Below are 52,500 nucleotides of genomic sequence, written 5' to 3'. Positions count from 1 at the left end.
TGTCAACCTTCAGGCCGTTAAACTAAAGCCTTGGTGGCCTGTCCCCTCTCAACCTTCAGGCCGTTAAACTAAAGCCTTGGTGGCCTGTCCCCTCTCAACCTTCAGGCCGTTAAACTAAAGCCTTGGTGGCCTGTCCCCTCACAACCTTCAGGCCGTTAAACTAAAGCCTTGGTGGCCTGTCCCCTCTCAACCTTCAGGCCGTTAAACTAAAGCCTTGGTGGCCTGTCCCCTCTCAACCTTCAGGCCGTTAAACTAAAGCCTTGGTGGCCGGTCCCCTGTGAACCCCATGAGGTCGTGTGTCCACATCAGACTATGGTCCACCATCACCATGGTGATAATCCTGATGATGCTCCTGACCACAGTAGTGGAGAAGCAGAAAGTGGATCTATCTGAGAGGTAGCCACTAGATGATCATGTTAGAAAAGACAAAATGGTGACTTTGTTCATATTCCAATGCACGTTTGTTTAGGGTTAGAGATAGAGATCCTTAGAGTGAGGGTTAAGGTTTGTGGTTTAAATCCTTAGGGTTAAGGTTAGTGCTTAAAATCAGATTGGTGGTCACAGCGTTTCATACTTCTGCCCTTTCTCGCAGGCCAGATATGGATGTCTATCTGTGACCAACCACACATTTTATTGTAGTGAACACCTCAGAAAGTGCCGTAGGCCTACGATCTGTCCTTACCTGCATGGCCAGATAGTGACGTCCTCTCTGAAACGGGTGTCCATCAGCCCTCAACCCCAGAAAGGCGGTCAGAAAGAGAAAGGCAGTAAGAGGAAATGAAAGTTATTAGAGAGGAAATGCTTCATGGCCAAATGGGATTTGACTGTGCATCCCACATTCTTTCTATACATTGGTAGACTTAAAAGCCATGCGCAAATGGGATTAAAACTGGGGGGAAAAGACAAATAAATAACCTTCAATAATAACATCTATTTTTCTCGAGGCCTACTTCTCTTCTTTCGCTTTCTTTCATCTCCCCATCTCTCCCTATCTATTTCATTCTCTCTTTTCATTCTCTTCATCCTCCTTCTCTCTCTTTCATTATCTCTTCCCTCTCTCTTCCTCCTCTACCCAGCCTCAACATTTATCACACAGTCACTCCTCATCAGAATGCACCAGTTGCTGTTGAACTCCTGTACTCCCACACTACAGCTGCCGCTGTGCCGCCACAATCCTTCAGAGGCTATTTGGGGTTGAAATTAAAGTTATTTTCCTCAAATTGAACCTTTTAACAAGACACCCTCTTCCCTCCTCATCCTCCCTTCCAAACAGCCCCATAACAAGCTGGTGAATTGTTGCCCTTCTTTAGCTCACTCTAAGGGTATTAGGCACCATGTCCAACTTCAAAGCCTCTCTTTACTCCACACTTTAATTGTCTGCTCTCCCGGCTCTCTCACAGCATGCCATCTGATTCTGCTAACAACTGCACTTCTCCTTCTCCTCCTTTCGTTCCATCTCTTTTTCCCCTCTTCCCCTCCTCTCCTCTGTCCCCCTGTTGTCCAATCCTTCCATCTCTTCTTCCCTTCCTCTGCCCCCTGCTGCTGTTGTCCATTCCTTCCATCTCTCTTCCTCTCCTCTCACCCCCTGTCATCCTCTCTTTCGTTCCCCATCTCCTCTCATCGGCCCCTGGCTCCTTTAAAGGCATTGTCCCCTTGTTGTCACCTCTTTAAAGGAGGGAGACACCATTTCCTCTTTGGAGTTGTTTAGCCTCTGGTGTATACACCAAACAAATTAGAAACAGTAAACCTATGTCCTCTCAATTCAATTCTCTGCCTCTCTCTCACTCTGCCTCTCTCTCACCCCCCCACCCCACCTTCTCTCCAAATGGACATTCACACTTACTTGTACTCATGGGCCCTCGTTGATAATTGCCATAAGCCTCCCTCTTGGTTTCATTTTCCATTGTCCTCCCCCAAATTCTTGGGTCTGGCTTGAGATAAAGGGATGATGACTTCAAAGGGAGCTGCTAAGAGTTTAACCCCGAGCTGAAAAGGAGCAGCAGACAATAGGATAATTGAGAGCAGTTACTGATCACAGGGCTACAGCACTGAGAGGAGAAGGCAACTAGCACACACACACACACAGTGACACACTTTCACACTGATTTCCACACTCAGACACTCTCACACACTCATACTCACAGATGTTCACTCTCACACACACTCACACACACAATCTCACATATACACACACACACACATTCTCACACACATGCTCAAACACACACACTCTCTCTCTCTGTTAAGTGTGGAGTTTACAACAGCAGCTGAGATGGCCGGTAGCTAGCATGGGGAGGACAGGTCAGAGCTGTTCAGGATACAATATACCCACAGCCATAAAAGCACCAAAACATCAGGGGTAGCTAACCCTGTCCTGCTCCTCCCCCCTGTTATGTATCGTTTTATAGGGCCAGGGCAGAATAGGGGTCACTAGGGCCAGGGCAGAATAGGGGTCACTAGGGCCAGGGCAGCTCTGTTCCAGGTCAGAATAGAGGTCAGGCTCAGTAGGGCCTGAAGGTGGAGACTGAGGTGTCCTCGAAGGGGGCCCTGCCATATCAAAGGTCCTGAGTGGGACACGGGGGCCCATCTGGCCCCTGGCAGCGGTAGGAGGTATAGGGGCTATTTACATGGGGATGGGGTTTTATCTCTGTGCATTTACTGTCAGAGGTTAGGTTACACCCCCCCCCCCCCCACTGTTACACCACCAATGGTAAACAAAGGGTTATGGTGTTGGGTTAATGTTCTATGAGTGAGAAGGGATAGATAGAACATCAGCACAGCCAATGGCTTTGAGAAGGAGCTGCATGGATATCCAAATAAACACTGACCTAGTCAGCCATCTTGTTCAAAGACTAGTTTACAGCGTACTTAGTTGCTCTACTAATCACTGTATGGAGTCCTAGAGGGGACAAACAAGACAGTCTTATAAAGTAACATCCAGATGTCCTTGAAACCACTGTCTGACTGTCTGCCACAGACAAAACAGGCCCCACAGCTGCTTGCGCCAGTCAATGAGCGCATTATGGGTAGAATGGCTGGGTTGTCTACTACGGGCCTTCTCTCCATCCCATCACATACTCCTCCTCCTCCTTCCATCATACGCCTCCTCCCCCCTTTCAATGGTGTATAAAGCTGGGCATTGATATCATTGATATAAAAGGTAGCCTCGTGTGCCAGGGTTGTAGAGCAAATGGGACATTAACAGAAAGGAGATGATTGATAAAAAGGAGAAGAAAAGCTGAATGCTAAATCAAACGTAGTGGTTGTACTCTGCAGTCCACTCTATCCATATGATATAGCCTAGCTATTAATCCTACATTGAAGGAAAGATTTCTCTAGTGTGAGATCAACATTATAGTTTTAAACAGACGTATTTTCAAGCTGTAAACCATGGAGTAAAACAGACTCATATTTTTCAGTTATGATTGGGTAAGGCAGTTCTAAGCTCATGAGACATTAAGAAATGATGTTTAAGCAATAAGGCCCGAAGAGATATACCACGGCTAAGGGCTGTTCTTATGTTGCGGAGTGCCTGGATATTGGCCATAGATCAGAAACCCCTGAGGTGCCTTATTGCTATTATGAACTGGTTACCAACAATACATTAGAGCAGTAAAAATACATGTTTTGTCTTACCTGTGGTATATGGTCTGATATACCACGGCTGTCAGCCAATCAGCACTCAGGGCTCGAACCACCCAGTTTATAATCTTCAATGACCAATGGGTTATATTATATTGTTAATTGAATGAACATAGAATAGCAGTAACTATTGCAAATTGCACCTTTAATAACCCATGTGTATATCATACCTTTACCCAACCTGGCCACTTGAAGGAGCTATGGAATATGTGCTGCTGACATGTATGTCATACATGCATTTCAACCACATGGCATCTATGGATTGTCGTTTTTATTTGATAATTTGGCATTTTAGAATTACCCTGGGGAAATTGTATACCAGATTAGATAGCCAACACAACGTTGTGTCTTTTCCGCATCCCAAAGATAGAAATGGGTTAATCAGGAAACTATTCGAGTCTTTAAAAGAAAAGAGGCCTGTGTCTTTAAAGTGTATGTAGCAACAGAGGGATTGCAGGGATAATGCTATTGGGGCGGCAGATCTGTTACTTCTGACGTTCCAAAGCCTCAGGGAGTTGGCTCAAGATTTCTTGTCTTTGATAAGGTCCTAGAAACTTTGTTGTAATTTTGTGATCTGTAAAATCGCCAGTAAAAATGATTAGAATATTTTTAGTTTTTTTCACCGCGGCCATCAATTCACCAGCCTCTGAAAACATGAAAAGATAAAGGATGAATATGTGTCGGTGAATTTGAATGCGCTGTGTTCTTTTTGAAAGAGAAAGGGGGAGTATTGTTTTCTATGTAGCTTCCGGGACGAGGCTGTCGGTTCTTCACTTTGAAGTGCGCTGTTTTACCCTGAGCCCAGAACGTATTGGAATAGCCTACAGGAGAGACCTACGGTATGGCATGGCAGACTGAAACATTTGCAAAGAAAAGGGGGAAACTAAGCAGTATTTTTTTCCCCCCCTTGGAAAACTACATTTTTCTTTCTACAACTAACACGAAACAAATCGGACTGTAAAGGGGTCTGTCGTGGAATCGACTATTGTGGATTATTTTTCTGTGGATAAAAAACTGATACTTTTGGAAGACCGAACTCGTGGATCGATGGTAAGTTACAAGAGTGTTCCTCGCGCTGGCCCCATTGGAGTTCCTTTGATGTTCTGTTGACTTTCTTTGAAGTAATGTGGCTGTATGCAATTAACTTAGTTGTTTGAGCTCTCTCTCTAGCAAACTATCATTTGGTGTGTTGTGCGAGTATTTTTCGTTGTGATAAGTATTTGGGCACTTTATCTAAACTTTGATACGCTTTTTAGAGGACTATTCATCACGATATAAGTATTTGGAATTCCTCCCCCCCATGAGATCTGAATACTTTTCTGTGTGGTTGGATGAAGTAATGTAGCCTATTTTACCCACTAAAGATACAAGAGCGTTATGGAATTAGGTAGTTGCACATTTATATTATTTCTGGGGCAGAATATAAACGGCGATGTAGGCTAATGAGGATCTCGATTCGGCTGTTTTATTTCGGTGGCTGGATTGAGGCGATTTATTCGCTTTCGCCGCAAAACAATTGTTACAAATGTGAAAGGTGATATTGTTGCAGCTTCTGATCGGAGGCTACAATGTAGCGTTTAGCAGCCATCGGTAGTCGGCTCCGCTTCCATGTCTATAGCCTGTTTCTCGTGGAACATAGCTTGTTTCTCGGAGGCCTTTAAAAATGATTTTATCAATTTGTGGTTCATGAAGTTGGTAGAGCAGAAATCAGATAACTCGCCTATCATTTTGTAGCTTGGTTAGCCTACTTCAAAATCAAGTTCAGTTCTATATCAACGCTTTCCATCACGTTTTCAAAGCATGTCCTGTAGCCTAGTTTAGTAACGTTAGTCTGTCTCCTGAATATGTTTAGGGTTGTGTAGTCTTTTCAGTTTGGACCGTTTCGCTGTTCTGTGACGCTTATGATAAGCAAATAGTGAGCGGAAAGTGGCGTGCACGCCTCGTTGTGGGTCGGTGTCTGTTGGTCGGTGGTGTACTGGACGTGCTGCGGCGTGTTCAGGATCAGATTGGGCTTGGTGACCAGCTAATTGTTGAGGTGTTCACGAGAACACAGCCTCACTAATATCGATCTTCGGTATGCTATTGTGTACAAATGTTTGTCTTTTGCACTTTTATTGTATTCCATCCAGGCTACTTGGTATTTCCGCACAGAAGATGTTTCTGTGGTCTTGGATTTATAGTTTTCCTATGCAGTTAATGAAGTGGAGCGAGATGATGGGAACTCAAGCTCGTCAGAAGCATCACTCACTCTGTTGGCTGTTTTATGAGTTTATGCTAAACCGTGTTATGTTAATGGTCACTTTCAACACCAACATTGGCTAAGGAAGATATGTCAGTGAGCACGCCAAATATAATCGAATGAGTATTTATGTACATCTTCCGCACCATTCCTCTCCTCTCTCTCTGTGAAAGTGTAAAGGTTCTGAAAAGACTTCTACTGCATGTATGCCTTGGTGGATCTGAGTTTGATTAGATCAATACTTCTGTTTCAGAGAGAAGACTGGCAGAGAGGCTCCCCGGCTGACTAGAGAGAGTGAGGAGATTGTTGTAGCGCTCGGAGGAGGCGAACAACGCACAGGTTTTCTGTTGCTGCTGCCTTCGGAGCCATGAGCAGAGCGCTTATATCGGACCATATCGCCAATAGCTTCCGAGAAGATGCTCCCCGTCCCCCGGTCCCGGGGGAGGAGGGCGAGGTGCTGCCGTGCTACCCCGGCAAACTCGCCATGATGAGACCCCAGGGTACCGCGGCCAAAGCGCTTTTGCTCGCGCCTCCCGGTTACACTGCGAAGAGGAACGAGGATGGACTTGGGGAACCCGAGGGGAGCGCGTCACCGGATTCGCCGCTAGCCCGGTGGACCAAGTCGTTGCATTCTCTTCTTGGGGACCAAGACGGTGCTCATCTTTTTAGGACATTCCTGGAGCGCGAGAAATGCGTCGACACTTTAGACTTTTGGTTCGCCTGTAATGGTTTCAGGCAGATGGACCTCAAGGATACCAAAACGCTGCGAGTCGCCAAAGCTATTTACAAGCGCTATATTGACACCAGCAGCATAGTCGCCAAGCAGCTCAAGCCTGCGACCAAAACCTTCATTCGGGATAATATCAAGAAGCAACAGATTGATTCGGCTATGTTCGACCAGGCACAGACCGAGATCCAGACCAGCATGGAGGAGAGCCCCTACCAGATGTTCTTGACCTCGGACATTTACCTCGAGTATGTGAGGAGCGGGGGCGAGAACCCTGCTCATGTGAACCCTAACGGGCTAGGTAGCCTGAAGCTGGTGTGTGGGTACCTGCCCACCCTAAATGAGGAAGAGGAGTGGAGTTGTAATGATTTCAAAGCCAAAGCGCTGGCTTCTGTGGTTGGCCTTTCTGCCCAGGCGCTGAGGGCAACAGTGTCTATGAGGACAGTGGAGGTGATGGAGAAGGGGTACAGGTAAGACACTGGTCCCTTCCTATTTCACGTACTATAGCCAACTAATAGGGAAATGTTGGGGAATGCAGTGACTAGCCTAGTGTGAATGGGGCTTTGTAAGTCATGGATAATAACTAGGATATAACATCAAAAGAGCATATACTGTCTCAAAATAGACAGTTTCCAGATGCGTTTTCATCTCACCTTGCTTGTTAGCTTTGTTTGGGAGATACTTTACACACTCTCTCTCTCTCTCTCTCTCTCTCTCTCTCTCTCTCTCTCTCTCTCTCTGTCTGTCTGTCTGTCTGTCTGTCTGTCTGTCTGTCTGTCTGTCTGTCTGTCTGTCTGTCTGTCTGTCTGTCTGTCTGTCTGTCTGTCTGTCTGTCTGTCTGTCTGTCTGTCTGTCTGTCTGTCTGTCTGTCTGTCTGTCTGTCTGTCTGTCTGTCTGTCTGTCTGTCTGTCTGTCTGTCTGTCTGTCTGTCTGTCTGTCTGTCTGTCTGTCTGTCTGTCTGTCTGTCTGTCTGTCTGTCTGTCTGTCTGTCTGTCTGTCTGTCTGTCTGTCTGTCTGTCTGTCTGTCTGTCTGTCTGTCTGTCTGTCTGTCTGTCTGTCTGTCTGTCTGTCTGTCTGTCTGTCTGTCTGTCTGTCTGTCTGTCTGTCTGTCTGTCTGTCTGTCTGTCTGTCTGTCTGTCTGTCTGTCTGTCTGTCTGTCTGTCTGTCTGTCTGTCTGTCTGTCTGTCTGTCTGTCTGTCTGTCTGTCTGTCTGTCTGTCTGTCTGTCTGTCTGTCTGTCTGTCTGTCTGTCTGTCTGTCTGTCTGTCTGTCTGTCTGTCTGTCTGTCTGTCTGTCTGTCTGTCTGTCTGTCTGTCTGTCTGTCTGTCTGTCTGTCTGTCTGTCTGTCTGTCTGTCTGTCTCTCTCTCTCTCTGTGTGTGTGTAGTATAAATGGTGTTCTCTAGACTGAGTGCAGCCCTCTGCTGGCTTGCCTCTGTTTCCGGAGCTTTGAAATAGTTGAGCAGATAGAGGGATCGTCTTCCACAGGAAGTTAACAGAGCACCCTGGCCTTGGCCCCAGCCTGTCAGCCAATAATACATGATGCCACTACTCTGCTGTTCCTCAGCCACACACTGCTCTGGCCATTTCTAAGGATAGGGATACATCTCCTTGTATCTCAAACATGACAAATGGTAGGCTAGTCATTTCTTCAGAGCCACTTCAGCGCAGTGGTTCGGTTTCACTTATCTGGACTTCATGGTCATCTGTATCTAATATCTATACATGTCAGATGTTCAGTGGGTGAAAAGGGAGGGGTGTTTTGCAGAATGTAGACCACGCAGCTACAGGTGAATATTTATTCATATCATACATACCTCAGTTTTATCCTCCCCTTACTGCTCCTATATAAACAGATTGTATTTATCTAATCTTAAGGGGAGTGAAATATGACAACTTGCTAATGTGCTAATCCAATAAGCCATTGATTTGCTGGTCTGTATATGGATGAGGGTCGCAGTAGGACCTGAATCAGCTGATGAGGCCCAACCCAAGGCCAGATGGTTGTCATGAATCAATGGCCATTGACTTGTCAGACGAACCACTTAAGTTTCAAATCAAATCAAAATCAAATTTATTTTTATATAGCCCTTCGTACATCAGCTGATATTCTCAAAGTGCTGTACAGAAACCCAGCCTAAAACCCCAAACAGCAAGCAAAGCATGTGAAAGAAGCACGGTGGCTAGGAAAAACTCCCTAGGAAAAACTCCCTAGAAAGGCCAAAAACCTAGGAAGAAACCTAGAGAGGAACCAGGCTATGAGGGGTGGCCAGTCCTCTTCTGGCTGTGCAGGGTGGATATTAAAACAGAACATGGTCAAAATGTTAAAATGTTAAAATGTTCATAAATGACCAGCATGGTCAAATAATAATAATCATAGTAGTTGTCGAGGGTGCAACAAGCACGTCCGGTGAACAGGTCAGGGTTCCATAGCCGCAGGCAGAACAGTTGAAACTGGAGCAGCAGCACGGCCAGGTGGACTGGGGACAGCAAGGAGTCATCATACCAGGTAGTCCTGAGGCATGGTCCTAGGGCTCAGGTCCTCCGAGAGAAAGACAGAAAGAGAGAAAGAGAATTAGAGAGAGCATATTTAAATACACACAGGACACCGGATAAGACAAGAGAAATACTCCAGATGTAACAGACTGACCCTAGCCCCCCGACACATAAACTACTGCAGCATAAATACTGGAGGCTGAGACAGGAGGGATCAGAAGACACTGTGGCCCCATCCGATGATACCCCCGGACAGGGCCAAACAGGCAGGATATAACCCCACCCACTTTGCCAAAGCACAGCCCCCACACCACTAGAGGGATGTCTCCAACCACCAACTTACCGTCCTAAGACAAGGCCGAGTATAGCCCACAACGATCTCCGCCATGGCACAACCCAAGGGGGGGCGCCAACCCAGACAGGAAGACCACGTCAGTGACTCAACCCACTCAAGTGACGCACCCCTCCCATGGACGGCATGGAAGAACACCAGTAGGCCAGTGACTCAGCCTCTGTAAAAGGGTTAGAGGCAGAGAATCCCAGTGGAAAGAGGGGAACCGGCAAGGCAGAGACAGCAAGGGCGGTTCGTTGCTCCAGCCTTTCCGTTCACCTTCACACTCCTGGGCCAGACTATACTTAATCATAGGACCTACTGAAGAGATAAGTCTTCAGTAAAGACTTAAAGGTTGAGACTGAGTCTGCGTCTCTCACATTGGTAGGCAGACCATTCCATAAAAATGGAGCTCTATAGGAGAAAGCCCTACCTCCAGCCGTTTGCTTAGAAATTCTAGGGACAATTAGGAGGCCTGCGTCTTGTGACCGTAGCGTACGTGTAGGTATGTACGGCAGGACCAAATCGGAAAGATAGGTAGGAGCAAGCCCATGTAATGCTTTGTAGGTTAGCAGTAAAACCTTGAAATCAGCCCTTGCCTTAACAGGAAGCCAGTGTAGGGAGGCTAACACTGGAGTAATATGATCAAATTTTTTGGTTCTAGTCAGGATTCTAGCAGCCGTATTTAGCACTAACTGAAGTTTATTTAGTGCTTTATCCGGGTAGCCGGAAAGTAGAGCATTGCAGTAGTCCAGCCTAGAAGTAACAAAAGCATGGATTAATTTTTCTGCGTCATTTTTGGACAGAAAATTTCTGATTTTTGCAATGTTACGTAGATGGAAAAAAGCTGTCCTTGAAACAGTCTTGATATGTTCTTCAAAAGAGAGATCAGGGTCCAGAGTAACGCCGAGGTCCTTCACAGTTTTATTTGAGACGACTGTACAACCATCCAGATTAATTGTCAGATTCAACAGAAGATCTCTTTGTTTCTTGGGACCTAGAACAAGCATCTCTGTTTTGTCCGAGTTTAAAAGTAGAAAGTTTGCAGCCATCCACTTCTTTATGTCTGAAACACAGGCTTCTAGCGAGGGCAATTTTGGGGCTTCACCATGTTTCATTGAAATGTACAGCTGTGTGTCGTCTGCATAGCAGTGAAATTTAACATTATGTTTTCGAATGACATCCCCAAGAGGTAAAATATATAGTGAAAACAATAGTGGTCCTAAAACGGAACCTTGAGGAACACCGAAATTTACAATTGATTTGTCAGAGGACAAACCATTCACAGAGACAAACTGATATCTTTCCGACAGATAAGATCTAAACCAGGCCAGAACTTGTCCATGTAGACCAATTTGGGTTTCCAATCTCTCCAAAAGAATGTGGTGATCGATGGTATCAAAAGCGGCACTAAGATCTAGGAGCACGAGGACAGATGCAGAGCCTCGGTCTGACGTCATTAAAAGGTCATTTACCACCTTCACAAGTGCAGTCTCAGTGCTATGATGGGGTCTAAAACCAGACTGAAGCGTTTCGTATACATTGTTTGTCTTCAGGAAGGCAGTCAGTTGCTGTGCAACAGCTTTTTCTAAAATTTTGGAGAGGAATGGAAGATTCGATATAGGCCGATAGTTTTTTATAATTTCTGGATCAAGATTCGGCTTTTTCAAGAGAGGCTTTATTACTGCCACTTTTAGTGAGCTTGGTACACATCCGGTGGATAGAGAGCCGTTTATTATGTTCAACATAGGAGGGCCAAGCACAGGAAGCAGCTCTTTCAGTAGTTTAGTTGGAATAGGGTCCAGTATGCAGCTTGAGGGTTTGGAGGCCATGATTATTTTCATCATTGCGTCAAGAGATATAGTACTAAAACACTTTAGTATCTCCCTTGATCCTAGGTCCTGGCAGAGTTGTGCAGACTCAGGACAATGGAGCTTTGGAGGAATACCCAGATTTAAAGAGGAGTCTGTAATTTGCTTTCTAATGATCATGATCTTTTCCTCAAAGAAGTTCATAAATTTATTACTGCTGAAGTGAAAGCCATCCTCCATTTGCGAAGGCTGCTTTTTAGTTAGCTTTGCGACAGTATCAAAAAGAAATTTCGGATTGTTCTTATTTTCCTCAATTAAGTTGGAAAAATAGGATGATCGAGCAGCAGTAAGGGCTCTTCGATACTGCACGGTACTGTCTTTCCAAGCTAGTCGGAAGACTTCCAGTTTGGTGTGGCGCCATTTCCGTTCCAATTTTCTGGAAGCTTGCTTCAGAGCTCGTGTATTTTCTGTATACCAGGGAGCTAGTTTCTTATGACAGATGTTTTTAGTTTTTAGGGGTGCAACTGCATCTAGGGTATTGCGCAAGGTTAAATTGAGTTCCTCGGTTAGGTGGTTAACTGATTTTTGTCCTCTGACGTCCTTGGGTAGGCGGAGGCAGTCTGGAAGGGCATCAAGGAATCTTTGGGTTGTCTGAGAATTTATAGCACGACTTTTAATGCTCCTTGGTTGGGGTCTGAGCAGATTATTTGTTGCAATTGCAAACGTAATAAAATGGTGGTCCGATAGTCCAGGATTATGAGGAAAAACATTTAGATCCACAACATTTATTCCATGGGACAAAACTAGGTCCAGAGTATGACTGTGGCAGTGAGTAGGTCCAGAGACATGTTGGACAAAACCCACTGAGTCGATGATGGCTCCGAAAGCCTTTTGGAGTGGGTCTGTGGACTTTTCCATGTGAATGTTAAAGTCACCAAAAATTAGAATATTATCTGCTATGACTACAAGATCCGATAGGAATTCAGGGAACTCAGTGAGGAACACTGCATATGGCCCAGGAGGCCTATAAACAGTAGCTATAAAAAGTGAGTGAGTAGGCTGCATAGATTTCATGACTAGAAGCTCAAAAGACGAAAACGTCATTGTTGTTTTTTTTTTTGTAAATTGAAATTTGCTATCGTAAATGTTAGCAACACCTCCGCCTTTGCCGGATGCACGGGGGGTATGGTCACTAATGTAACCTGGGGGTGAGGCCTCATTTAACACAGTAAATTCATCAGGCTTAAGCCATGTTTCAGTCAGGCCAATCACATCAAGATTATTATCAGTGATTAGTTCATTGACTATAACTGCCTTGGAAGTGAGGGATCTAACATTAAGTAACCCAATTTTGAGATGTGAGGTATCACAATCTCTTTCAATAATGGCAGGAATGGAGGAGGTCTTTATACTAGTGAGATTGCTAAAGCGAACACCGCCATTTTTAATTTTGCCCAACCTAGATCGAGGCACAGACACGGTCTCAATGGGGGAAGCTGAGCTGACTACACTGACTGTGCTAGTGGCAGACTCCACTAAGCTGGCAGGCTGGCTAACAGCCTGCTGCCTGGCCTGCACCCTATTTCATTGTGGAGCTAGAGGAGTTAGAGCCCTGTCTATGTTCGTAGATAAGATGAGAGCACCCCTCCAGCTAGGATGGAGTCCGTCACTCCTCAACAGGCCAGGCTTGGTCCTGTTTGTGGGTGAGTCCCAGAAAGAGGGCCAATTATCTACAAATTCTATCTTTTGGGAGGGGCAGAAAACAGTTTTCAACCAGCGATTGAGTTGAGAGACTCTGCTGTAGAGCTCATCACTCCCCCTAACTGGGAGGGGGCCAGAGACAATTAATCGATGCCGACACATCTTTCTAGCTGATTTACACGCTGAAGCTATGTTGCGCTTGGTGACCTCTGACTGTTTCATCCTAACATCGTTGGTGCCGACGTGGATAACAATATCTCTATACTCTCTACACTCGCCAGTTTTAGCTTTAGCCAGCACCGTCTTTAGATTAGCCTTAACGTCGGTAGCCCTGCCCCCTGGTAAACAGTGTATGATCGCTGGATGATTAGTTTTAAGTCTAATACTGCGGGTAATGGAGTCGCCAATGACTAGGGTTTTCAATTTGTCAGAGCTAATGGTGGGAGCCGTCGGCGTCTCAGACCCCACAACGGGAGGAGTAGAGACCAGAGAAGTCTCGGCCTCCGACTCCGACTCGCTTAATGGGGAGAACCGGTTGAAAGTTTCTGTCGGCTGAATAAGCGACACCGGTTGAGCATTCCTACAGCGTTTCCCTCCAGAAGCCATGAGAAAGATGTCCGGCTGCGGGGACCGTGCGAGGGGGTTTATACTAACGTTACTATCTGTACTTACTGGTGGCACAGACGCTGTTTCATCCTTTCCTACACTGAAATTACCCTTGCCTAACGATCGCGTCTGAAGCTGGGCTTGCAGCACAGCTATCCTTGCCGTAAGGCGATCGTTCTCCTGTATATTATAAGTACAACGACTGCAATTAGAAGGCATCATGTTAATGTTACTTAGCTTCGGCTGTTTGAAGTCCTGACGAACCATGTCCAGATAAAACCTCCGGGGATGAATGAAAAAAGTTGAGTGAGGAAAAAAGTTGAGTGAGGGAAAAAGTAAAAATATACGGTAATGAAAAAGTAAAAAACCGTCAGGTATCAAAGTAAGATCGGCAACAAAAACGCACAGCAGCGTAAACAAGTCTAAGTTTAACATTTCTAAAGAGGGAGTCTATCAGGCTTTAGAGCCCTGGTGCCAGACTGGTGTTTGGCCTGCAGGGAGGGGAATTGGGGTCCTTCTTAGTGGTTTTGGCTGGATTTTGGTTCTGCTTGGGCTAGAAAGTGTCAATAGAATCAACACACTATAGGGGAGGGACCAGGAAGAACATGTGTTGACAACCCAGCCTGCCCCATAGGAGGATTGAGAAGGACATGGGTTCGTGTCCCAGTGAGGCTTCAGTTCAGACCGGTCTCCATTATTCCATCACCTGGTTAGGTGTTGTTCTGGTTTTGAATCAGACTGTTAGGGAGTCAGGGACACCCCTCCACTACCTCTCTAGCTGCTTTCCTCTCCCTGGCATGTGGAACTCATTGCTTCTCCCTGAATCAGATTATTCTCAAAAACCACTGAGCAGCGACAGCAGACTCATTCTCTCTTTCAATGTTTTTTTCTTTTAACCCCCAATCTCTCCCTCGCTCTCTTTTCACCCACTCTCTCACTTGTTTACTGTGATTCTCCTCTGATTTCCCCATCTCCTTTTTTCTCTCCTTTTTCTTCCCCACTTTTATCTCTTCCTTTTGAAAACGCTGGGATGTGGGGACGAGGTGTACTTTAGAGGGAGAGAGAGCGGAAAGGAAGGACAGAAAGGGGTTGTGGGGACTGGGAGGAGGTGGGTGGGGGGGTCTCTTCCTGAAAGAAAGCAAAATAATGAATCAGGGGTGAGAGAGGGAGGTAGAGATGTGAGGCCAGCTGTGCTAAATACCTGTGTGTTTGCAAGCCCCTCTGAAGGTCAGGTTGGAGCTGGGGCCTATGGCTTTAGTCATGCTGGGCCCCTCTCTCTCTTCCTCTCCAACTCTCTGGCTCTCTCCTGCCAGTGGGCTGCTCATAAAGAAGAGGCCCTGCTTCCCCTTTTTCTCTTCTCTCATTTCTTTCCTTTCCCTACACTCTCACGCTTCCTCTTTTCTTCCCCCTCTCTTACCTGGCTGTGAGCTCAGGTTCTCTCTCTCCCTGTCTTCCTCCTCTTCTCTCATTCCCCCCTTTCTTAGTTTCCTCTGCTTGGGGAGGAATGCCTCACAGCAGGAGGTGATGGGCTGTGAAGCAAGAGTTTTATTATTATTGTTTATTTCACTTTTGTTTATCCATTTCACTTGCTTTGGCAATGTAAACATAGATTTCCCATGCCAATAAAGTGAGAGACAGCTAGAGGGATTGGTCAGTTTTAGGGCCAGTTTGACTATGATAGGTAGCCTAGTGGTTAGAGCGTTGGGCCAGTAACCGAAAGCTTGCTGGATCAAATCCCCCAGCTGACAAGGTAAAAATCTGTCGTTCTGCCCCTGAGCAAGGCAGTTAACCCACTGTTCCCTGGGCACAGAAGACGTGGATGTTGGGTTAAATGGGGAAGACAAATTTCAGTTGAAGGCATTCAGTTGTACAACCTGACTAGGTATCCCCCTTTCCTACTAGCAATGGGCTATAGCAGCCAAAGCCTCAAACACAGTCCTCTTATAGGGTGTCCAGAGAGGGCAGTGTCCTGGTCGCCCTGGTAATGTACCACTCTCCCCCTGCTTCAAGTTGGCAGCATAGGTCCCCAAATATCTTCCACCTAGTTTCTCTTATTTCACAAGAAGAGAGAGAAGCGCCCTATGGCCTTAGCTGTGGTCTAAACAGATGAGAGGTACTAGTGTATATCTGATGTATTGCTACCTGACACACATATTTAAACTGCATTGTTCTGTGTGTGTAGGTCCCACAGGCGAGGGGACCCGGTCAACCCGTACCATGTGGGCTCATTTGCCCCAGCCACCAGCACCAACGACAGCGAGGTGTCCAGCGACGCCATGACAGACGACTCCATGTCCATGACCGACAGCAGTGTGTAAGTAGAGGTTAATGCTTTCAATTGTGTGTTTTCTGAGGGAAATGACTGTAGCCTCTCTGGTTTGGAGTATACTGATGGTTACTATTGTGGGAAGAGTGTCATGGGAAGTAATGTTTGGGAACGTTCTGGGAAAGAGTTTTGATTCAGAGCCTCTTAGCTGAACCTGAACAGTGTTTGTGGTTTTCCTGACTTGTCCTGGTCTCTGTGGGGGCGAGAGGCACAACTGGCCATGGGAACCTTCAGACTCATGGAGTGTATGGAAAGAGTTTCTGTCGCACAAACTGAGCCTGTCATCTGATGCTCGCTCCTCTTTGAGGGGTTCTAAGGAGGTTCTCCGGTTCTAGGCCTCGGTACAGCTCACCTGGAATCTCGCACTGTGTCAGGATTAGGGAACCCTCTTGAGACCCCCAATCTACACACACACACACAGCCCTACTAGGGGATGTGAGAGTAGGAGCCTGCCCCCCCCCCCCACGGGGATGAAATGAGTCTGGTTGTTCCTCCTGACACCTCAGAGGCCTACTGGCCAGAGTAGAACCAGACCAGGGACAGGATGGCCTGTAGACCTCATCCCCAGGCCCTAGCCTTGGCTCTAACCATTAGGCTACACCTCTGTTCAGCCCCCCCCCCCCTTAGGCCCTAGACCCCAGCCTTCCAATGCAGGCTCCAGCCCCATTCCCTAGTACAGTATGTTTGGAGTCTGATTTAGAGGAGAAGTGTTGCCATGGTGGGAGAGATGTAGTTTCTCATGACACATGGCCGTAATCAGAGACACGAGAGAAAGCAATACATTTCATGAGCTCCTTTTTCTCTGGTTCATATAAAGTCAATGAACTAAGTAGACCAGACCCAGCTGCTAATGCATTGGTGCCTATGGTAGAGCCACCCCTTAAGTAGACTGGATCCGGGGACATTATTCCCGATGGTAAACAGCCTTTATGGGATATCTTCATTCATCACCTGTCTTTGACAGTAATATAGTCTTAAAGTCAGCTATTCTGGATGACCTTGTGCCTTTTGATCACATGACACTTATCACTGGAATTGCTAACTCGCAAACGGTCGTTCCTGTGAATCACGACCTAGCTAAAGAATCCTGTCTGGAATAGAAATGACTTTATTTTACAGCCAAGGGAGTGGTTTAGAAGGTTTAGTAGAGTATAGCAGCTATAAAGAGTTTATGATACCAGTCTGTAACTTTCTGACTGCCTGACCAGTGTATATCTAAACAGGCCTAATCAAAGCACCGGTATAGAGCCCTAGATAGTACAGGCCTAGTATCCTGCGCCGTACTCTGACTCTTTGATAGTACAGGCCTAGTATCCTGCGCCGTACTCTTTGATAGTACAGGCCTAGTATCCTGCGCCGTACTCTTTGATAGTACAGGCCTAGTATCCTGCGCCGTACTCTTTGATAGTACAGGCCTAGTATCCTGCGCCGTACTCTTTGATAGTACAGGCCTAGTATCCTGCGCCGTACTCTTTGATAGTACAGGCCTAGTATCCTGCGCCGTACTCTTTGATAGTACAGGCCTAGTATCCTGCGCCGTACTCTTTGATAGTACAGGCCTAGTATCCTGCGCCGTACTCTTTGATAGTACAGGCCTAGTATCCTGCGCCGTACTCTTTGATAGTACAGGCCTAGTAACAGCGACGGAGACAAAGCCACACCAGCTTCCTGCTTGTTTTATTGTTTTTTTACTCTCATTTAAGATTAGAATATCTCTGTCTTTATGACGGTTAAAAAGGCTGGGCGGCACACCAAAAATGTTAATCTCATTTCTCGATAAAGAAAATAAAAAGGGGGGGGTTTATATCTTATTTATGGATTTGCTTGGACGCTGGGGAATGCAGCTGAGCAGACTTCAAACATTACCTTATCTCACAAACCAGCCTTTTGATGTGGGGAGATCAGAGCCAGGCTTGCCAAATGAAGACTGGAGCGGTTCGAGAGGGGAGGGGGGCAATGCGCATAACTGTGGGATTTCAAAGCAACAGTGAGACAAGTGGCGGTCGGGTGCACTACTGGCTAGGCTAGGTCACTGAGATACTGGCGTTTTATAGGGCAGGGCTCGCCTGGCCCGGTAGAGAAACACTGGCTTTTGCTCATGGTTGGTTGGTGTGAATGAAGTGCCTTAAGGCAATACTAGATCAGACAGAGTTGTATTTTGACTAGGTCAGCCATAGGCATGGTTAAAAGAGCTCTGTGTGGATTGGATTGTCCAGGCGTAGTGGGCCCTATACTATGTTTGCAGAATGTATATGGAGGGTGATCTGAGAGGAGAGATTTGACTGTGATGTTTTATTAGCCTACATGTTATGATCATTCTCTCTGTAGGACTGACACTTTGATCAGTGGGTTTGTGTGTGCACATTCCAAACAGTATAGTTTGCTTCTAGACTAGTCTTTTCAGTGGGATTCCAGGGCAAGTCAATGGTGGGATGCTAATGCTAACTTTGTGTGTACTGCTGGTGATGAATGCTAACAGCTAAAGCCTGGCACAGCTCTCCTCGAGGGCTGAGTGATCCTTTCTGGGCTCAGTTAAAGGAAGTGCAGGGGTGTGTGGTGAAGTGCCCACTGCTCAGGGAGCCATGGCTGGAGATGAGTGTCAGTTTTAGGGCAGATGAAATCCCTTACTCTGTCAGACACACTGACCTGGGACCTAGCAGAAACCCTATCCAATGTTCACCTCTTGCTCACTACACCTCAGATTCAGAATTGACCTGAAATATATTGTATTTTTTATCTGGGCTAAATAGGGGGTGATTGAAATAGCTATTAGGTGACCAATGAGCTGCTTCCTGGTTGGGTGTGTGTTGTATTGCTGTGTGTGATTGGCTGTTTGACCTGTGTATCCTGTGCGTTTCCCTGACAGAGATGGCATCCCTCCCTACAAGCTGGGCTCCAAGAAGCACCTGCAGAGAGAGATGCAGCGCAACATGAGGATGAACAGCCAAGTCGCCCTACCTGCCTTCCCTGTAAGTGTACACACACAAATGTCCTATTGCCCCACTTATTAGTGCTTTTCAGTAGTGCAACATCCATTTCCATGGTCTTTATTCAGGTCTGCAGTGCTATGTATAGTACCACCATCTCTATTCCACGTCTTCCATTCAACAACTACAACAACAAAGATCTGAGAGCAAAGCAGATGTCAAAGTCCCCCCCCCACACACCACCCCCTCGCTACCTTTGTAACCCACACCCCCCTTGGGTTCCTTGAAGTCTGCAGGAGACTGTTTCTAAGCTGTTTATCCTGTGCATTCTAAAGACCAGTGTCTTCTCTTCACACACTGATGATGAAAATATACTCAGAATGGAGAGATGGGGGAGAGCTCTCTCTCTCTCGCGGCTTTATCTGGAGGCTCTAGAATCAACTGCCAGCTCCTCCACACACACACACACACACACACACACACACACACACACACACACACACACACACACACACACACAGCGCTGTGATCAGAGGATGAATGGAGCAAGCGCAGAGGAAAGTGACAACTTCCAACAGTGCTTGTCCCCTTTTTCCCCTCCACAACCCCGCCTCCCCGCCCCTCTCCCTCTTCAGGCTGCACCCCTAAAACTAGGGATCTGGGGAAGAGTTGGAGTGTGTCAGGGGGGAGTTGGTAACTGGCTTTGGGAAGGCCAAAAGAAAGGAAAGAGAGTTGGAGAGGGGAGACATGGGAACATGAGTTTTGGAAAGGCCAAAAGAAAGGAAAGAGAGTTGGAGAGGGGAGACATGGGAACATGAGTTTTGGGAAGGCCAAAAGAAAGGAAAGAGAGTTGGAGAGGGGAGACATGGGAACATGAGTTTTGGAAAGGCCAAAAGAAAGGAAAGAGAGTTGGAGAGGGGAGACATGGGAACATGAGTTTTGGGAAGGCCAAAAGAAAGGAAAGAGAGTTGGAGAGGGGAGACATGGGAACATGAGTTTTGGGAAGGCCAAACTAGCAACATCGGTAGCTAGTTGAATCAAACTTTTTGACCCCCTTCTGTTCTCCTCACAAATGTATGCTTTCTTAAGAGTCCCAGATTCTTTCTCCATCTTTGTGCTCTTTCACACTCCCTTTCACACTCCCTTTCACACTCCCTTTCACACTCCCTTTCACACTCCCTTTCTCACTCCCCTTTCTCACTCCCCTTTCTCACTCCCCTTTCTTGTTTTTCTTTCCCCTCTGATTGGGGGATAGCTGCCATTGCCATGATGCAGCAAGAGCCTCAGGACACATGGGCTGGGCAGACAGCCTCTGTCTGTCTGTCTGTCTGTCTGTCTGTCTGTCTGTCTGTCTGTCTGTCTGTCTGTCTGTCTGTCTGTCTGTCTGTCTGTCTGTCTGTCTGTCTTCTCTCCCTTCATCTCCACTACAAAGAGATGGAAGGAACAAAAAGAGAGAAATCAAGAAAGCCCCAGTGCAAAAATGACAATGATAAAATAACACACAAGGGGGATAATGACTCTACTGTACCTCAGAGGTGCCCAGTGTGCAACAGCGAAATAAATTACCCCTGCTCCTCTCTGATCTCCCTCCATCTCTCCCTCCCTCCCCTGCTGCCTGCACACATCTCCCCATCTTCTCCTTTTAATCCTCCCTTTCCTTCTCCTCCTTCCCCCCCTGTCGATATGTGACTTTTATTCCTAGATGTAAAGCCACTGCCCTCCCTCCCTTCTCTCTCCCTCCCCTAGTGAATGTTTGATATTTGACGAGGGCCCTTTGAAGTGTAGAGACTTCAGAGGGAAGCGCTGATGGCTTGGTTGCACTACAGAGGAAACATGCAGAGAGCCCAGGCTCCAAGGAGTGTAACCAACTGCCACCACAGACCCAGGGCCCAGGGGCGGCACTGCCAGGGGTGGAGGGGGCACTGGGGCAAGGAGGAGATGGCTAGCAGGGATGGGGGGATGAGAGGAGGAGAGGGCTCAGGTGGAAGACAGATCTGGACACCGACCCCTCCTTTAACTGTTACAGCTCTTAACTTATCTCCCTCTCTCCATCCCTCCATCTCCCTCCTTCCCTCTCTCCCTCCATAGCGGACACAGAGATGTCCTAAGGAGATGACTCCGGTAGAGCCAGCAGCGTTTGCGTCTCAGCTCATCTGTCGTCTGGAGCGGCTGAGAAGAGACCAGGAGACCATGAGTTCCCTGGAAGAGAGGCTGCAGCAGATGCAGGAGGTGTGGATGAACTACTAGTTGGATTTATAGATGTGGGAATAGTTATCTCAGGTCTATGACAATGGTCTAATTGTTTCCTTGATTGTGTCATTCAATACTGTTCTTCTTACCTGTCCATGTGTGTATGTCATTGAGATCTCTCCTAACTTAACCGTTCTGTTCTGGCTGTGTGTAGGAGGAGGAGAGGGACGAGGCTGAGGTGCCCGGCAGTAGTGCCCCCCTGCTCTCCCCCCACCCCCTGTCCCTCCAGCCCACCGGCCCCAACGACGAGGACCCCCAGGCCATCCTGGACGACCACCTGTCCCGTGTCCTAAAAACCCCTGGCTGTCAGTCCCCCTCCACCGTGGCCCGCCACCGCTCTCCAGAGCACAGGACTCTTTCCCGGGGAGGCCCCTGTCTCAAGCCCCTGGTCCCACCTGGGACCTCCAGCCCCAGTGGCACTTCCAGCTTAGGGGGCTTCTCAGTAGGTTTCACCCCAGGAAGGGCCCTCTCCCTGGGCAGGCCCAGCAGCAGCACCAAGCACATCCACCACCACTACATCCACCACCACGCCGGTCCCAAGAGCAAGGAGCAGATGGAGAGAGAGGCAGCCCAGAGGGTGTTGTGTCTGTGCCCGGTGCGGTCTGGAGGGGAGGAGGGGGGTCCCCCTTACCCACGCAGTCGCAGCCTGGGCAGGGAGATGGCGTCCTGTGGCAGCAGTCCCACAGAGTCCAGCATGGGGCGCTCCAGTTCCCTTTCCCGAGGGGGGTGTCGGTCGGGGGCTGAGGAGGGGGCAACAGAGGGGGGTGAGGTCGTGCCCCTCCAGCTACTCAGCGACAGCACAGACCGCTCCCAGAACGTGTGGCAGTGGATCCTGGAGAGTGACCGGCAGGGCAAGCACCACAAACCCCACAGGTAGGGCAGTCTAGCCTCTCCACTTCCTGTTGTAGTCCTCTCCCAATGCCTCAGAACTACATTTCCCTTCACTTGTTTTCCTTTCATTGCAACTTATTTATTGTAGTCCTCTCAGTACATTTAAACACAATTTTCATCACTTCGTTTCACAATCACATCCCAAAGTCATTTTATATGCATGCAAAGTACATTTCCCAACATTCCCCACAATTGTCTCTTCCCGCTTCCTTCCATTCTCCATGCTGATTGGCTGTTTTTATCTTTGCCCAACAGTATCCAGAGCACTAAGAAGGCTTATGGCGGCGGAGCGGCGTCCAACCAGACACACACGTGGGGCGGCGGAGGTGCCATCGCTCATCTCCGTGCCCACCAGCCCGCCCATCCCTTCATCCAGGACCCGGCCATGCCCCCTCTGCCCCCACCCAACACCCTGTCCCAGCTGGAGGAGGCCTGTCGCAGACTAGAGGAGGCCTCCGTCTCCAAACCCCCCAAACAGAGGTAGGAGCCGCACCCCGACCCCGACACACTACAAGGAAGATGTTGATACATTCACTAAAACGTTGGTTCTAGTTTTCCCTGTAGACAGTGGAGTACATATTGACACTCCCATGCATTGATCAGTTGTTTTACTATACCATTGTGATTCCTACTGTGTTGAAACCTGTCTGTGGTTAGATAGTATATGTGTGATGCTGGAGACTGTACTACCACAGTGTACTGTAATAACGTTTGTCTATTGTTTTCTGTTCTCCCCACCAGACACTCTACATCCAGCCTCCAGAGAGAGAAGTGCCGCCCTATGCCTGTCCAGAGTGGGCCCTGTCCAGCCTCATCCCCCGCTGGGCCCTGTCCAGCCTCATCCCCCCCTGGGCCCTGTCCAGTGCCATCCCCCCTCAGCCCTGCACTCACCCCTGGTCCTGGCTCCAGCCCTGCTGCTTCTCTCCAAACAGAAGAGTACGCCTCTCATCTCTGCTCATCTTCCTCCTCCTTATCTCTGCTCTTCCTCATCCTCTCATCTCTCTCCTCCTCCTCATCTCGCTCCTCCTCTCCTCTGTTCACTAACATGATATTACATATGTGGAGGGAGGAAGATATGAATTCTTACACACACACACACATCAAGTTCCATTTTCAAGAGGCCAACCTCGTCAGTTTTTTTCTTTCCCACCTCCCTGATCTCTCTTTTGGGGGGGGGGTAGTCCTTGCCCCCTGACTGCAGAGCCGTCTTTCATGGTGCTGAATTGGCTGACCTTCAGAGAGCAGTTCTAGAACAGAAGAGGCCCTAGTTATCCTCCTCCTTCTGAAGTAACACTACAGAGCCTTGGACATGGCTGAAGGGGAGCAGAGAACACACACACACACACACACCTCTCTCCTCTTTCTAGACAGATGTTATCTACTCTCTAGTCAACCATCAGTCTTTTCTAGAATGAATTATTGTAGATCATATACCAGCCTTTACTCCTGCCCTGGTCCCCCTCCTCTCTTTCTGTGTAGCTATTGGCTACTACCCACCAAGCATGCTTGTTGTTTTGTATGGGGGAAAGTAAGTCGGTGTTCACACCTCTCCTCTCTCCCCCTCAGACTGAGAGAGACCAACAGGCTGCAGCAGGTGACAACAGGCTGCCATGTTGCTCCAGCCATGGGTAGTGAGACAGAGGTAACCTACTTCTTCTGTGGTGAGGAGATACCCTATCGGAGGCGGATGAACACACACAGTCTCACACTGGGACACTTTAAAGAACAGCTCCGCAAGAAGGGACACTACAGGTATGCAGAAGGGACACTACGGCACACATTCAATGCACGGACACACACACATTCATGCATACACAGTCTGACAATCTCACACACTAGGTCACTGTTATGACCAGCTTGGTAAGGACACACACACACACACACACACACACACACACACACACACACACTAGAAGATCAGCCCCCCACAAAGTGTCTTCATAGCTCCATTAGTTTCCCAGATCTCCTCCCCAGCTGGTATTCAACCTTTATTTAACAAGGCAAGTCGGTTAAGAACAAATTCTTATTTACAATGACAGCCTAGGAACAGTGGGTTAACTGCCTTGTTCAGGAGTAGAATGACAGATTTGTACCTTGTCAGCTCAGGGATTCGATCCAGCAACGCTCTAACCACTAGGCTGCTACCCGCCTCTAACCGCTAGGCTGCTACCCGCCTCTAACCGCTAGGCTGCTACCCGCCTCTAACCGCTAGGCTGCTACCCGCCTCTAACCGCTAGGCTGCTACCCGCCTCTAACCGCTAGGCTGCTACCCGCCTCTAACCGCTAGGCTGCTACCCGCCTCTAACCGCTAGGCTGCTACCCGCCTCTAACCGCTAGGCTGCTACCCGCCTCTAACCGCTAGGCTGCTACCCGCCTCTAACCGCTAGGCTGCTACCCGCCTCTAACCGCTAGGCTTCTACCCGCCTCTAACCGCTAGGCTTCTACCCGCCTCTAACCGCTAGGCTTCTACCCGCCTCTAACCGCTAGGCTTCTACCCGCCTCTAACCGCTAGGCCTCTACCCGCCTCTAACCGCTAGGCCTCTACCCGCCTCTAACCGCTAGGCCGCTACCCGCCTCTAACCGCTAGGCCGCTACCCGCCTCTAACCACTAGGCTGCCTGCCGCCCCAGGTAGGGTCTCTAGAAACTCTCTCGACTTTATTCTGTTAGGCTGAATGCTCACATGAGTTGGAGTATTGACTTCATACTCTGTGTGTGTGTGTGTGTGTGTGTGTGTGTGTGTGTGTGTGTGTGGTGTAGATATGCCTGTGTTTGTGGTTAAAACGAAGGAAGAGGAGAGAATGCGAGATGGGTGGGGGAAGGGGGGGTTTGCAGGAAAGAGGAGAGGGAGGGAGAGAATTTGAAGTGAGGAGTGTTTTGGGTCCCATCTGGTATTGATTTCCATGGCGAGGCACACTTAATACGCACGCCTTTGAACCCGGCCCCTTTCATTTCAACCAACAAAGACTCACACACACGGCCAGCCGTGCAAATTCCTCACCGATGCTATCAGGCAGCCTGCTGTAAAGACACGCACGTTGAAGTGCACGCACGTTGAAGTAACACACAGAATAACACACACTGTAGCGCGTCACAGTGTGTGTTTTTACACGTCGGCATAATTTTATGGGAAATGTATTAGTCATATTTCAGGCTTGGTTTGTTTGAATGGCGCGTTGTTAAACATCGGACATGCTTGTTTGGGATACTCCAGGTCCTGTTCACTAGGTGTATCCAACACAGTTTAGATGACAACTCTGTTCCAATGTGATCTGGATTACACGAATGGTATCAAGTCAAGCATTGGTTCATAACAAGTACAGACGGATCGTTTGTAGGGGTATGATGGGAATGCATCACACATATTCAGTTTCTCTTTTAGGTCATGGAGCAAGGGAACACTCTAGGGCTGTAGCTCGGGTCCAGAGTTTTTCCTGGTCAGGTCATGTGAACCTAGGTCTAAGGCGTGAGAAGCATGGCTGCATAGTGGACATCCTCTCTCTTGTCTATGTAGTTGTCTTGTCTTTCTGTCAAACCATCCAGGTTGTTAGAGGGGAGGATGGTTTTAATAGCAGTAGCGGGGGGGAGAATGTGTGGCGTTGGGTCATTTGAACATGGCTTGTGTTCAACAAAGAACAGTACGACCAGGCCCTGCCAGACAATATTGCTGCCAGATGTTGCACACTGAAAACATGTTCCAATGGAAATAGTTCTCTCTCTCTCGTTCCCTCTTTGAGCAAATAAGATCCATGCTCCTTTGAAGTCTTTTGGAGAAGGATAGAGCCCCTTCTCAGAAATAAGGCTACAATTATCAGCGCGTCTTAGTTCTCTTTCATGTCCTCTTGTTTACCCAGTTCATACGCGTCTCGCCAGAGAACAATGGATTATTTCCCCAGTCAGAGATGTTATTCTGATTTAATAGAAGCTGTGTGAGACCCCGCTGCACCCCGTTTAGTGAACTCTTCCTGTGTTTCAAATGGAGACTGGTTTTTATTAGTGAACACCCTTTTGTGTGTGTTTGCGAATAAATTATTATTATTTTTTTTAAATATGTTTTTCCTCATTTTTCCGAGCGTTATTTGTATGACTTGGTCAGCCCGTCTCGTAAAACACTAGCTTTAGGAATTCCAGCACAACGTGCACCACCTCACACATGGGCAAAATGAGGCATTTTTCCATTACAGAGTTAATGGCTGAGGTATACAGCACTTACTCTTCCTCCCCCGCTGGTTCCTCTTCCTCTGAAAAGAAGGGAGGTAGGTTTGGGGGGTAAAGGGGGTCATTAACAGGGCCAGTGTAGTCATCATGGCTGACAGGAAGAGGTACCCCCTCAGGTGGTTGGCTGCTTAGATCAGATGACCCCGCCCCCTCCCTGGCTGCCTACCGGGACCCTTCTACTGCGTCCTATAGAGCTCTCACAGAGGGAAGGGCCGTGACTAGGACAAAATATGATGTCAGGGTATATAACAGGCAGACTTGCAGGCACCCAAAATCTGAGCCTTCTTTAATTGAAGGGGTCCTTTCACTGAGGGCCTAATGATAACCAGTTAGTCAGGAGCTGGAGAAGCTCAGTACCAGGGCAGGACTAATGAAATGAGAGGAAACGGGTGGATTTTGAATTGGTCCAGACCCTCTTATATCCGATAAGCCCCTGTAGAACCAGAGACTATCAAAGACCACCCCTATAATACAGAAGCCATTGGTTCAGTCTGAGGGTTAGTTGAGCGTGAAGTGTTGTTGGTGCATTGTAGATCACAGGAGTTTCTCTCCTCCCCTCGAGTCCAAAGGGCTGGGGGGAGGCTAGCTCTTGACCTCTGACCTCAGTGGCCGTCTTCTCTGGCCCCTTGCACAATGGCCCCTTTATCTGGGGTAGGGGACTAGGGCTTAATGAAGGAAAAGAGACGAGCACACAGTCTGAGGTTAAACCAGATCATATTGAATCCACATGACATTATCTTCATTATGTGTCTTGCTGAATATATGTATGTGTTGGATAGCGTACTGTTCAATAGTATTGTTCCTGTATGTGTTGGATAGAATACTGTTCAATAGTACTGTTCCATGTATGTGTTAGATAGCGTACTGTTCAATAGTACTGTTCCTGTATGTGTTGGATAGAATACTGCTCAATAGTACTGTTCCTGTATGTGTTGGATAGCGTACTGTTCAATAGTACTGTTCCTGTATGTGTTGGATAGCGTACTGTTCAATAGTACTGTTCCTGTATGTGTTGGATAGCGTACTGTTCAATAGTACTGTTCCTGTATGTGTTGGATAGAATACTGCTCAATAGTACTGTTCCTGTATGTGTTGGATAGCGTACTGTTCAATAGTACTGTTCCTGTATGTGTTGGATAGCGTACTGTTTAATAGTACTGTTCCTGTATGTGTTGGATAGCGTACTGTTCAATAGTACTGTTCCTGTATGTGTTGGATAGCGTACTGTTCAATAGTACTGTTCCTGTATGTGTTGGATAGCGTACTGTTCAATAGTACTGTTCCTGTATGTGTTGGATAGCGTACTGTTCAATAGTACTGTTCCTGTATGTGTTGGATAGAGTACTGTTCAATAGTACTGTTCCTGTATGTGTTGGATAGCGTACTGTTCAATAGTACGTGTTGGATGGCGTACTGTTCAATAGTACGTGTTGGATAGCGTACTGTTCAATAGTACGTGTTGGATGGCGTACTGTTCAATAGTACGTGTTGGATGGCGTACTGTTCAATAGTACGTGTTGGATGGCGTACTGTTCAATAGTACGTGTTGGATGGCGTACTGTTCAATAGTACGTGTTGGATGGCGTACTGTTCAATAGTACGTGTTGGATGGCGTACTGTTCAATAGTACGTGTTGGATAGCGTACTGTTCAATAGTACGTGTTGGATAGCGTACTGTTCAATAGTACGTGTTGGATAGCGTACTGTTCAATAGTATGTGTTGGATAGCGTACTGTTCAATAGTACGTGTTGGATAGCGTACTGTTCAATAGTACGTGTTGGATAGCGTACTGTTCAATAGTATGTGTTGGATAGCGTACTGTTCAATAGTACGTGTTGGATGGCGTACTGTTCAATAGTATGTGTTGGATGGCGTACTGTTCAATAGTACGTGTTGGATAGCGTACTGTTCAATAGTACGTGTTGGATAGCGTACTGTTCAATAGTACGTGTTGGATAGCGTACTGTTCAATAGTACGTGTTGGATAGCGTACTGTTCCATGTAATCCAGGTCTTCTATGGTCTGGTTGTGTTGGCTGTACAGATGATTGACCTGTTGTCACTAACCCCCTCTCTCCCCTCCTGGGTTACAGGTACTACTTCAAGAGGGCCAGTGATGAGTTTAAGTGTGGAGCTGTGTTCGAGGAGGTGTTGGATGACAGCTCTGTTCTGCCCAGGTACCAGGGGAAGATCCTGGGCAAGGTGGAGAGGATGGACTGATACCTCTCCAGAAGTACCAGAGGAATATAGAACAGAAACACTCCATGGACACCTCACATCCCTGTTCCACCAGAGAGTCTTAAAGCTAAGGACTGATGACTGGAGATTCTATTGAAGAAGCTTGGCCAATGAAGGATGGAGAGAGGAGTAGCCATCAACACTCTGATTTACAGAACTATTTAACAAAAACATCGTCGTCTTGGAGATGAAAGAGGAGAAAATGGTGGACTGTGGGTTGGGTTTGGATACGGGTGTTGGGTTTCAGGAACTATACGTGAATTGAATGACCACTGTCTGAGGGAGTAGGCGGGAACCTCTGATACCTGAGAGACTGCTAGAGGTGAAAGGTTGAGAGGTGACAGTTGGGACTGGTGCCCTATCTGAGCCTGCCTCTACCAACAACCCTAGATGTATATGCAGATGGACATATATAATGATTTATTGATAAATGTAAAGAGTTTATTCATTATTTATTGAAATGTCACTCCCCTCCCCATAGTCCTGTGGATGGACAAGCTGCTTGGAGAATTGGGAGATGTCATCTCCAATATTTCAAATGCAAAGTATTTAGTTTTCCGCCCTCCCCTTTCCTGCCTTGTCAACCAATCCTGTGGCAGAGGTTTCTGTTCTGATCAGTCAGTGACTTCCTGTACTAACTTCACAGTGTGGTGTAGCGCAGGTACCACAGCCCTGTAGTCTCATGTCTCAGTGCCTTTTTGTTGCCCAGGCTTTGCACAGGGAAAGAGCCCACACTTAGGACAACACTACCCCCGAACTGGCCCTAACCTGTCCCAGAGCACCAAGCTGCCCCAAATTGCAGAAACATGCTAACACAGGTTTCCACCTGTTAAAGACAAGCCCACCAAATGAATCTATACCAGCAAAGCTCAGCAGTTGTTTTGTGTAAAGCCACCCCTCGTTCCTTGATGTCCAGGCTTCTGAGCAGAACGACCCATCTAGGGTGTATTCATTAGGCCTAACGGAAGAAAACTGACAAACAGGGAGGGACTACCTTTCCTGGATCTGTCCAATAAGAAACGCACATTTTCATTTTGTTTAGCAAAACCGGTTCTGATACGTGTCCTAATGAGTACAACCATGTCTGCCTTCGGGAGACTAGTCCCCCCCTCCAAAAAAATGTTTTGTCCCCCCACAAATGTTAGTGGTATTTACGCCTCTGTGTTGAATTGACCAGTCTCTCCTGTGTGTCTTGTTAACCCTGCGTTGCCAGAGGAAGAGGTTATGATGCTAACACACACTATAATGTTGCGTCTCAAATGGCACCCTATTTCCTATGACCAGTGCAAAAGTAGTGCACTCCGTAGGTAATAGGGTGGCGTTTGAGAGGAAGCCGTAGTGTTTTACTGAGTACAGTAGCTGTGCCTACATGGATCCCTTTACCGTGTTACTACCCTGTTATCAGGGTATGTTACTCCCTTGGTTTTCACAAGGGGCTTATGTTCAAAAGAGATTTTATTACTATGCCTTTTTAGTATCTCCTTGTAATCATGTTTGTTTTATAATATTTTTCATGGCTTTTTTGGTTTTTGTTCCACTTGTATTAAAACTGTAAATGATGCATTCTATTCGATAGATCTCCATTGGAAAGACGCCTCGGTACTTTAATTAATGTAATTATTATTATAAAGAGATGTAGCCTTTATTAAAATTGTATATTTTTCAAATGAAATGAGAATGCTCTACTGTTTTTTTCAAGTGTGTATGGGATTATGTGTGTGTTCACACTTGTCTAACCAACTGGGGACGTGTGTGTGTGTGTGTGTGTGTGTGGTCTTGTTTTTCTATCCTTGTGGGGACCTGAAATCCCCACAAGGAACATTCTCCCTCGTGGGGACATTTCCGATGTCCCCATGAGGATAACGGCTATTTTAAGCTTAGAGGTTAGGGTAAGGTTTAGGGGTTAAGGAAAATAAGATTTTGAATTGAAATACATTTTAAATCCCCACGAGGATTGAAAGACAGTTGTGTGTTAGTGCTGACTGATTTAACAGAAATATTGGTTATTTTTTGGTATTTAAACAACTAATTGACCAAAGTTGGTCCAATAATTTTTATTCAATGTAGTTTTTTCTGTGAGCTCATTGTTCATATTTCCCTGCACATTCTCTAGAGAGAAATCCGTTCATGTCTGAACGGTGCGATGTAGTAGGGAGTTGTAGATTCCAGCAGGCCAGTGTTCTACATAGTTTTGCACAGAAAACGTGATAATTAACTACAATGACCATAATCCAGTGCGCGCCTACTTGTCTGGTCTGTTTCTTTTATGCCTGCTGCATAAGAGACTGAAGAATGTGTGATCGAGGGATAGATAGCGCATCGAAGCAAGTACTCTATCTCTACCTGAAAATAGTAACAACTTCTAAAATAGTCATTTTTCCAGACAGTATAGGCAGCAGCTCTACAGAGATGAGATCACCTGGAACTAAATAGTCTTCAAATAAAACAAAATATTTGATAGGAAAATGTGAATAACTAATGGTTAATAAGTAATTGGCAGTCACTGCCATCATGCAACTAATTTTATTAATTGTTTTATTCTATGGTACGTTGTTCAACCCACAATGAATAGTGTATTTAATGTTTAGAAAAATAATGAAAATCATGATTATTTTTTTTAATCATGAAACCAAACCGACCTCAAAAAGTACTAATCACCCAGCACTAGTTTGCACATTGTGGATGTACATCTTTGAATGACATTTGTCCACACGTTCCCTTTCCCAGTTCTACCTCTGCCCAGGGAGGTGTGGGGGGTCCTGGGCAAGCCGGAGGGACCTCCTGGAGATAACTGGAGGATTATGCTGGGTACCCCTGAGCTCTCACACCGCTGTGGTGGGCTGCTGGAGCTCTCATGACCCAGAGAGAAGTCTGTCATGTGTGTTCCTATTATCAGCTTTTAATATGCTCCCTGCTGGAAATGAATACACAGCTCTAATTTGACCACTAGAGCCCTTCTCTGTCTGTGTGTGTGTCTGGTGTGTGTGTGTGGTGTGTGTGTGTGTGCATTCCTGACATGAATACAATTTGTATTTTAATGAGTGGATTGTGGGGATATGATTTCTGACTGATTTATTTTCTCTAAACACTTTAGATTGGGCCATGATGATTGTCATCACATTGCACATCTGACATACCCATCAGCTAGGATGGTAGGCTTGTATTACTAGAGGCAGGCTTGTATTACTAGAGGATGATAACCACTTCCTCAACACATACTCCGTTCTCCTTCCTATGCATTCATTGGCTGAGAGCATTCCTTATACCGCCACCTTTCATATTGAAAGGGCATCACAATATTGTTAAAATACCATTTTCACTGCTTTCATCCGCAAAGGTTACTTAATACACTTGAAGGTCTTTTACCGTCTTCACAGGCAAGCTGCTGCATTCAGAGAGGCTCTGTGGAGTCAAGACTCAGTGAACTGCTCTTTGTATGAAAGGCTATTTTGGATAGGGTCAATCTTTAAAAAGCCTGGACTAAGCTAGGTAACCTCCAAATTGCTTTTCAAAACTGTGGCTACTTTGGAATACGGTAGCTATTCAATATGGAGGGCAGCTGGCATATTGAATCATTGAAACCTGCTGTGGGAAGTTTTATGGAGCACATTGGAGGATAGTTGCTGTGATGGTGTTTTTCTTTCAAACATAGGACATGCATGCTTCATTCCTTAACCCAACACCCAAATCTGTTCAATCAGAAGGTCATATAGCCATTTCATCTCCTCCTCCATCTCTTCCTCATCCTCCTCCTCCATCACTTCCTCCTCCTCCTCCATCTCTTCCTCCTCCTTCTCCATCTCCTCCTCTTCCTCCACCCATCTCTTCCTCATCCTCCTCCTCCATCACTTCCTCGTCCTTCTCCATCATCTCCTCCATCTCTTCCTCCTCCTTCTCCATCTCCTCCTCATCCTCCTCCATCTCTTCCTCATCCTCCTCCTCCATCACTTCCTCGTCCTTCTCCATCTCCTCCTCCTCTTCCTCCTCATCCTCCACTTCTCATCATCATCCATCTAATCAACACATTGGTTTGCATTTACATTCTTCCCTTACATTCTCCCATACTGTGCTTGATTCCCTGTCCATGGGAATGAATAGTGACAGTGATAATTATCACTGGAGCACTGAGTGTTTCTTACCAATACACATTCATAATGACTTGGCCAGCCTTTGTGCCTATCTGATATCTCTCTGTCTCCTGAGCCCGGACTGTCCACATCTCTCTCTCTCTCTCTGTTGTTATTCCTCCACAGGAGAGATCAAAGACTGTTGGCGCGACAACAGTACTAAACAGGAAGTGAGGCCTCGATAACAGAAATGGTATTGTCGTCATAGAGACAAACGGGGCTGCCTAAAAACACGCCACTTCAATACAGCTATGACCGGAAGTGACTTTTCCGTAGCAGGTTAGGAGAGCCTTTTTGCTAACCCTTTTCCTAACCTTAACCTAATTTTCCTAACCTGCTGCGTAAATTCTCATAATCTGCTACAAAAAAATACATTAGAGTCGTAGCTGTATCGAATTGGCGTGTTTATAGGGAATCTCAGACAAACATCATTTCAACAGTGAAGGTCTTCATCAGGTGGTCCATACAGGACAGTAGAGAACGCACATCGCAAAGTTCAACACAATATTAGAAAGCACAACAACATTACAAAGCACAACACAGTAGAACACAGCCCAGCCCAGTAGAACACAGCCCAGCCCAGTAAAACACAGCCCAGCCCAGTAGAACACAGCCCAGCCCAGTGGAACACAGCCCAGCCCAGTAGAACACAGCCCAGCCCAGTGGAACACAGCCCAGCCCAGTGGAACACAGCCCAGCCCAGTGGAACACAGCCCAGCCCAGTAAAACACAACCCAGCCCAGTAGAACACAGCCCAGCCCAGTGGAACACAGCCCAGCCCAGTGGAACACAGCCCAGCCCAATAGAAAACAGCCCAGCCCAGTAGAACACAGCCCAGCCCAGTAGAACACAGCCCAGCCCAGTGGAACACAGCCCAGCCCAGTGGAACACAGCCCAGCCCAATAGAAAACAGCCCAGCCCAGTAGAACACAGCCCAGCCCAGTAGAACACAGCCCAGCCCAGTAGTGAGATGAGAAACAGTTCTGCTCACTGTCTGTCATCACCATCCTCAACCCCCTTCTCTCCCCAATCAACCCTCTCCTCCCTCCACCATTCCCCACCGGGCCTCAGATGGATGTGAGGGAGCGAGACCCCCAATTTGGCTCCTGAACCCCGTCATTTTGTGTCTGCCTGAGTTGTGCTCTGAGTCTGCAGATCAGCGCTCCACTCAGGCATCTCCCTAGACGACCGTGGGACTGTGGTCAGGACCCCGGGCCTGGTCTGGACCCCTGCCAGGCGCCGCTGTGGTAACAGAACCCTGGCATGTGACCAATCACATGACTAGGTACTTACGCTCCGGTCTTCTGATGTAACACACTCACCACACACATACATAAATACACACACACGCACACACACACACACACACACACACACACACACACACACACACACACACACTCATGAATGACGGCTGCTAGGGCCAGAGGAGCAGAAAGATATCAATCAAAAACAGTTTAGGGTTTAGGCTTATTATTTCAGACCAACATGCAGAGGACTCTTCAATTTTAGTCTTACTGTTCAACTGACTGAGTGGAACAAAAACGTCACATATATATCCAGATTAAAGTAGAATGACCTCAAGCAGAATCCCATTAGAAGCAGCTATCTATAGGCACACAGTGCCTTCGGAAGGTATTCAGGCCCCTTGACTTTTTCCACATTTTGTTATGTTACAGCCTTATTCTAAAATTGATTACATTGTTTTTTCCCGTCATCAATCTACACACAATACCCCATAATGACAAAGCAAAAATCGTTTTTTATTTTTATTTTTGCTAATTTATATTTAAAAAAAAAACTGAAATATCACATTTACATAAGTATTCAGACCCTTTACTCAATACTTTGTTGAAGCACCTTTGGCAGCGATTACAGCCTCGATTCTTATTGGGTATGACGCTACAAACTTTGCACACCTGTATTTAGGGAGTTTCTCAAATTCTTCTCAACAGATCCTCTCTAACTCTGTCAGGTTGGATGGGGAGAGTTGCTGCACAGCTATTTTCAGGTCTCTCCAGAGATGTTTGATCGGGTTCAAGTCCGGGGCTCTGGCTGGGCACTCAAGGACATTCAGAGACTTGTCCCGAAGCCACTCCTGCATTGTCTTGGCTGTGTGCTTATGGTCATTGTCCTGTTGAAATGTAAACCTTCTCCCCAGTCTGAGGTCTGGAGCGCTCTGGAGCAGGTTTTAATCATGGATTTCTCTGTACTGTGCTCTGTTCATCTTCCCCTCGATCCTGCCTAGTCTCACAGTCCCTGCCACTGAAAAACATCCCCACAGCCTGATGATGCCACCACCATGCTTCACTGTAGGGATGGTGCCAGGTTTCCTCCAGACGTGACGCTTGGCATTCAGGCCAAATAGTTCAATCTTGGTTTCATCAGACCAGAGAATCTTGTTTCTCATGGTCTGAGAGTCTTTAGGTGCCTTTTGGTAAACTCCAAGCGGGCTGTCATGTGCCTTTTACTGAGGAGTGGCTTCCGTCTGGCCACTCTACCATAAAGGCCTGATTGGTCAAGTGCTGCAGAGATGGTTGTCTTTCTGGAAGGTTCTCCCATCTCCACAGAGGAACTCTAGAGCTCTGTCAGAGTGACCATCAGGTTCTTGGTCACCTCCCTGACCAAGGCCCTTCTCCCCCGATTGCTCAGTTTGGCCGGGCGGCCAGCTCTAGGAATAGTCTTGGTGGTTCCAAACATCTTTCATTTAAGAATGATGGAGGCCAATGTGTTTTTGGGAACCTTCAATGCTGCAAAAATGTTTTTGTACCCTTCCCTGGATCTGTGCCTCAACACAATCCTGTCTCGGAGCTCTACGGACAATTCCTTCAACCTCATGGCTTGGTTTTTGCTCTGACAAGCACTGTCAACTGTGGGTCCTTATATAGGCAGGTGTGTGCCTTTCCAAATAATGTCCAATCAATTGACTTTACCACAGGTGGACTCCAATCAAGTTCTAGAAACATCTCAATGATGATAAATGGAAACAGGATGCACCTGAGCTCAATTTCGAGTATCATAGCAAAGGGTCTGAATACTTATGTAAATAAATTATTTCTGTTTTTTATATTTAATACATTTGAAAAAAACTGTTTTCGCTTCGTCATTATGGGGTATTGTGCGTAGATTGTTGAGGATTTTATTTTTTTAACCCATTTTAGAATGAGGCTGTAACAAAATAAAATGTGGAAAAAGTCAAGGGGTCTGAATGCTTCCGAAGGCACTGCGACTCAGGGAAGCAGACATCAGATAGCTATCTGTCTTGGTAACGTAATGGTATGTAACCAGAACACTAGAAGACGTGCATTGTTGTAGGCTCTGAAATGACACTGGAAAAAAGGGAATTCTATTTCTTGTTCCCCATCACACGTCACTGATCTGAGGAGATTCTCTATCTCATAAATGCTTTGGGTAGCAGAGAAGACAGGGTTTTGACGTTCAGTGCTTGGAACACGATACACAGAAACAGATAGGCTACATATGGAGTGGGTACTGAGGACACATGGCGAGGTGGGATAACTCCTCTACACCCAGCCAACGGCAGGAGCAAAAAGACACCTTTGAATGAGACAGTGGAGACCGGGGTCCATTGTCCTGGTATGTTTACGCTTGTGTAATGTTTCAGTGGGGTAAGCTAGTGATGCCCCGTAGAGCAACAGGATAGTCATTGTTCACTACCCCTGGTGGAATGGTAGCCTGCAGTCACTTCTCTCTCTCTCTCTTCCTTTCTCTATCATTGTCTCTATTGTCCCTCTGTTAGTTTCTCTCCACCACAGACAGCCTTGATTGTTGTCCCTCTGCCTCTTCCTCTCGTCTCATTGTCTTACTGTCTCACTGTCTCCTCTCATGCCTGCTCTTGTGGGGATATGTGTTGGGTGGTGGGCGGGGGGGTTGATGGGAGAGGGTACAGAGAGTGCATGTGAAGTTTTATGGCTTACCACGTGTTTTTGGATCTCTGTGCTTCCATGTTTCCCAGGCAGAGGCAACAGGGGGATGGGGGGTTGGGGAGGGGTAGAGCGGGGTGGAGTGGGACTAGGTATGGGGAGGATAAGAGAGAGAGAGAGAGAAAGAGTGAGAGAGAGAGGGGATAGAGAGTGGTAGAGAACGAGACAAAGAGAGAGATGGAGACAGAGAGATACATGGGTCGCGTTTGGAGAGTTAAGACATGGATGCTAGGTTTGTTCGCTCCAATGTGCATCTGCAATCTAAACATCCTCCTGATTATTAAACAGTATGATGCTCTCTCCCACCCGCTCAACAACAGACAGAAACACAACACAACACACAATATAACAAATACATCAACCAACCCTCTCCAATCTCACATCACAAGAGCAAAGACTAGGACTGAAAACCTTTCTTTATCATGGTATAGTACTCACATTTGCAGTATACTGTATATACACTGTACAAAACATTAGGAAACCCTGCTCTTTCCATGGCACAGACTGATCAGGTGAATCCAGGTGAAACCTATGATCCCTTATTGATGTCACCTGTTAAATCCACTTCAATCAGTGTAGAAGAAGGGGAGGTTAAATAAGGATTTAAGCCTTGGGACAATTGAGACATGGATTGCGTATGTGTGTCATTCAGAGGGTGAATGGGCAAGACAAAAGATTTAAGAGCCTTTGAACAGGGTATGGTAGTAGGTGCCAGGTACACTGGTTTATGTCAAGAACTGCAACGCTGCTGGGTTTTTCACACTCAACAGTTTCCTGTGTGTATCAAGAATGGTCCACCACCCAAAGGACATCCAGCCAACTTGACACAACTGTGGGAAGCATTGGAGTCAACATGGACCAGCATCCCTGTGGAACACTTTCGACACCTGTTAGAGTCCATGCCCTGACCAATTGAGGCTATTCTGAGGGCAAAAGCGGATGCAACTCAATATTAGGAAGGTGTCCCAATTTTGTACACTCAGTGTATATTTCAATTCGGTATATTTGTAAGAAATGTCATATCTTGTGACTTCCCAGCCTCTCTCAGTGTGGCCAAGTCCCATTCTGTGGCCCAGGGCTGTGCATGATGTTGACGGACAGACAGTACTCCTGCTGTTACAGAGGCATATTTACAGTGGAGATGGTTGTGGAGTACTATGTGGTGCTGTAACACTGTATGTGCCTGCACTGCACACTGTCACTGGTGCTGCAAATGATGTTGATGGAGACTTTTCTTCTGTCAAGTTAATGACTGCAGAATGTAGTATATTGATCTCCATAGCCCCATAGTACACTAACCTGAAGCTGAGGGAGAACAAATAGATACATATTCTACCCACAACATGGTTTCATCATTCTGTCCCCCTGGCTTGGTGTGTGAGGGAGAGGTCACCCTAGGAGTTATGGTGGAGGCTGTTTGGTATTGAGTGTTAATAAGCTGGGATACAGAGTTCTAACCGCTGGTCCGTCAGCATTCCCCTGGTGTTAAGTCATCCCTCCATCCTTCCATCCTCCTCCTCTGCCTCCTTTGAAGGAGAGGAAGAGAGAGAGAGGGGTGGGAGAGAGAGAGGGGGGAGAGAGAGGGGGGGGGGGAGGGGAGAGAGCGAGGGGAGGGAGGGAGGATAGCAGGGCTCAGATCTAAGTCAGACGTGCCTGCCCAGCAACCCCCTGCCTGCCTGGCTGCCTGGCTGCCTGCCTGCCTGCCTGGCTGCCTGGGAAAGGAATAGTCCTGGCTAGAGATCACACACATCACCTCAACCTGCACCAGACCTTCTCACAGAGAGAGAGATGGGGTTTAAAGTAGTGTATACTGTGTTTACGGATAGAGGCAAGGGGAGGGGCAGGAAAAGGGTTGAGGGGTGACTGGGGAGGGGATACAGGTACACACTGAGAAAAGAGGGAGGGAGAAGGGGTTAGGGAAGGGTGGAGGGAGGGAGAAGGGGTTAGGAAAGGGTGGAGGGAGGGAGGGAGAAGGGGTTAGGGAAGGGTGGAGGGAGGGAGGGAGAAGGGGTTAGGAAAGGGTGGAGGGAGGGAGGGAGAAGGGGTTAGGAAATGGTGGAGGGAGGGAGGGAGAAGGGGTTAGGAAAGGGTGGAGGAAGGGAGGGAGAAGGGGTTAGGAAAGGGTAGAGGAAGGGAGAAGTGGTTTGGGAAGGATAGAGGGAGGGAGAGGGATCGGGGAAAGTCCCAAAAGCAGGTACAAATATGTGAAGAAAAAAGGGAGAGGGAGTTCTTTAAAATGACAGGCTGTTCAGAGAGAGGAAAATGTTAGAGGGAGTGGGGTGAAAGAGGAAGGGTTGAGGAAGGTTTGAGGCAAATGTGGAAAATTAGCAATGCTGCTTGCATACAGTGGGGCAAAAAAGTATTTAGTCAGCCACCAATTGTGCAAGTTCTCCCACTTAAAAAGATGAGAGAGGCCTGTAATTTTCATCATAGGTACACTTCAACTATGACAGACAAAATGAGAAAAACAATCCAGAAAATCACATTGTAGGATTTTTAATGAATGTATTTGCAAATTATGGTGGAAAATAAGTATTTGGTCAATAACAAAAGTTTATCTCAATACTTTGTTATATACCCTTTGTTGGCAATGACACAGGTCAAACGTTTTCTGTAAGTCTTCACAAGGTTTTCACACACTGTTGCTGGTATTTTGGCCCATTCCTCCATGCAGATCTCCTCTAGAGCAGTGATGTTTTGGGGCTGTCGCTGGGCAACATGGACTTTCAACTCCCTCCAAAGATTTTCTATGGGGTTGAGATCTGGAGACTGGCTAGGCCACTCCAGGACCTTGAAATGCTTCTTACGAAGCCACTCCTTCGTTGCCCGGGCGGTGTGTTTGGGATCATTGTCATGCTGAAAGACCCAGCCACGTTTCATCTTCAATGCCCTTGCTGATGGAAGGAGGTTTTCACTCAAAATCTCACGATACATGGCCCCATTCATTCTTTCCTTTACACGGATCAGTCGTCCTGGTCCCTTTGCAGAAAAACAGCTCCAAAGCATGATGTTTCCACCCCCATGCTTCACAGTAGGTATGGTGTTCTTTGGATGCAACTCAGCATTCTTTGTCCTCCAAACACGACGAGGTGAGTTTTTACCAAAAAGTTCTATTTTGGTTTCATCTGACCATATGACATTCTCCCAATCCTCTTCTGGATCATCCAAATGCTCTCTAGCAAACTTCAGACGGGCCTGGACATGTACTGGCTTAAGCAGGGGGACACGTCTGGCACTGCAGGATTTGAGTCCCTGGCGGCGTAGTGTGTTACTGATGGTAGGTTTTGTTACTTTGGTCCCAGCTCCCTGCAGGTCATTCACTAGGTCCCCCGTGTGCTTCTGGGATTTTTGCTCACCGTTCTTGTGATCATTTTGACCCCACGGGGTGAGATCTTGCGTGGAGCCCCAGATCGAGGGAGATTATCAGTGGTCTTGTATGTCTTCCATTTCCTAATAATTGCTCCCACAGTTGATTTCTTCAAACCAAGCTGGTTACCTATTGCAGATTCAGTCTTCCCAGCCCGGTGCAGGTCTACAATTTTGTTTCTGGTGTCCTTTGACAGCTCTTTGGTCTTGGCCATAGTGGAGTTTGGAGTGTGACTGTTTGAGGTTGTGACAGGTGTCTTTTATACTGATAACAAGTTCAAACAGGTGCCATTAATACAGGTAACGAGTGGAGGACAGAGGAGCCTCTTAAAGAAGAAGTTACAGGTCTGTGAGAGCCAGAAATCTTGCTTGTTTGAAGGTGACCAAATACTTATTTTCCACCATAATTTGCAAATAAATTCATAAAAAATCCTACAATGTGATTTTCGGGATTTTTTTCTTCTCATTTTGTCTGTCATAGTTGACGTGTACCTATGATGAAAATTACAGGCCTCTCTCATCTTTTTAATTGGGAGAACTTGCACAATTGGTGGCTGACTAAATACTTTTTTGCTCCACTGTATATCTCTCTCTGTCTCTCTCTCTTGCTCTCTCTGTCTCTCTCTCTGTCTCTCTCTCTGTCTCTCTCTCTCTCTCTCTCTCTCTCTCTCTCTCTCTCTCTCTCTCTCTCTCTCTCTCTCTCTCTCGGTGGTTGTGGGTTGGAATAAACAAACCCAAAGCTTATGAGAGTGTTTGATCTGCTGAACCGTGAAATGTTTCACCCAGAAAACAGGAAAATTAGTGTTGGTCGGGAAAGACAGAAACGGCAGGATCACAAAGACTAGCAAGAGATGTTTTCATCTGTTGATGTTTTCAACCTCAGGTTATCAACCAATAAAGGCATTATGAAGCCTTCATAAAGCCGTTATGTGCCCTCCATAGATGCTTCCTAAATCATTTATAAAGCCTGTGTAATTTCATATTTTGTTATAGTGTCCCCAAATAGAGATATTCTAGCAACCGGTTCCGAAGTCGTTTGATATCTTGGTTTATCCTAAGCAATGAACCAACACACCAATTGAGATGTTGTTATCTGCTAGATGAAAGCCAGAATGTGAAGCCTTCAAAGGGACAATACAGCGTTTAGCAGGACTCTGACACAGAAGATCAGAGCCCTGCGTGACTCTTACAGTTCTCAGAGTTCTCTGAACCTCGGCTACCTTTGAACGCTTGTTATTTGGCTGAAAAGGAATACGTCAAGCGGAAGAATCTTAACCACGATGCTTTGCTTTGCCTTGAAGAAGTTAAAATTAGTATTTAAAAGGGGATCAATTCAAAGGCAGCAGCATGAAAAGGGGCGAAGAAGGGCTGAAATGTCGGTGCTGCCGTGTTAAAAGGGAGATGGGAGATGAGAGATACTAGTATCTGACTTTGGTGTCACTTCAAAGGGCTTGGGCTTTAAAACAGCCAGCCAGGGTCCTAATGCTGAGCAGATAGGAAGACTGCTGCTGTGCCTGGGTGAGCCCAGACAGCTGGGGAGCTTGGGACAGAGGGCTCAAGGCCAGTTTCCCTGTCTGTGTGTGTGTGTGTGTGTGTGTGTGTGTGTGTGTGTGTGTGTGTGTGTGTGTGTGTGTGTGTGTGTGTGTGTGTGTGTGTGTGTGTGTGTGTGTGTGTGTGTGTGTGTGCGTGTGCGTGCGACGGTGCATGTGACGGTGTGTGTGTGAGCGAAAGTGTCTAAGATGTATCGCTCTGCCATGCCCTCTCTTCCTCCACATCTGTCTCTTTCTCCTCTTGTTAAGATTTAAACCCTCATTTAAACCCAGCTGTATCCTCTGCTACCGTCTCACCACTTTAGCTGAACCCACTAAAGACTGTCTGCGCCACGACACTATAGCATCTACCATTAAAAACCATCATGCTAGCCACACAAACTGCATAGCAGTTGGCAAGGGTGTGTATCATGGTCTACGTCCAAAATGGCACCCTATTCCGTATGTAGGGCACTACTTTTGACCAGGGCCCATAGGGCTGTGGATGGGCCCTGGTCAAAAGGGCTGAGGATGGGCCCTGGTCAAAAGTAGTGCATTAAAGGGAATCGGGTGCTATTTGGAAGGCAGCCATGGGTTATAAAAGCAGGATATTCCTTTGATGCGGGTTGTAAGGAGCTGGTCTGAACATGACGTCTCTTTTTCAGCTCAACTTTTCCCCTCAGAGAAAGACGGAATCTTTCATTTATGATCTGGTAAACAACTTTTTTGTTAGAAACTTTAAAGGCATGGTCATGGAAAATCCATTCCAAATCCATTCCATTCAACTTATGAACTATTTAATTGTGTAAAATGCATTTAAGACATTAAGACTACATTGATACTCATGAATAGACGAAGTTCATGATGGTTTTGTCACTAAAAAAGAAAGTGATGTGGGAGAGGTCTCTCTCTCTCTCTCTCTCTCTCTCTCTCTCTCTCTCTCTCTCTCTCTCTCTCTCTCTCTCTCTGTCTGCAGTAACTCCATCACAGCTAGGCCCAATCTCTCTTTGATCCCTCTCTACTCCCAACCCTTCGCCTGTGTATTTCTGACATCAGAGGAAAAGTGGCTGCAAGCTCATTTCTTTATAACTCTGTTGAGATAAAGCTGTGAAAGTCAGGCACAAATTCCTCAGCCTCAGAGAGAGAGAGAGAGAGAGAGGGGACATGTGCTTGTAGTTGTTTCTTTAACTTCACTCTTTGCTTATTGAGATGACCGTCACCTCGTTCCCCTCTATCCCCCCCCTCCCCCTCACACCCCTTGTCCAGCTGCCCTCTCCCTCTCTCTCTCGCTCTCTTTCTCTTTCTTTCGCTCCCCCTTCTCTCTGTCCCTCTCTCTCTCACTCTCTCTGTTCCTTTTGGTGTTTCTCTCCTTATCTCTGAGAGCTAGCAGGCCATAAAGAGAGAGCAGTCTCCTTCCTGTTCCTGCTCTTTAAAGTCAGACAGGCAGGATACTGCTGAGAGCTGCTGCCTCTCCTCTCCTCTCCACCGCACCCGTTTGTTCTCCCCTCTCTCTCTCCCTCCCTCCCTCCCCTCCCTCTCCCCCTCCCTCCCTCTCCTCTCTCTCCCCATCCCTCTCTCATATATACTGCTAAAAAAAATAAAGGGAACACTTAAACAACATATCCTAGATCTGAATGAAAGAAATAATCTTATTAAATACTTTTTTCTTTACATAGTTGAATGTGCTGACAACAAAATCACACAAAAATAATCAATGGAAATCCAATTTATCAACCCATGGAGGTCTGGATTTGGAGTCACACTCAAAATTAAAGTGGAAAACCACACTACAGGCTGATCCAACTTTGATGTAATGTCCTTAAAACAAGTCAAAATGAGGCTCAGTAGTGTGTGTGGCCTCCGCGTGCCTGTATGACCTCCCTACAACGCCTGGGCATGCTCCTGATGAGGTGGCGGATGGTCTCCTGAGGGATCTCCTCCCAGACCTGGACTAAAGCATCCACCAACTCCTGGACAGTCTGTGGTGCAACGTGGCGTTGGTGGATGGAGCGAGACATGATGTCCCAGATGTGCTCAATTGGATTCAGGTCTGGGGAACGGGCGGGCCAGTCCATAGCATCAATGCCTTCCTCTTGCAGGAACTGCTGACACACTCCAGCCACATGAGGTCTAGCATTGTCTTGCATTAGGAGGAACCCAGGGCCAACCGCACCAGCATATGGTCTCACAAGGGGTCTGAGGAGCTCATATCGGTACCTAATGGCAGTCATGCTACCTCTGGCGAGCACATGGAGGGCTGTGCGGCCCCCCAAAGAAATGCCACCCCACACCATGACTGACCCACCGCCAAACCGGTCATGCTGGAGGATGTTGCAGGCAGCAGAACATTCTCCACGGCGTCTCCAGACTCTGTCACATCTGTCACATGTGCTCAGTGTGAACCTGCTTTCATCTGTGAAGAGCACAGGGCGCCAGTGGCAAATTTGCCAATCTTGGTGTTCTCTGGCAAATGCCAAACGTCCTGCACGGTGTTGGGCTGTAAGCACAACCCCCACCTGTGGACGTCGGGCCCTCATACCACCCTCATGGAGTCTGTTTCTGACCATTTGAGCAGACACATGCACATTTGTGGCCTGCTGGAGGTCATTTTGCAGGGCTCTGGCAGTGCTCCTGCTGCTCCTCCTTGCACAAAGGCGGAGGTAGCGGTCCTGCTGCTGGGTTGTTGCCCTCCTACGGCCTCCTCCACGTCTCCTGATGTACTGGCCTGTCTCCTGGTAGCGCCTCCATGCTCTGGACGCTACGCTGACAGACACAGCAAACCTTCTTGCCACAGCTCGCATTGATGTGCTATCCTGGATGAGCTGCACTACCTGAGCCACTTGTGTGGGTTGTAGACTCCGTCTCATGCTACCACTAGAGTGAAAGCACCGCCAGCATTCAAAAGTGACCAAAACATCAGCCAGGAAGCATAGGAACTGAGAAGTGGTCTGTGGTCCCCACCTGCAGAACCACTCCTTTATTGGGGGTGTCTTGCTAATTGCCTATAATTTCCACCTGTTGTCTATTCCATTTGCACAACAGCATGTGAAATGTATTGTCAATCAGTGTTGCTTCCTAAGTGGACAGTTTGATTTCACAGAAGTGTGATTGACTTGGAGTTACATTGTGTTGTTTAAGTGTTCCCTTTATTTTTTTGAGCAGTGTATATATTTTTCTCTCTCTTCCTCCCCATCTCTTTCTCTCTGTCAGTCTCTGTCTCTTTCTGAATCTCTCTTTCATCTTCAGTCAGCAGAACAATCTGTCTGTTTAGAGGTGGAGAAAAGATAGAACAGGAAAAGCATGGTTAAGGACAGGAGGTGAATACATGTTGGGGCAAATGGACACACACACACACACACACACACACACACCACACAGCACACACACACACACACACACCACACACACACACACACACACACACACACACACACACACACACACACACACACACACACACACACACACACACACACACACATACACATATACATACATACACACATACACACATACACATATATATCCTGGGCACACACTGGTTGAATCAATGTTGTTTCCACGTCATTTAAATTAATAAAGTTGAACCACTGTGGAATATATGTAGAATTCTCTGCCCAGTGTGTTATAATGTACTTGTCATGATGTCACGGTATGAAAACATCAGCAGCAGCTGTGAGGGGTCTGCACCTGACTAGTCAAGGGAGTGCAATGCACAAGGGAGTGCAATTAGACAAAACCAGGAAACTAAAGCTATCGCTCATCTCTCTGTTGTTGTGTTTGTTCATCCTCAAAGTGAACAGAACAGGTATATGGGCTGATCAAATGTCATTTCCAACGGTCTTCTCTGGGTTGTGATTCCGTCCGCTGCCCAGTGGGAGAGCGGCGAGGGAAACATCAGGAAGCCACCACTCCGCTTCGCACCGCGCAATGTCGTGCCCAGATCCCACTTTGAGGAAGGACTTCAAGCGCACCATATCTAAACGTCATGTTCACAGAGACACGGAGAAAAGAGAGGGAAGGTAGATCAAAATAAAACAGCAGGCCTCTTGGTTGTTTCTTTCACCAGGGAGTCAGTTGATAAGCTTTACTAAACCACATTTATCACATTTCATCCAAGGATTGCCATAGCTTTTAATACTTTGTGTGTGTACGTGCCTGCACGCGTGTGTGTGTTTGCTGCGTGTGTGTTTGTGTCTTGGTTTTTCTCCGGTTTGTGCTGAGATGCAGGTTGGGCTGGTGAGATAATGCTACTTCTGAGGGAATATTAGGACTTGGAAGTCTCTCTCTCAACTATTAACGGGCCAAGATTTGATGCTATTCTTGCTCCCATGGTGAATTTGCATCTGTCTTGGAAAAAGCTAATCCTGTGCCTTCATGTGCTGGGGAGAAGTCACTGATGATAGCGCACCACTGTGTGCTGAGACGATGCATACAAGTCAGATAACCAGATTGATGATAGTATTACACTGAATGGATTTGAATATCTTTCTTCTACCTCTTCCTCCTCTTTCTCCCCCCCTCCTTCTCCTCCTCTCTCTTCTTTTTCTTGTTCCTCCACTTCTTCTTCCACTCCTCTGTTTTGTTCTGTCTGTTCTCTGTTGTCATTGGGGTTCATGTACAGCGGTCTGCCTGTTCCTGTGATGACGTTTTAATCTGACCGTGACATGCATTGTGTGGCAGATGGCATGTGTTTGTTCTACTCTCTCTCTCTAACCCCACCTTCTCTCTCTCTCTCTCTCTCTCTCTCTCTCTCTCTCTCTCTAACCCCACCTTCTCTCTCTCTCTCTCTCTCTCTCTCTCTCCCTCTCTCTCTACCCCCACCCACCTTCTCTTTCTCTCTTTCCTCTCTCTCTACCCCCACCTTCTCTCTATCTCTCTACCCCCACCCCACCTTCTCTCTCTCTCTCTCTCTCTCTCTAACCTCACCTTCTCTCTCTCTCTCTCTCTAACCCCACCTTCTCTCTCTCTCTCTCTCTACCCCACCTTCTCTCGCTCTCTGATCTCTCTCTCTCTCACTCTCTCTCCATGACTCTGCCATTGTCCTTTAAAATGTGTCAATTCTGTCTCTTGTATAATGCATTCTATAGATTAGTTTATACTGGACTAAGCGTACATTTTCGTTAACTGTAATTTTGTTAGTTCTGCTCCAACTTTCCCTCCATATTGTGCCAACATCAGTTCTTTTTAAGTCTTGGTTCCAACAGTTTATATTTAAGAGATTGTCAGTTGAATATGCTCTCTGCAAGGTTTTCTATATCTTACCTATCATAAGAACATCCTTTTCTGACTCAAATAAGATTCCCTCAAGGTTGCTCTGATGTCAAGATTATTTCAAATTGAAATTTTGTGATATGTAACTTTTAAGTTGCATGTATTTGAAACTTTTTACATTGTTCTGTCCAAATTTTAAATCTGTCACGGAAATAAATGCATTTCCTGTTCATTTATGGTGCCTTCAGTTTTCCATGTGGACCAATTTATTGGTGAATTCTGAAAAGCTATCCAAGGATTGTTCCATAGGGTTGCATTTTATGGGAGTGATATTGGTTCTTATAGAATACGTTTCATTTTCTTCCATATTGTTAAAGTGTTCTTAACTATGAAGTTGTTCATGTTCTAAGCTTTATCCTTTGAAAATAGAAACATGAAAAGATTCTGGGGATGAGCATGTGCATCTTCAATATGTACCCATTGTTCCTCTTTAGTGAGTTCAACTATATGTCACGAGTTAAAGCCTTGGGTAGCAAGTTGATACAATTCCAAGTCTGGAAGGTTAGACCACCCTCAGACAGGAAACTTTACTTTTTATTCTATGAATTGTATTTGCCCATATAAAGTCTGTTTTGATCAAGCATACTTTTTAAAGAATGTCTTCGTTGGGGGTAGTTGGTATTACTGAAAATAAATACAACAAAGTTGGCAGACATGCCATTCTGAAGAGGTTTAATCTACCTGTAAGATTCATGGGGAAAGGACTCTATTTAATGATATCTGCTTCCATATTGTTGAATAACCTTTTTTCTATTTTCTGTATTGAACTGTATCTGAACTTCAAATGGCCACTCAGAGGTCTCTGCTAATGAATGGAGGAGGACTTTTATGATCGTAGCTTTGCTTCCTCTCACCTCCCTTTACTCTGTGGTATAGGCGCTAATTGTGTCGTTCCTGGAAGGGGGAGAGAGGGAGGGAGAGAGTGGGAGCGAGGGGGAAAGGGGGAGAGAGGGGGGGGGTAGTTGTATCCCCCCCCCCCATTTCTAATGAGAAGGGAGGAAGATGATCGGATGGCCCAGGGAATGAGGGTACCAGGACAGAGAATGAGTATGATAGGATGGCCCAGGGAATGAGTGTACCAGGACAGAGAATGAGTATGATAGGATGGCCCAGGGAATGAGGGTACCAGGACAGAGAATGAGTATGATAGGATGGCCCAGGGAATGAGGGTACCAGGACAGAGAATGAGTATGATAGGATGGCCCAGGGAATGAGGGTACCAGGACAGAGAATGAGTATGATAGGATGGCCCAGGGAATGAGTGTACCAGGACAGAGAATGAGTATGATAGGATGGCCCAGGGAATGAGGGTACCAGGACAGAGAATGAGTATGATAGGATGGCCCAGGGAATGAGGGTACCAGGACAGAGAATGAGTATGATAGGATGGCCCAGGGAATGAGGGTACCAGGACAGAGAATGAGTATGATAGGATGGCCCAGGGAATGAGGGTACCAGGACAGAGAATGAGTATGATAGGATGGCCCAGGGAATGAGGGTACCAGGACAGAGAATGAGTATGATAGGATGGCCCAGGGAATGAGGGTACCAGGACAGAGAATGAGTATGATAGGATGGCCCAGGGAATGAGGGTACCAGGACAGAGAATGAGTATGATAGGATGGCCCAGGGAATGAGGGTACCAGGACAGAGAATGAGTATGATAGGATGGCCCAGGGAATGAGGGTACCAGGACAGAGAATGAGTATGATAGGATGGCCCAGGGAATGAGGGTACCAGGACAGAGAATGAGTATGATAGGATGGCCCAGGGAATGAGGGTACCAGGACAGAGAATGAGTATGATAGGATGGCCCAGGGAATGAGGGTACCAGGACAGAGAATGAGTATGATAGGATGGCCCAGGGAATGAGGGTACCAGGACAGAGAATGAGTATGATAGGATGGCCCAGGGAATGAGGGTACCAGGACAGAGAATGAGTATGATAGGATGGCCCAGGGAATGAGGGTACCAGGACAGAGAATGAGTATGATAGGATGGCCCAGGGAATGAGTGTACCAGGACAGAGAATGAGTATGATAGGATGGCCCAGGGAATGAGGGTACCAGGACAGAGAATGAGGCCGACACAAAGAGGGAGCTTGCTAATTTCCACTAACAAGCCACTCTGCTAACTAAAAAGGGAATGATTTGTTTGGCTCATTTGGGGTTGTGTGTGGTGTGTGTGCATGTACGTGCGTGCGTGTGTGTGCATGTTCGGTGGAAGCGTGTGCTCATGTGTAATGGTGCACTAGGGAACTGAAAGGGTAGTTGGGATATGTGTGAGCATGTGTGTGTTCTCTGGACAGGGTGTTCTCTGTGTCCTACTGACTATAGTGATCAGGCATCCTGTGTCAGCATGGGGCCCACTGCTGATTAAAAATGCTAATGTCCCCCGCCGGGTCTTTGATGTGGCACAATGCCAGGGAAGGTTACGGAGGGCCCATGTAATCCTTTCTGTGGGGTGGGGGGATGAGGAAGAGGGCAGAGGGGGACACCCAGCCGAGAGCCCTGAGAGTCACAATCAATCATGTCAGGGGCGCGCCACGCCGGCTGTGGGGGTGTAGGGGATACCCCCCGTTGACACGTTGCACTTTAATTAGCCAGGCTGTGTACTGGGAGAGAAGGAGAGAGAGGGAGAGAGAGAGAGATGGAGGGAGAGAGATGGAGAGAGAGACAGAGCGAGCGAGAGGGTGGGTGGTGGGCATCAAAGAGATTATTCATGTTTGTATGTCTGACACAAACACAGACACACACATTTTCTCACACATGTGTAGTGCAGGCTGCAGAGGATGGGTTGACTTGGCCTGAGTGTAGAAACACAGTAGATTATCAAAACTTCACACAAACAATATCAAGTTCCAGCTGGTGGTTAGCAGAAATGTCTGTGTGTGGGAAGTGTGCATTGTGTGATGTGTGTTTATTGAGCGTGTACGTTTGTGTGTGTGTGTGCTGACATTTTTGTGGGTGTGTGTGTGTTTCCACTGTTGTGATCTGTGCCAATCACATTTTAATCTCTCCCTTTATGATGATGGAAAAAAGTGTTTGAAAAAGACCTCTGGTTTGTTTTGAAGTGGCGTGACATCATGTTAACAAAGCCTGGGATACGTCCCAAATGACACCCTATTCCCTACTTTTGACCAGGGCTCATAGTGCACTATATAAGGACTAGGGTTCCATTGGGGACGCAGACAATTTCTAATCCACCAGATGGATGTCTGGGCCAGATGACACTTTATATGGGGAGCGTGCTAAGGGCTCCTCCATCACTGAAACACAACACACTGTAACAAACAGACCACTGGCTGTGGGCCAGAGCAACAGTCAAGCCGGGATTCAATCTGAGGCCCGTTGTAGAGCACTGTCGACAATGCACCTTTTAAAGGCAATGTTGGCGTATTCGCCGAGATCACATTCACGGTAAACACTGCAGATGTAGGCTCAATTAGAAATTACCTTTAAATGTCAAGTGCGCTACTAAGTGCCTCGGATTGAGTCCTGACCTCAGGCAGTCAGTCATCCAAACATCTAAAGTGTATCATTTCAATCCCCTGGAGAAATGAAGCAGAGGTTATAGAAATCACTGGGCAAAAACGGGTTGTTTCAATGTTGTTTCCACCTAATTTCAACAACAAAAATTAAATGTGATGGAGTTCAATAAACGTGGAAAAGTGATTGGATTTGCAAAAAGTCATCAACGTAAGAAAATGTTGTCTTTTTTCACCCAACTTGTATCCTAAATCAAATGACACGGTGATATGTTTTGTTGATTTCACATTCAATTCACGTTAGTTGACAAGTCAACCAAATGAAAATCAAAACTAGATGTTGAAATGACCTCTGTGCCCAGTGGGTTATCACTGTCAACCAGCCAGGGTGGGAATTTGAAGAAAAAAATAACTTTTTAGATTAACACAATAAAATAACCAGGAATATAGTTTAAAAACAGCAGGATTTGTTGACTCCGAACAATGACAGTTCATTTGCTGCTACCATGTTGTGTTCCTACCATGCTTTGTTGTCATGTTGTGTTCCTACCATGCTTTGTTGTCACGTGTTGCTGCCTTGCTATGTCTTAGGTCTCTCTTTACGTAGTGTTGTGTGTTTTGTCCTATATTTATATTTATATTTTATTTTTAATCCCAGCCCCCGTCCCCGCAGGAGGCCTTTTGCCTTTTGGTATGCCGTCATTGTAAATAAGAATTTGTTCTTAACTGATTTGCCTAGTTAAATAAAGGTTAAATAAAAAAATAATAAATAAAACATTTGCAGAACTTTTTCACACTCTTCACATGCTCTTTTACATAGTTTATTGCTGGTTTCCCCTCAGCTTTATGACCCATACAATATTGCTGGTTTCCCCTCAGCTTTATGACCCATACAATATTGTTGGTTTCCCTCTGCTTTATGACCCATACAATATTGTTGGTTTCCACTCAGCTATATGGCCCACACAATATTGTTGGTTTCCCTCAGCTTTATGACCCATACAATATTGCTGGTTTCCCCTCAGCTTTATGACCCATACAATATTGCTGGTTTCCCCTCAGCTTTATGACCCATACAATATTGTTGGTTTCCACTCAGCTTTATGACCCATACAATATTGCTGGTTTCCCCTCAGCTTTATGACCCATACACTATTGCTGGTTTCCCCTCAGCTTTATGACCAATACAATATTGTTGGTTTCCCTCAGATTTATGACCCATACAATATTGTTGGTTTCCACTCAGCTTTATGGCCCATACAATATTGTTGGTTTCCTCTCAGCTTTATGACCCATACAATATTGTTGGTTTCCCTCAGCTTTATGACCCATACAATATTGTTGGTTTCCCTCAGATTTATGACCCATACAATATTGCTGGTTTCCCTCAGCTTTATGGCCCATACAATATTGTTGGTTTCCCTCAGCTTTATGACCCATACAATATTGTTGGTTTCCCTCAGCTTTATGGCCCATACAATATTGCTGGTTTCCCTCAGCTTTATGGCCCATACAATATTGTTGGTTTCCCTCAGCTTTATGACCCATACAATATTGTTGGTTTCCCCTCAGCTTTATGACCCATACAATATTGTTGGTTTCCCTCAGATTTATGACCCATACAATATTGTTGGTTTCCACTCAGCTTTATAGCCCATACAATATTGTTGGTTTCCCTCAGTTTTATGGCCCATACAATATTGCTGGTTCCCCTCAGTTTTATGACCCATACACTATTGCTGGTTTCCCTCAGCTTTATGGCCCGTACAATATTGCTGGTTCCCCTCAGCTTTATGGCCCATACAATATTGTTGGTTTCCCCTCAGCTTCATGTCCCATAAACTATTGTTGGTTTCCCTCAGCATTATGGCCCATACACTACTGTTGGTTCCCCTCAGCTTTATGGCCCACACAATATTGTTGGTTCCCCTCAGCTTTATAGCCCATACAATATTGTTGGTTCCCCTCAGCTTTATGGCCCACACAATATTGTTGGTTCCCCTCAGCTTTATAGCCCATACAATATTGTTGGTGCCCCCTCAGCTATATGGCCCGTACAATATTGTTGGTTTCCCTGAGCTTTATGACCCATACAATATTGTTGGTTTCCCCTCAGCTTTATAGCCCATACAATACTGTTGGTTCACCTCAACTTTATGGCACAAACACTATCGTTTTTGTCCCCTCAGCTTTATGGCCCATACAATATTGTTGGTTCCCCTCAGCTTTATGGCCCACACAATATTGTTGGTTCCCCTCAGCTTTATAGCCCATACAATATTGTTGGTTCCCCTCAGCTTTATGGCCCACACAATATTGTTGGTTCCCCTCAGCTTTATAGCCCATACAATATTGTTGGTGCCCCCTCAGCTATA

The 52,500-nt window shown here is 46.6% G+C and overlaps 1 protein-coding gene across 1 annotated transcript; it reads left to right on the top strand.

Annotated features, from left to right (window-relative positions):
• Window positions 1-4,387: 4,387 nt before the first annotated feature.
• LOC106606676 (axin-2) lies at window positions 4,388-30,070 on the top strand. The gene is made up of 10 exons (XM_082976400.1): window positions 4,388-4,692; window positions 6,135-7,078; window positions 15,733-15,864; window positions 18,743-18,845; window positions 20,892-21,032; window positions 21,208-21,926; window positions 22,200-22,424; window positions 22,686-22,880; window positions 23,511-23,696; window positions 28,254-30,070. The coding sequence occupies exons 2-10, from the start codon at window positions 6,249-6,251 to the stop codon at window positions 28,378-28,380; spliced, it is 2,658 nt and encodes an 885-aa protein (XP_082832526.1). The 5' UTR covers window positions 4,388-4,692; window positions 6,135-6,248; the 3' UTR covers window positions 28,381-30,070.
• Window positions 30,071-52,500: the final 22,430 nt, after the last annotated feature.

The sequence above is a fragment of the Salmo salar genome, chromosome 06 (assembly GCF_965601325.2).
Source record: "Salmo salar chromosome 06, fSalSal1, whole genome shotgun sequence".
Lineage (NCBI taxonomy): Eukaryota > Metazoa > Chordata > Actinopteri > Salmoniformes > Salmonidae > Salmo > Salmo salar.
This window is presented reverse-complemented; position numbering and strand designations above follow the sequence as displayed.

What these genes read in the sequence shown, in the direction of transcription:
- LOC106606676 (XM_082976400.1), top strand. Translation starts at nt 6,249, where the DNA reads ATGAGCAGAGCGCTTATATCGGACCATATCGCCAATAGCTTCCGAGAA. An exon ending in TCGCCCTACCTGCCTTCCCT is followed by an intron (nt 18,846 to 20,891) that starts GTAAGTGTACAC and finishes CTCCCTCCATAG; the next exon opens with CGGACACAGAGATGTCCTAA. An exon ending in GCTTCTCTCCAAACAGAAGA is followed by an intron (nt 22,881 to 23,510) that starts GTACGCCTCTCA and finishes TCTCCCCCTCAG; the next exon opens with ACTGAGAGAGACCAACAGGC.